Here is a 72089-nt window from a genome sequence, read left to right as displayed (position 1 = left end):
AAAGATTCAACATATATCCTAGAGCCAACCACAGCAGGGATTTGCTATTGCAGCTCATCTTTCTCTGGGGCCAAATTATTTTTGCAATTTAGGAAACATGCACAATATTGTTTGACACATACTCAGCAACCTGATAATGACAGGAATTTTCTTCAGTGTTTCCAACGCCCTTGATAAACATTTAAATCTTAAGACAAACCAAATTTACAGAATATTTTGAGTGTATGTGTTGCCAAATATCTGTGACAAGGACCCACTATCTACCTCACACATCAATAAACAACACACCATCTCCAATGGGCAAAAAGTTTTGTTAGTATCATGCCTTAATAAAAAGTTTTGCCTTTGCATTTTGTCTGAAAAGGCAACCTATGGGATGGGAGAAAATGTTTGCAAACCATACATCTGACAAGAAGTTAATATTCAAAATATATAAGAAACTCATACAACTCAACATCAACAAAACAAATAAGCCAATTAAAAAATGCGGAAAAATTTGAACAGACATTTCTTCAAAGAAGACATACAAATGGCCAACAGGTATATGAAAAGATGCTCAACATCAATAATTATGAGTGAAATGCAAATCAAAACTACAATGAGATATCACCTCACACCTGTTAGAATGGCTATTATCAAAAGAAACAAAAGATAAGTGTTGGTGAGAATGTGAAGACATTTGAACCCTTGTACACTGTTGGTGGGAAAGTAAAATGGTGCAGCCACCATGGAAAAGCAGTATGGAGGTCCCTCAAGAAAGTAAACCATATGATCCAGCAATCCCACTTTTGGGTAAATATCCAAAAGAATTGAAATCAGGATCTCGACGAGATATCTACACTCCCATGTTTACTGCAGCATTATTCACAATAGGCAAGATATGGAAACCCCCTAAATATCCATTGAGAGATTAATTGATAAAGAAAATGTGGTATATACATACAATTGAATATTATTCAGCCTTAAAAAAAGAAGTAAATCCCACCATTAGGACAACATGGATGGACTTGGAGGACATTATGTTAAGTGAAATAGGCCAGTTACAGAAAGATGAGTACTACATGCTTCCACATATATAGCGTCTTAAATAGTCAAACTCATAAAAATAGAGAATATAATTGTGGTTGCCAGGAGCTGGAGGTTGAGGGAAATTGGGAGGTGTTCGATGGATATGTCATTTCAGTTATGACAGACGAATAAGTCCTAGAGATGTGCTATACAACATAGTGCCTGTAGCTACGGTATTGTGCACCTCAAAATTTGTTAAGAGGGTAGATTTCATGTTAAGTGTTTTATCACAAAACAAAACAAAACCAAACCTATAATGTTCTAAAAACAAAAACAAAGGAACACAAGAAGACTTCGGGAGTGTTGGATGTGTCCATTACCTTGTTTGTAGTAATGGCATCCCAGGTGTGAGCATACGTCCAAGCTCATCAAACTGTACACATTAAATACGTGCAGGTCTTCGTATAAGAATTATACCTCACTAAACCTGGGGACAAAAAGCAAAACAAAAAATTTGCATAGTAGAAACCAAATATGAACATTCTGCCTTGCCTTCCTACTCATTCTATTACACTGTATTTTTCCTATTTCTTTTCTTCCTCGAGTTATGAATGTTATTGAAATAAGCAAAGCATTATGGTTTCTATAAGAGAATTGTTACTTTTAGCTTAATTCACAACTGAAGTGAGCCTATTGCAAAACACCCTGGGAAAAGAGTAATTTTTTAGAAAACGGAGCTGCATGAAAACATCCTGATTGGGAAGTTCATATCCATAAAGGTGTTTGGCTATGGTGCTGACCGTATTTTAGAATAATTTCTGTACATAGTTTTCATGTGTATCCCTAAATCGTGAATTAAAGGTCTTAGAATGAACACTCTAGTAATCTGTGAAAATATTCAGTAACGTAGTATAGTTGAGACTTTCAGAATGAGGGGAGTTCTTTATCCACCATAAGCACAGACCTGTCCAGCTTCTCTGGAGAGCTGGTAGGCAAGTGCCCTTGAGGTTATGTTCATGAAGAAACGTCCTTTTGGTTCTACCTCTTAATCCTATGATCAACTAAATATATTGTTTGAAATGTATTATTAAACAATTTGCTTATAAATCCACAAAATTAAGACAGTGGCTTTATATCGCCACGTGGTTAGGAAATTACTTCTTGTGAAATGTCAAGTATTTAGGGTTTTCCTCTTACTATTTTTTTAAAAAAGAATGTGTTTGAATAATTGTTTTCTTGCTCTAAAGGAAGTCCTTTAAGTCAAATTCAACAACAGTCATGAAGATTATTTTATTTAAATCAAACCGTTCTGTAGGTGAAGAAAACTAATGTCATGAAAGTTGATTAAAGACATGGTTTGTTATTGGCATAAGAGAGATTAGAATCTTGGATAACCATGTAATGTCCTATCTCCCCACTGTGCTACTACAGTTACATGAGATGAGAAGATTTTAGTATCTGACTGCTTAATTATTTAAAGAGCCTTAGAATTCCTTTCTCAACAATCTTATTAAGTAACATAGTCAAAACAGAAGTTAAAACACATCAAAATGCTTTTAAAACTAGAGCACTTGCCATGTGTCTTAAATGAGCCTACCATTAGCGAGATGGGATCCTTGATTAAACCAACAGGTCCAGGGAGGGCAGTTGCTTGGATGTTCTCGTAATGAAAACTAACAGTGACTCCACCAAACGTTTCCATCATACTTGTCCCATGACTTCAATATATCACCTTCATCTTTAAATAATCTTAATTCACCAAACCTTCTCCTAAGTACTTAGAATAAAGTTTTCAAAAATGAGTCCTTTAAAAGATTACTTAGATGGAAAGTCTTGCTGTCACCTTTCACTTTGTGGATTATAAATTACACTGATACATCTTAACAGTGACATCAGATTAATGATATATTACAGAATCAAGTAATGAGAACAATATTTCCTTGATAATGTATTCCCTCAAGTCATCGACATCATAGCATTACAGAGATATTACATCGACAGTGGTTTTCACCAACCCATCATCTATGCAATTACACATCACTTCAGTGATGGGCATGCTAATAAATCATTTGCTGCCACTTTAACATAGAGTATTAACTTAATGCTGCCATGAGGATAACGGAAGAAATGGATTTTTTCTCCTATTACTCATTACCATTGGAGGTGGAACTCAGTGGATGGCTGGATGCAACTGAGGTGTAGAGAGACTTCTGACCACGCATGAAAAGCTCTAGTACTTTAAAAATTTGTCTTTGCCTTGAACTACTCTTTAACTTTGGAGGAAAGGAGTTCCTACTGGAAATCATGTGGCATGTATTCCTCATTAAAGGAAAATAACTGTTTAACATACTTCTAGGAAATATATTATAACTATATTTTAACCATTTTAAGAGTGCTACTTTTGTGTAGATGTGCACGTAATTTTTGGAAAAAACTTTGAAATAAACAACATTGATTTTATTTCTTAAGTTCATCTTTTTTTGCACATTTATTAGTAAAATAAGTTTCTCTGCCAATGACTAACAGAGCTCTCAAATACAACCTTTTTGTACCATCTTGTTTACTAATTTGTCACTTCTATGATCCAGATTTTTCCTAAAGCACTGTTGTTTCTTTCTTTCTTTCTTTAAAAACTTTTGTCTCTTTTCAAAATTCATGCATTTCTTTACATGACCTAGACTCTTAACAGCCTATTTCTTTCTTTCTTTTTTTTTTTTTGGTTTGGTCAGGAAGATTGGCCCTGAGCCAACATCCATCGCCAATCTTCCTCTTTTTGCTTGAGGAAGATTGTTGCTGAGCTAACATCTGTGCCAACCGCCTCTATTTTGTATGTGAGATGCCAACACAGCATGACTTAATGAGTGGTGTGTAGGTCCACGACTGGGATCTGAACCTGTGAACCCCGGGCCACTGAAGCAGAGTGTGTGAACTTGACCACTACACTACTGGGCTGGCCCCCCAACAGCCTATTTGTTAAACTAACATGTAAAGAATTTCAAAAAGGTAAATTTTAACCTTTTTGCTAAGGGATATGTATATGTTAATGTCTTCATTGGATATACTGCCTCATCCTTGAATAGTGGAGAAAAAATATGTATCTTTCATATGTATCTATTTTATGTATATCTATTTTCTCATTCTCTCTCTATAGGTATATACTCTCTCTCTATATATATATTCTACATATACATTTGCACGTATATGTGTGTGCATAATTATATATCATACACAAAACATTATATAAATGAAATATACATATATATGTATACATGTGTGTGCGTTTATTTATTTATTTGTTTTTTCCCCACTTGGCACGAGGACAGAGGCAGACAGCTTCCCTTTGCTGGTATACAGATCATCCTGCCCTCCACTCTCACTCAGTTCCTTCTAGTACTCTGGCTTTATCATTGTTTCTGTTTTCGATAATGTGTGGGCCCAAGTAAATTTGCTACTCCCTTGAGATTCGGTGTATTTCCCAGGGCAACAGCGCGTTCTCCATTCATTGTTGTACAAGCATCATCACCATCCTTTTCCAAGTATTTCATTATCCAAAAATGAATCTCTGTACCCATTACACAGTAACTTCCATTCTCCCCTACACCCAGAGTCTGGTAATCACTGTAATCACTATTATACTTTCTGTCTCTATGAATTTAACTATTCTAGCTATGTCATATAAGTAGAATCATACAACATTTGTCCTTTTGTGTCCAGCTGATTTTACTTGGCATAATGTTTACTTAGCATCCATGTTGCAGCATATTTCAGAATTTCATTTATTTATAAGTTTGAATAATAGTCCATTGTATGTTCATACCATAATTTGTTTATCCATTCATCTGTCCATGGATGTTTGGGTTGTCTCCTCGTTTTGACTGTTGTGGATAGTGCCACTATGAACTTTGATGCACAGATATCTCTCTGAATCTCTGTAAAATGGTGCAGCACTGTGGAAAACAGTATGGCTCATCCTAAAAAAATCAAGCATAGAATTATCATGTGATCCCACAATCCACTTCTTGGCGTATACCCAGCATAATGGGAAGCAGGGACTCATTAATATGTTTTTAGGAAAAGACATTTACAAAGGAAAAAAGAAAAACTTGCTGAAGGAAATTTTTAGAAAAAGGGAGCATTATTTCCAGCCAATAATTTGTAACTATTTCATCAATTTCACATTAGATGTCGTACAAACTATTTGATTTAGTGCCCGCTTCCCTGTCAACTTTTCTGCTTTATACCTTCAGAAAACCACATATTCCCAAACTGTACATGTGGTGGAAAGCAACAATAGAAATAGTACATGCAGATTTAAAAAAAACATAAAAAGTGGTAGATAAAGAAAATAGTTATAACTAGAAAGTGAATAGACTATCTAACAGTCAGATTACTATTGGTAAGATTCAGAAAAGGCCATTATTTTCTAGTTGAGGAGACAAATTAGGAACATGAACAGCATATATGGGTATTGTGTGTTTTTATAAGTATATAGTTATAATTAGTATCACTATGGATCAATGAATGAAACTTATAATACAATCAAACTTTCTCCTACTTTATAAATGAGAAATAATGAAGAAAATATTTATATAACTGACGTTGATGGATATTTTTCAAAATTCTGTCAAAGAATTTTTTGAAATTAAGGAAAAGAATTTAAAGCTATAGGTAAGACAATTGCACATTTTAAAAACTTAGCCAAAAGATTTTTTAATCGTTATAAGAAATAAAGCACTTGGGCACTTACAACTATATTTTCAATTATAACAGGGCAAATTTACTTTGCACTTTATTTAACAGTTTAAGTGCAATACTTTGGTTTCTATTTCAAATTTAAAATGTGCCATTTGATACTACCATATAAATTACCCTAAAGCTTCTTCAGGCTCTGGAAATGCATTGATCATGTCATCCTTTTCATTCATTAAGTGTGTTTCTTCAGTTCTGGTTTATTAACAACAAGCACACAGGTAATAAATGTTATCTGCATCATTTGTAACATAATATAATTCAATTCAGATATAATGTGATATAAATGTGTGGCTACAGTATATTATATTAGCAATACATCTAATGACCCACCTATTGGATTTCATTGTCTCATCTATTGGTATTAGAAGCTGCTTCAATGGACAAACTAGCTTTAATTTGACTAGAAACATTTAGAATAATTTATCAAACTAGAAAATGCAAGTAGGTATAGATCAATATACCTATTGATAGCTATTTCATAGACAGTTAGATGCCACTATACTTACAATTGGTCTTAGATGTATTGTTCTTCAGGTTCACCACGTGACCTGGGCATGTTACAGCAATTTACGGAGCAATATAAGGGGGTCAGAAGTATTTGAAAGGAAGTCTTCCATGATCCACGTGCTACTTTAAGGGCCATTTTGCTGTGTGTATGCATATTCATCTTCCTCATTGTACAGAACGGCATGACTTTTAAGTGTTTTGTGAGATAATTAAAAGAATGTTCTCACAGGTAATGAATATTCTAATCTTAAAAGGTCGATTCTTTGTTTTAATTAAGATAATTGTTCCTGTCCCATCATTCCCCAAGTATTATCGAAATTGTTAATAAATGCAGAATTTTACACAAAATCTTAGAGACCATAATTTTTGTATTCAATCATATTCAACATTATAGATTATGTAAGTCCTTTTTACTTCAAATAATTATATTCCTAGGTAATAAATTTTAAGTCAATATAGTGATAAAATTTTTATTTAAATTAAAATAGGTTTATATTTCATGAAGATTATTTCTCAAACCATGTTTTATGAAAGTAATGATTGGAATGTCACGTTTAAGTTGTGAGAGCGGGGAAAAACATATACAGTATCAGGAAAAGAGGATGTCTTATTGAAATGGGAAGTAATCTCAGAAAATACTGTATCAGTCACTTTTGTTCCAGCATGAGGGTTAGGCTACTTTCACATGATTTCTGTATTTATTATCTGCAGTTCCATTTAAGAAGTAACAAGGTCATAAAAAATCACTGCCTTAAGAAATGCTCCTGAGGAAGGAGAGTCAATGTGAGGAAGGCACAGGAGCCCAGGAGGAACTATGAGACTTCAGGTTACACAGAACCCTGAGGTCCAGGAAACAAGCTTCAAAGGAAGGTAGGCCAGAGACAAGAGGGCACCATGGTACCAGGCGATTGATGCTTGTTGAAAACTCAGGACTTCTGAAGATGCTATGAGAGCTGTGCACCCTGAAGATTTATGTGCATTTGGGTTCCAGGGGTGCAGGGTAAGACTGCAGAGCTTTAGCGTTGGTGGAGTTGAACTTATGGGTTTAGGGGAGGATGGAGACTCATTTCCAAGGAAAACACGTTTTTGACGAGGAACCCTCGGGGTAAGGACCTATGTGGCTATTATACGATAAGGACAAAAGTATGCATAATAAGATGTCTGCAAATGCTTGATGCAGGTGGGACCAGGGCTGTGGGAAGTGGTTTTGACTGGCTGAGTTTTCTAACTTCCATAGGGGACGTATTGACTATATGTGAATCAGAAAGAAACAGAGCAGAGAAGTTTCGAGACATTGGTCTATGAGATATCAGCAAAGGAGTTTCAGCTTGAATGAAGCTTGGACTTGATTCTCAGAGAAAGTTCTCTGGATAAAGGAGAGACATTGTCCTGATTCTAGTACATTGTTGATTTCCAGTCAAACCAGACTTTTAAAATAATATCTACTTCTTGGGGCCGGCCTCATGGTGCAGTGCTTCAGTGCGCACGTTCCGCTTCAGCGGTCTGGGGTTCCCTGGTTCAGATCCCAGGTGTGGACATGGCACCGTTTGTCAAGCAGGCATCCCACATATAAAGTAGAGGAAGATGGGCATGGATGTTAGCTCAGGGCCAGTGTTCCTCAGCAACAAAAAGAGGAGGATTGGCAGCAGATGTTAGCTCAGGGCTAATCTTCCTCAAAAAGAAAAATAATAATAATATCTGCTTCTTGTTTTGTTTTGTTTTGTTGTTATTATTGTTGTTTCTTTCTTTTGGAAAATTACCCCTAGACAATGGTGTGATATTGTATACAATGTGTAATTTTAAGAGAATGAACATTTTAAGGTTTAGAATGCAGTATTGTAATCATAGTGGAGAGATGAGAAGTAGATAAATAACTATTACTCGTTTTAATATCAATTCATAAATTTTGGTTAAGTTTGTGAAAAAAATAATACAAGGCCAACTCTTTCTTGACTAGCTGTGCCAAAGAAATCACATGTATTTTCTCCATATATTAGAAGCAAAAATTTTCTTCTTGTTTAAGAAATTGCACGGCAGGCTACCTGCACAGGTGTATTTGATGCTGACTACTCTGTGTAACAAATTCTATCGGAGCTCCTCTAGCAGCATAATTAAGGGCACCAGAGTCAAAAGACTTGTGTCCACATTCTGGTCTGGGGTTGAGCTGTGTGTCTGAGACAACTTTCATACTATCTTTTTTTTAAAAATAGTTTCACTAAGATATAAATAGCATTCTATAAAATGCACATATTTAAAATGTACAGTTTGATAAGTTGTGTCATTATACATCTTTTCTTCTGCAATGTTCAATGAGTTATTGATCCCATTCCAGTGAATTTTTACCTTGCACATACATTACAGCCCTAGAAATTAAATCTGGGTTGTTCTTTTTATTAATAAATTCCATGGCTCCATTTAATTTTTGAACATGAAGAATGCAGTAGGAATAACTTTTAATATGCTTGTCAGTGTCAGCCATGGGTCTATTATGATTTTTTTTTATCATTGTGGGTTTTATTTTTTAGCTTTTCATGCCTAGTAATCTTTGATTGGATGCTAGACATTATGAATTTTAACTTATTGGCTGCCTGATAATTTTGCATTCCTATAAATATTTTTGACCTCTGTCCTAGGATGAAGCTAAGTTACCTGGAAATAATTTAATGTTTTTAGTGCTTGTTTATAAATATTTGTTAGGTGGGACCAGAACTGTGCTTGGTATAGGGATAATTATTCCACATTAGTGAGGCAGGATCTTCCTAAGTACTCTATGCATTGCCTTGTAAATTATGAGGTTTTCCTGCCCGGCTGGTGGAAGTAAGCTTTATTCTTGGCCCTGTGTGGATCCTAGGTTCTGCTCCCTGTATTCTTTGTGGAAGATTGCTTTTTGCCTCTCCAGATCTCAAGGGTTGTTTGTAAGTTGAGCTGTCTCCTCTGTGAGATGGTCTCCTGTAAGTTCCATCAACTTTCTCCAGAAAGTCCACTGAGCTGCTGTCTAGGTCGCCCTCCCTGCACCGCTGCCTGGAAATGCTCTTAAGCAAGTAAGCTTGAGCATGTATAGGACTCTCCTCATTTGTTTCCCATCTGACAGGAATCGCTATCCATTGTTACCTGATGACTAGCGTCTTGAAGTCCATCATTTCAAAAACTATTTTGTCAAATTGTCGCAAGAGGAACATAAATCTCTTGTTACTCCATTTTGGCCTGAGCCTTAAGCAATTTAACTAACACCTTCAAGACTAAATTTTCTGTCTATAAATGAAATAAAGTTACTCTATTCCTAAATGTTTTCTGAGATTACTGATTTAGTGAGTACGTGTAAAGCATATGCAACTTTATCTGATATTTAGTAAGAGTTCAATATGTATTAGCTTGTGTTATCAAGGTGAAGAAGTACACATTGTACATTGTTTGCATTAGAATAGTTATATAGAATATTTTAATATTTTGTTTCCTTTAGGTCTACAACCTTCAAAAAAACGGTAAACCATTAGCATAACTCAGATCTGAGTTTGAATGCCATGAGGCTTTGTGTAAGTCATTTAAAATTTCTAAGCTGCAGTTTCCTCATCTGTAACAGGCATTAAAATAGCCCCTAATTTCTAGAGTCATTGTAAGGATTATATATGATATTGAATGTAAGGGGCTTGGCATGCTACCAGGCTCTTGATAACTGATTGTAATTCTTACTCTTATCCTTAGAAAGGAGTTTGGCAAATAAATATTATGAAATTGCAAAAAAGGCTAAGAAAATTATTTTTTTATTGAAAATGAAACCTGTTTTAAATAGACATTAGCATATCATCCTGTACATTTTCTGTCAATGGTTTTTTCAAACATATATATGTTTTGTCAATGGACTAAGAATTTCTGAGTGTATACAATTCATGAATATACGTTTGTGCAGAAACTGAAAGTCCTTTCACCTCTTCTCACTCGCCTTTCGGATAGTTTGAGCCTGACTCTTTCTGATAAAAGATGAAGAACGCTGCTGCTGCTGGAATTCCACAGGTTGAGTCATTATCTTAGGAGATGGCAAGCAATAACAATCGATGTAATTTTATTATCTTGAGTCTATTGCATCAGATATAAAACATTTTAATTAAAGGGTTTTGTTTAATTGGACTTTCAAATATCTGTGTGAAATATATCAAACATTAAAATTAATTATAAAGGAATCTATTGAAATGTTTTTGACCAAGATTGCAATAGCAATGTTATTAAATGACTAAATCATTATTGGATTTAAATGCTTTGTGGTTATGACCTACATGTGAAAAAAAGTCTCAAATTAGGAAGTGCTACCTTATTTCATCATTGATGAGCACTTTTAGTCGTTAATTTCTGAGCTTTCAGAAAAAAACAATGGATGAGAATAAATATACTATAAGTTTTAGACATCTTGTTATTAGGAAGCAATCTTTTAGGAAGTAATGCTTTCCTGTCGAGCAGCTCAAAAATCTTCCTCCTCATTCCCCAATATTGGTGCTGATCATTCCCACGTGTGCATTGTTAGTTTTACTTTGTGGTAGGCATATCTCAAGTTTTGTAGCTCTGGTTTAAAGATTTTGAACTTTATGTAAATGAGTTAGTATCACATGTTTTGAAACTTATTTTTTGCAAGCAATAATATGTGTGTAAGCTTTATTTACATTAATATATAAAAGTCAAGTTAATTTATTCTTTTTGCTATAATATGTCATTATATAATGCAGCACAGTTTATTTGTCCATTCTTTTGTTGGTGGCCATTTGGTTGTTTCTAATCTTTCCTTGTTACAAAGGCACAATGCACACATGTATGTATATTTACTATACATATGCTTTTCTCTCCTGTATTTTCTTAACAAAATATTTTCTTTGAACATATCAGAATGATTTAAACTGGGTTTTTTTTGCATTAACTCCCATGATCTTCTCAAGGGACTTATTTTGCTTGTAGCATTAATAACATGGAGTACGCCTGACCCCAACATGGGGTCACTTTATAAAATTTTCTTCATATTTTGGTATGATATTCTCTTCTAATTAGAAAATATTTTATATCTTTCTATTTAGAGATGAAACAGTCCACATTATTCTGATAAAGGATCCTATACTGTGTGCTTATATATATATATCCTAAAATCAATATCTGTGACATATGTGAGCGTTTTTCTTTTTCTGAGGAAAATTTGCCCTGAGCTAACCTCCACTGTCAATCTTCATCTTTTCGTATGTGAGCTGCTACCACAGCATGGCCACTGACAGATGAGTCGTGCAGGTCCACGCCTGGGAACCAAACCCTGGGCCACCAAAGCAGAGAGCATCAAACTTAACCACTAAGCCACTGGGGCCAGCCTGTGAGTTCATTTTTTTAATAAATTTTTTTGTTTTAAAATGCAGAGCAAAATATGCCTTTAGTGCTTATAACTGTCTCCTAAAATAATATGAAATAAATACAAATTTATGTATTTACAAAGTACAAATAAATTTTTATAACATATGATAATTCTTTACTTAAAGTAAATTTAAATATCTTGACAAACCATTCTCTTTTCCAGTAAAGATACTCAGTTCTTTCACTTATGCTGCCTTATCTTGATTTCTAGGTCGGAGACTCCCTCGTTGCTCTTGTGCAGTAATGCTCAAGCTCGTTAATTTCTCGTGGACGGTAGACCACGGTCTTCGAGTGTTTGCAATAGCTATTTGCGGTCCCCATGTAAAACAAGCATTGTCTATGCGCATAATACACACGCTCTCATAGTTATATAGGTTGCAAATAAATTTATTGAAAAGCATTACTGAATTTAAAGAAATCTTTGTAATTTATTTTTTTGCTTTTACTTTTGACACCAAAAGTTCAATTATCATACATGTTGTGGGAGGTCTATAAAATTATTTGAAGTGTATAAAAAATCTCCATGCATGGGGCCAGCCCGGTGGCACAGTGGTTAAGTTCTCATGTTCTGCTTTGGCAGCCCAGGGTTCACGGGTTCAGATTCCAGATGTGGACATGGCACCGCTTGACAAGCTGTGCTGTGGCAGGCATCCCACATATAAAGTAGAAGAAGATGGGCATGAATGTTAGCCCAGGGCCAGTCTTCCTCAGCAAAAAGAAGAGGATTGGTAGCAGATGATAGCTCAGGGCTAATCTTCCTCAAAAAAAAAAAAAATCTCCATGACTGAAAAGATTGGATATTTCACCTTTAGATTATGGTAGAATTTTGAGGACAAATCAAACCTGCCTCAGGGATTCCATAATAGAGCCTTCATCACTACCCTGATGTAAAGGACAAGGCCAACTCGACACCTTGACTCTGGCACTATCATGGCGCCTCTCGTTTTTGGTCAGCAGCAGAATTTTTCTAAGAATACTGTGCTTAGAGTGGTAATTACTTAAAACATCTGGGCTTATCGGTAATAGCGATCCTATCACAAAGATAGCTATTTTTAATAAATGTGAACTGAATCAGACAGTAACGATCTTCTGTTTGAGAAATTGACCTAAGGTGCAGGAAAGAAAATAAAAATAATGATTAAAATGGAATCACAACTTCTACTGGTTAATGTCCGAAACCACGACACAATTAAAATGTTTTCTCTAAAATGTAACGAGATATCTGTGACACACCTTTTAAACTAATCATTTCGGGGTTTTTGATGACGTTTGGAAACATTGCTATATTTTACCTGCAGCTACCACTTTTCACTGATGCACATTTAAAGAGTGGTATGATGTTATTTTTTTTTTATCCAGTTCACCTGGTTTTCCAATTGCTTTTCATATCTCGTTCCCTATAGCTTTTCATTTTTCCCCAATCAAACCCGAGAATGTCTCAGCATGAAAGACTGCTGCTTATATGCAGGTTCAGCTATTTTCTCTGGTAAAAGTGGTTTTCACTTTGTTTGGTGTTTGGTTCCTCTGACCCTGATCTGTTAGACTAAGAAATGATGAATGGCAAAATATTAACTTGTGTTATGGAGTTTTTTTGAGGAATATTAGCTCTGAGCTAACATCTGCTGCCAATCCTCCTCTTTTTGCTGAGGAAGAGTGGCCCTGAGCTAACATCTGTGCCCATCTTCCTCTATTTTATATGTGGGACCCCTGCCACAGCATGGCTCAATAAGTGGTGCACAGCTCTGTGCCCAGGATCTGAACCGGTGAGCTGCTGGCCGCTGAAGCACTTGAACCCAACTCCTATGCCACCGGGCGGCCCCAACTTGTGTTATGTTTTATATGCTATGTATATTATTGTACCTTAGGTTACTTAACACAATTTAAATGTTTTTTTTTACAGCAGATTTGACTAACGACCTATATAATCAGTTAAATAGTCAGAATAAAGTTATAATTTAGATTGGTTTAATATCACTGTACCTTCTGAGATCTCAGAAGTTCTGATTTGCTTATCACGTTGTATATAGTTAGCTGGGTGTATACGACCTTATGCAACTCAATGTAGAGCTCCTTGAGAACACAGTCTGATTCATATTTTTGTTACAATGTAAGCATATTGACTGGCACATGGAAGGTCCTTGTTTGAAAACACATACACACACTTATACTCACACACATACACACAAATGAGACTTAACCATATGTTACCTATTAAAAGCTTACTTCGTATATAAAGACACAAAAAGATTAAAAGATAAAGAATAGACTAATATATAACATGCTAACACTAATAAGAAGAAAACTAGAGCCTATTAATATCAAAGTCAGTTTCAGAACAAAGAATATTACCAAAGATAACGTGGATATTTCCTGATCATAAAGGGGTTCATTGATCAAGAGCACACAACTAACATAAACACTTATGTACCTAAAAAAAGGCTTCAAATTATATGAAACAAAGACTGATAGAATTTTAAGAAAAAAAACAGAAAAATAAACATATATACTCAGAAATTCTAACACTTCTTTCTCTCTTAATAATTGATAAAGCAAGTAGACAGAAAATCAGTGAGAAAATAGAAGATGAGCAATGCTATCAAATAACTTGAGAAAAATGACATAGATAGAATGATTTTTAACAACATCAGTAGAATGCTCATTCTTCCCAAGAGCATATGGAATATTCCTCAAGATAGAACATATTCTGACCACATTCTGGAACATAAATCGAGTCTCAATAGAATAAAAAGAGTCAATTCATACAAAGTAGGATCTCTGACTACAATGGAATTAAATTATACATCAAAAACATCATGGTACTATTCACTGCTAAAAGAAATGGCCTATCAAACCAAGAAAAGACATGGGGGAACTTAACTGTATATTACTAAGTGAAAGAGGCCAATCTGAAAAGGCTATATATTGTATGGTTGCAACTGTATGGCATTCTGGAAAAGGCAAAACTACAAAGACAGTAAAAAGATCAGTGGTTACTAGGGGTTGTGGAGGAGGGAGGAATGAATAGGTGCAGCATAGAAGATTTTTAGGGCAGTGAAAATATTCTGTATGATACCATATTGATGAATACGTGTCATTATATGTTTGTCCAAACCCAGAGAATGTGCAACACCAAGAGTTAGCTATAGTGTAAACTATGGTCTTTGGGTGATTATGATGAGTGAATGTTGAATCATTAACTGTAACAAATGTACCACTTTGATGGGATATGTTGATAATGGGGGAGGCTATGCATGTGAGACAGTATGGGGGTCTATGGAATATCACTATATTTTTCCCTCACTTTTTCTATGACCCCAAACAGCTCTAAAAAAAAAGTCTTAATAAAAAGAGAATTTATCCAAAATCTGACCGTGTGTGTATGTATAAACATACATGAAATACCGGTGCTCATTATACTTTCTCCTCAATATTTTAAAATATTATTAAAATTTTCAAAGAAATATTTTACATATTTTATTTATGGATGATCTTAACATTGATATATGGAAATATTTACATATTTGCTCTTTTACATTTTCTAAAATAAATCATTTTAGTTTCATTACCAGAACAAATGTGAGTAATATAAAATTTGCATAATATTATTTCCAACCTAGAAGCACACAAGTAGAAACTTAATGATTATATAATGAAAGTACTATTGGATAAATTATACTATTGGATAGAAGACAGGACTCTATGACCACTATAATTTTCAACTTTGTTTCTATTTTTATTATTTATAAGACTTCTCTGTTAATTATCCACAAGGTGACTTAACACATGGTTTAATATAGTTGAAATAATCACAGGGATTGGAGCTAGTTTTAACAGTGAGTATAGAGGGGCTGGCACCATGGCCTAGTGGTTAAGTTTGTTGCACTCCACTTCAGCGACCTGGGTTCGGTTCCCAGGCACAGGCCTCCACCACTCGTTGGCAGTCATGCTGTGGCAGCAACCCATGTACAAAATAGAGGAAGACTGGCATAGATGTTAGCTTGGGATGAATCTTTCTCAGCCAAATAAAGCTCTAAAAAATAAAGAAAATAATGAATACAGAATTTAAGAAAATATAAATATCTTTGGAATTGAGGAAGAACATTAGAGAGAATGTAAACGCTGGTCAACATGTGTGATTCAGTTTTGAAAACAGTTAGTAGTTATTATTACACATCTATAATATTTTAACATATAAGAGAAACTTTGTAACTCATTTCTTGAAGTTCAATATTAGTATCAAAAATAAAAAGTTAAAATAATCCATCTGGACCAAACTAGGTTTACAAAAAGTCTTTTAAAGAAAGACAACTGTTCTCTGACTCAAAATAAAGAGTAGTTTTACATATAGTATTCCAAGTAAGTGAAAATGGTAGATAGCTTTTCATCTAACTGAAATAGTCATTTCTTCAATGGTCTGATGAATAATATCACATCTTGTCATTCTCAATATAATAATTGAGTTCACATGATGCAAACTGGCATGGCAACATAGGAAGTCAGCAAACCAGATTTTATTTTATTTTTTTTACTCTCAAGAACCAGAAACCCATTTCTGAGGATGCCACTAAGAAGCTTGTATGGTCCTGGGTCTCTATGTTTCTTAGAAAAGGAACAAGTTAAATTTTATCATCTGTTGTACTGCTATATGTCTGCTTTTGGATGTAGTGGGTAGTTTTTAATCAAACTCCTTTGGAGACATATAATAAACTCGGGAAAAAACTAAAACAGCCTTTTGAATGAATTGCAGAGCACCTGAAGTTGGCCAGGAGGAAACAGCCAAGAGCCTCGAGGGGGGAAATTCGGGCAAGCCCATCATTCTTGACTAATTTTCCATTTGAGAAAATTGACGGTCCACATCCACACAATAAGGGTCTTACAAAAATGGAAGAAAGCTGCCGAGAGACAGTGAGGAGAATGGAAGTAGATTAGCCAAGATCACGGAGAAAAGGAACCACAGCGAAGTAGGCTTGATATTTTGCATCGCATTTTGTCTCAAAGCATCTGCTGGTGTCTACATCGTGTGGGTCAAGAGGCCAAGAAGAAAGCATCAGCTAAAAGGTCAAAGAGCCAAATAGAACTTTAAGCAGTCTCACCACGCTGAGAAGGGGAAAAATGTAAGGCCAAGACCCACAAAAGAAGAGGCGGCCTGGTTAACAGCCCAGACTTTCAAATGAGATCACTTCAGGCTAAAACTTAATAGTAGGGGCAAACTTACAAATACTATAACAAGGCTCAAATCATCTCAAACATTGACTGGATAAAGGTGATTTGACCCTAGACTTACAAATTGCTAGAAGCAAAATTTATGCTTACAGGAAGAAAATAACATTACACCGAACTGCTACAATTTTTCATACACTGTGCAATTTTCATACAACGTATTAAGCAATTTTCACATTCTTCTAGAGCCAGAGAACATTAAAGCTCATTTTCAAACACAAGAAAAAGAATAGTCAAGGGTATAAGACAGCAGAGACTAAGGTAAATGATATTTCTACCTAGCAAAGGGCACACCTCTTTGTCTGCCAGGCTGCTAACAGAGGTGGGAGTAGGGGACTGAGTTAATCTGTTATAGTAGGAAGTAGCTTGCCTCTCACAGTGCCTGTTACAATGTATGCCAGCCTTAGCCCACCTCTGTAAGCTTCCTCCCATAGACATATAGTCATTTAGCTTTTTCTCTGCAATTAAAAAAACAATCTTGGGAAAGGCCTGGTGGCATAGTAGTTGAGTTTTCACCCTCTGCTTTGGTGGCTTTGGTGGCCTGGGGTTCACTGGTTTGGATCCCTGGCGGGGACCTTGTCCTGCTCATCAAGCCATGTTGTGGTAGCATCCCACACAAAATAGAGGAAGATTGGCACAGATGTTAGCCCAGTGACAATCTTCCTCAAGCAAAAAGAGGAAGATTGGCAGCAGATGTTAGCTCAGGGCCAATCTTCCTCACACACACACACACACACACACAACCTTATCTTTATTCTCCTGTAAGAACAGGGCTTATATTATTGTGCCTAGAATATGGTTATTAATTATTTGACTTAGAAGGTGCTTTTTTTCCCCCAACATAGTAGAAACAGTACAGCTGAAGTTTAAAAATTTCTGAGAGAAGGGTTTAAATTATGCACAGGAAAAGACAAACAAATCTCCGTTTACAGAGTGCTTTACTGTTGGCCAATTTGTGGTTGGCATTCTTTGTTCCCTCTATTTGATGACAGAAAGTTCAGCTTTACTGTAGTGTTAACAGAGAGACAGAATGCCAAAGAAGAAAGAAGAGAAGAAGAGCGTTCTAGAAAAGTATTCTGTGACTTGAAACATTATTGATACAGTGCCAGCAATTGTCAAATGGAATTATTTTGTGTGATCTTGGCAGTTAAGATGAGTATTCTGACTTCCAAGTAGAAAATTACTTCCTTATCCTCAACTGAACCGTGAAGTATAGGGAAAGTGTTGAAAAAAAAAATTGGAAGGGTGAAAATCATCTGTCATAGGGAATCATATTTTCCCATTTAGGATCCTATGTCAGAGCGACAAGACAGACTGATGACCTACTGGGAGACAATAATACAGACACATGACCTCATATCAAAGATGGACGCTTGCTTGGTGAAAGATTTTTCTCCCACTAATGCTGACTTATTGCATGCAGGGGTCCCTCTGTGAGTCACTTCATGATGTTGCCAATTGCACTGACTTTTCAAATATCATTTATAAATAAAAATTTGACCTTCATATTTCAGTAGCGTTAATGAGACTAAATCAAAGATAATACCAGCTCAAGAAAGGCTGTACAGCAGGGAATGTCAGAATGCAGAACGTTTCCCTGACGTGTTCTGATTAGAAAGAAAAAGTCACAAGGAGTTTAAGAAAGTTTCAAGTTATGCCGGCAAAGCAGAAAAAAAATAAATAAATAAAGGGTATAAATATAGAATATTTGCCATTTTCTCTTCACAGAGTCTTGAAAGTAACTGAAAAAAGACTTATCCCAAATTATTATTTATGCCAAATACTTATTACGGCATATTCATTTGAATATGTCCTGTCCATCTGCACATGCTCTTTCGTAATACAAGATCATGTTATTTCTAGTCTCTATAATTTATTCAGTTAAATGTTACATAGAGACTTGATGGTAATGGCCAATACTGCCAAATAAAGGATATGGAATCTGTTCTATTATTTTTCCTGCAGCTATGAGCAACTGAATTGATTCCATGTGAGAAGACACCTATAGGAGCTGTCTTGCCTATTTACAATTTTCTACGTATATGGCCCATTTCCATTATAGGCTGACGTTATAGGGTTCATCTTCTCTTTGTCTTAGATGTGGCCATTTAAAATAATTTATTGAAATTAAGGTCCTCTCTTGCTGCTATTTTCACGTGTTGTGTTTGGGCTGAAGTAGTGCTTTTGGTAGAGGGTGCGAAGTTAATCAGACCCAACAGCATTGGGGGCCACCTTAATTTCCAGTGTTTGCAATCTTGTCTTTCCTACATTTGGGGATCCTTGGTACACACACACTTACTCAGCTCCAACCTAGCATCCTAGAACAAGCACAAATAGGGCTAGTACACAATTCTATCTCACAACTCTTATCTTCCTCCCATTTTCACATATAACTACATAAACAAAATAATATATCTCAAATATCGCCATATTGAAAGAAATTAGCACATGATCACATTTGCCATATTTCACCTTAGACTTAGAATCCCAAGTCCAAACACAAAGCAGTAGCATATTATTATTTCTTTAGTCCTTCTAAGGAAGCCAAATATAAATAATAACATAATATTTTAATAATGAGTTAATTCTAGAAAATTGGATTGATAGAAGAGTCTTCAATTGATCAAAAAATGTAAAGGAGAAAAAAGTAATAATACAGTTCTATTAAATGGGAAAGAAATGGAGGTTATAAATTCAAAGATATTGGTGATTATATTACATGGAAAGGTCTTAATCACTCCATTGACAAAACTAAACTGGCCAGGCTAGCTTTTAAGAGAAGAATTAATATCAAACTAAAAATATCTCCACTCACTGTGGAAGACACTTTCAATAACTGATAGAGCAAGCAGAAAACAAATTCAGAAGAAAATGTAGAAGATCTGAACCATTTTTATCTAATTTACACACACATACATAACAGATGCATGCATGCACACAAGTGTATATGTGTACAGAAATAAACGAAAGAGAAAATAAGGCAACAGAGAAAAGTTTCCAAATCAAACATTTGGTTCTTTTAGAATATCAATAAATTTTGTAAGCCCCTAGTAAGACAAAAATGAAGATTAAACACCAAATAGCAATATGAGCTATAAAATGGGAGGGTCGCTATGGATATTATGGATATTGAATAGATAGTAAGAGAATATTATCTACAAATTTATGCCAATAACTGAAAGTGTATATGATGTAGATAAACTCTAAATGCAACACTTACAGAAACTCACATAAAAAGAAATTTAAAAAAAAAAATCTGACTAGCATTTTGTGGAGAGAGATTTGCTTTACAGCTATCCTAGAAACTCTCTATCTCTGGGGATGCCTGACGTCTGGCTTTTGACCCTTATCCAAGATACAGCAATGGAATTTATGATGTGCTGCTTAAAGTCCAAAGCTCCCCTGTGACTCCCAATGTTAGTCTCTTCTCTTGTGGTTTGCAGTGGCTTAACCAATTTCACAAGGCTGATTCGATTACATAAGTGGATGCTCAGAGCTTCTTTGGGAAGCTCTCCCAAGCCAAGATTCCACACACAGATGTGGACGTTCAGGTTGGGACTCAGCATGATACACAGGAACAGCGGGTCCAAGGGTAGCATAGGCCTGGGGTGTCCTTCAGACTGGCAATGAATGCCTGCATTCTCTTTCTCTTGCTACATCATGTTCCTTGCCTTTAAATCTCTATGAAGGCTTCTGAGTCCTTTTAATATCTAAACTTGGGAAAAAAATACCCTTAGACATCGTAAAGAAATCAAATATGTAATTAATCCTTTTCAAAAATATACAAAATGACCAAAAAAGAAATGAATCACAGCTCCAGATCCACGTAGATTTACTCATGTATTCTTCCAAATGTTTAAGGAAGATTTAACTTCAATCTTACCTAAACCTTTCCAGAAAAGAGAAAAACGTCCCAAGTCATTTTATGGATTCAGCCCAACTATTGTACTAAAACCTGAGAAAGATACCAAAGTGGGGGGAATTACAGATGTAAAACTCCTAAATAAAAATGTCAACAAATCAAACCTACTAAAGTACAAAAAAGATGATGCATCCTAACCATGTAGTGTTTATGTTTGGAACTGAAAGGTGATTTAGCCTTTACATATCACGTGTGATTTTTCACAGTAGCAGGAAGAAGCCGAAAAAACATACGAACAACTTAATAGATGCTGAGAAAAATCATTTGTTATAAAACAAACTGTCTTAATATGATAAAAGTGTCTAAAAGAAACATAAGTAACATCATTCATAATGGTAAATACTTGGGAACTTTTCTTCTGAGTTCTTTAGTAACTCTCTCTATTTGTATTAAGAATTTTGCAGCCTTAGCAGTGCCTGCACATGGTATATGCTCAATAATTGTTAGGTCTGCAACTATTATTTTGACAGACTAAAGTTATTTTTATTACATGATGGAAGTTAATATGTTCCATTTCACGTTGTCAGTAGGCCCTTATTACTTCATTTCATACTTTGACATGCAGAGATAACTTCCTACCATGGTATTCTTAATATCTCTTCCTGTTTACCAAACTAATCTTGACCAGAAACTTCCTATGAAGTGCCATCCCCTTTTTTTTTTTAAATTTATCCTGGATTTAGTTTTCTTACAAACTCTTCACATCACATCTCACAAAATTCTATTTTGCTAATTCACCACATAAACTTTCTAATCAATTTATATTCTTGATATATTCACCCCAACCCGCCTCCCAACCCCTACAAATCCTTGACCCTTGATAATGTCTCATGCAATCTCCCTGGAATGCATTGTCCTCTTGGTCTCCTGTGTTGGAATCTTAGAAATTCTTAAAGTTCCAGATGAAGCTTCATCGACACAATAGCATCCTTTCTAACTCTGCTAGTATGTTTGAATCCTGCTATCATCAGAATTAGAAAGCAAATAATTTTTACTTTGCACTTGTCATATGCTCTTTCATGTTATGTATTTTTATACTAATTGTTTATGGACATAACTTCATTGAAGGCATCTAAACTCGAAGATCATGATTCTGATTTTTATTATCTCCCAAGATGCCTATCCTATTTTGGCCTGGTAGATATTTCCTGATTATTTTTACCTGGTTCTCTAACATTCAACATCTTTCTTATTTACAGAGCTGGGGCTACGGTGAGCTGCATGAGGTACTTGCTTGGGCACAGAATTAAGGGGGACACCAAAAAAAAAAACCCCTCGTTAATCAAGATAAATAATAAGTGTGATATATTTTAAAAATACAATTAATACAAAAATTCATGATGAACAAAACATGAAATTTTACATAAAGCCAGGATCAGTATTACTGATTTTGTCTTATGTCTCGGACTCCAACATTGCTCTGTGCAGCAATACTTATTGGTCTATTGGTAATGAATGACATCAGCAATCGTATGGAACATTTAGGTGAATTGAATTTTTTAAATACTTTATACTGTGAAAGAATGAGTTGTAGTGGTCAGAGCTCAGATATAGAAGTCACACAGACTTAACTCAGAATTGTAGCCCGTTTTTAAACTATGATTAACTGGAAACTCTTGAGAAAATATCTAGCATTTAAGATAAGTTTCCTGATTTATAAAACAAAAAAGATAGTAATGTCTTTGTAGGGCTGTTAGGAAGATTAAGGGAAAGAAGTAACACATATAACACAATTGCTGGAAGCATTGTAATAATCTCTAAATTACAGATATTATGGTTACTACAAATCATTTGTAAGATGTGTTAAAAAGAATTCTTTTCCAGTCTGTGATGAATCTAAAAAATACAGATGACTCCTGAGGAGAGGAAGAAAAATTGCTCTGTGTTTGGTGGAATTTATTAACAGTTCAGGGTAAATAGGAAAGCTGGAGTGAATCAAGAACCCAAAGTTTCTCTGAATGAGTTGGGGACAGCATTAAGACGCCTCTGTCGCTTCCTGACAAGACCTTTCAGGTTGAAAGACTCACTCCGGAAAAGAACGAGCTACAGGCGGGACACAGCAGGGACATGGAGCAGGAAGGCCAAGGGCGCTGTGGAGCAAGTCTGGTCTGAGGATATTAAATTTTACTCTGTGTAGACTTGGAAAAAAGACACAACATTTGAAATCCTTGAGGAACGGTGTGGACTCTTGGGAAATAAACTTTATTTACAGACTTGCTCAACAGAGAATCAGTAAATACTTGTTATGGGTCAAAAATAAAACAAACAGGGCCCGGCCCCAGTGGCCGAGTGGTTAAGTTCGGCAGTGCAGGGTTTCGCCATTTCCGGTCCTGGGCACGGTCATGGCATCAGGCCATGCTGAGGTGGCGTCCCACATAGCGGAGCTAGAAGGACCTACAATTAGAGTATACAACTATGTACTGGGTGGCTTTGGGGAGAAGAAGAAAAACAACAAAAAAAAGAAGATTGGCAACAGATGTTAGCTCAGTTGCCAATCTTTAAAAAAAAAACCCCAAAACAAACAAATAATATATTAATAACTAAATAAAAATTCTGAAAAATTATAAAATGCTGATAAAACGTGATTTCTGTATCCAGGGACTTACAGTCAAATGGAGGAACAAACGAACATTAATGACTGTAACTCAAAGAACACTGGAAAATTATTAAAATTTATTTATAGAAGAGTATAAAATAGGGAAATTTCCTTTTTCTTACCCTGATAAGCAGAGTTCAGAGCAATGTATTTAATATATCAACATTTGTACTTAAAAAAAAGAAAAAAGAAGAGGTGGTAGATGTTGTAGTGAGAATACATAATATATGTGTTTATACTCACACAGAAAATGCAATGACCCTGTCATATAACCAAGAAACCAATGCCATTAGTTACTTTTACTAGATGAGAGGTTATATGGTCACAAGTTCAAGGATGAACATAAGACAAATTTCCAAATAATTTTTGCCCTAATCAAGTACATATTCTCTTGATTCCAAAAAATAACTTAAAAAAGTCCTAAATTTAAAAAAAGCCCTACAAATGAGTACAAGTGGAAACAAATCAATCTAATCTTACATCAATTTCATAGTATTAACATAGGAAGAAATAATTTATGTCTAGTAATCTAAGGAAAAGGTGTTGACTGTACTTTATGACGGGCATTGGAAGGGCCAGCCTGGTGATACAGCGGTTAAGTGCGCACATTCTGCTTTGGTGCCCTGGGGTTCAACGGTTTGGGCCCCTGGTGCGGACATTGCACCACTTGGCAAGCCATGCTGTGGTAGGTGTCCCACATATAAAATAGAGGCAGAGGGGTACAGATGCTCAGGGCCAGTCTTCCTCAGCAAAGAGAGGAGGATTGATAGCAGATGTTAGCTCAGGGTTAATCGTCCTCAAAAGAAAAAACAGAGAAAAGACCATCGACCATCATTGGAAGCATTTGAATGAAAGAAAAGTAGAAGGAAATTTTAAATTTCACACTATAGTGTTATGTTAATTTTAGTAGTAAAATTGATATTTTGTTTTGAGACTACTGTTATATATTGCAAGATAAAACAAGTAATTAATTATGTTAATGAGGTTACAAATCTAGATTTTTGGTTTAGAAGAAAATTTATAAAATTATAAAACAGAGCAATTAAAAGCACTATAATATTAAAATTAAATTGGAACTTTCAGCATGAATTGATAGATTTAAGATATATCTCTATATAAGCTTTTGATGGATAAAATGCATATATATGTGGATATTATATGCAATGCATAAATATATACATATAAATAAATATATGCATTTTAATGTTTATGTTATATGTTTATTTAAATATAAACATGTTTAAATACATGTATGGATGTATGTGTACTTTTTCTAGTTGTCTACGAAATGCTTTGGAAGCAAGTTTACCTCAGTAGTAATGGGTAACCCTAACTTCAGATGGAGGTTTCTAACAACTTTCTACATTAAATAGTATCAGGGCTCCTTGAAGAATGGCTGATTCCAGAAGCAATGCAAGGAAGACACAAGACAAGCCTGGGACATTAGATTGTGTTGGAAAAAGGGTAATTTATAATAATGTGGGGAGGGGAGGCTACATAAACAGGATATAGAAATATTCTTGAAGGGAATTTCACTACTAAAGGTTGCCAAATAATAATTATTTTCTTGAATAAATATTCACTGAATTATTAAAAAAATCCATTAGCTCCTAATATTGCTTTAAAAAGAGAAAGCCATATATCATCATTAGAGGTAGCTAGTAAATCTGTTTCTTCCTTGAAAATAAAGTAATTTAATAGAGAAAATTAAACATTGATCCACACTTCACAGTATAAACTCTATGTCAGGATAACCAAAGGGCAACAGTTAATAAGGGAATGAAATAATTTTAAAAACATAATTTTATTACTCTAAAATATGTGTACACACATTTTGTTTATTTATTTCAAGTATCAGTAACTCCTTTCTGTACTGTTAAGGAAATGTTAATGGGGAATAAGATATTTGTATAAAGCCAAAGAAACACTATTTGTGTTACTTGCTACTCAAAAGGGGAAACAATAACTAATATTAGTGCCTATCATTGATGAACCCTAGCAACAGTATGTTTGGACATCTAGCATGATCAAATATTAGGAGATGTGAAGCATGACAAAGTAAACAACCACTAAAGTGCATTTTAGCCAAAACTCAGAATCTACATTGTTTAGAACTCATTTCCATTTTACAGAAAATACTGAATATTGGGAGGAAAGATAATACCTCAAGGAAGCATTTAGAAATATTGAAGGGTTGGAATAATTTGGGGATAACTAGCCTGATCTTTTCAGTAAACCAGAGACAGGAAAAAAATAATAGAACTGTTCTAGATTATAGGAATTGTGAGAATAAGAATCTGTTGAAATGAGAGGACCTGGGCTGGATCTGGCCTGCAACAAACCAGTTATGAAGGGAATTTTAGGGACCATGAGGAATTTGAATATGGAATGAGCATGAAAAGAATAAGATGTGTAGAAGTGGAAAGAGGAAATCACGAAATCAAATACTTAGGATAAAAATGTAGAACAGGGAAGCATTCGGAAGGACCTACCTCAACGTGTTAACAGTGATAAGCTTTGAAGGGTGAGGATACGAGCTATTTTCTAATTTTATTTACCTATTTCTAAATGTGTATTGTGTGTCCCGTTTTTGAAAAGCAAAAAAAAAAAAAAATATTAATTAGGGGGCCGGCCTGGTAGCACAGCAATTAAGTTTGTTTTTGTTTAATTACATTTTGTTTCAGGGGTCTGGGGTCTGCCAGTTCGGATCCTGGGTGCAGACCTATGCACGACTTGTTGGGCCATGCTGTGGCAGGTGTCCCACATATAAAGTAGCGGAAGATGGGCACGGATGTTAGCTCAGGGCTGGTCTTCCTCAAAAAAAAGAAAAATTAATTAAAACACAATAACTTCCATATATAAACCAATGAGGAAGAGCTGTCTCTGAATACTGTTGGAGTGGCTTCAAGCAAGATCCAAGAAGATGGAGAAAGAAGAAGCAAGATCAAGAAATTGACAGAGGATGGAGCAATAGTAAGAATATAAAAAGCAATAGGACTCTGAGGAGAGAAACCAGACCAGAAATGTATAGTGGCACACAGCCAAACGAGGAAGAAGATGGCAAAGGACAGCAGAAGTGCAGAGAGTAAAGACATTGCACAGAGAATTGTCTGGTGATTAGAGAATATCTTCTGAAGTTGCTTCTACCAATAACTATCTAACTGACTTGGACAAGTCAATAAATTTGAACAGACCTCGATTTTGTCATCTGTAAAATAATAGACTTTAATACAATAATTTCTTAGGACCCTTTCATTTCTATTATTATGAAGCAATATCCTAACATGACTTATTAAATCTCTCCAACTGGAATGCTCTTCTCCAGACCTAAGCAACTCGGTCAACTCAGATTTATCTTTCAAAAACTACCTTGCATGGTAAAAACTCTCAATAAATGGGGTATAGAAGGAACATACCTCAACACAACAAATGCTATATATATAATAAACCCACATCATACTCAATGGTGCAAAGCTGAAAGTTTTTCCTCTAAAATCTGGAACAAGACAACGGTGCTCACTCTCACCACTCTACCCAATATAGTACTTGAAGCCCTAACGAGAGCAATTAGGCAAAAAAATAAATAAATAAAAGGCATTTCAAAAGTAAAAGAAGTAGAAAAATTGTCTTTGTTTGCAGATTAAACTATCTTATATATAGAAAACCCTAAAGACTCCACAGAAAAGTGTTAGAACTAATCAATGAATTCAGCAAAGTTGCATGATACAAAATCAACAATGAAAAATTAGTTGCATTTCTAGGAAACAACTACAAAATATCTTTTTTTAAAATTTACTTTTGGATGTACATCATAAAATATTTCAAATTCTGTGTAGATTATATCATTTTCACCACCCGAAAACTAATTATAGTCCATCCCCTCACAAGTGAGCCTAATCACCCCTTTTGCCCTCCCCCTCCCCACTTCCCCTATGGTAACCACCAATCCAATCTCCAATGCTAACTACAAAATATCTGAAAGTAAAATAAAGAGAACAATCACATTTATAATTGTATCAAAAACAATAAGATACTTAAGAATAAGTTAAACCAAGGATATGACAGATCTATACACTGAAAACTATAGGATATTGATGAAAGAAATGGAAGAAGACACAATTAACTGGAAAAATATCCTGTGTTTGTGGATCAGAAATATTAATATTGCTAAAATGTCCATACTACCCAAAACCATCTATAGAGTCAATATAATCCCTATCAATATTCCAACAGCATTTTTTCATAGAAATAGAAAAAAAGCAATCCTAAAATTTCTATAGAACCACAAAAGACCCCAAATAGCCAAAACAATCTTGAGAAGGAAGAATAAATCTGGAGGCATCACATTTCCTGATTTCAAATTATATAACAAGACTATAGTAATTAAAACAGTGCCATTTTGGCATGAAAACAGACGCATAAACAATGGAATAAAATCAAGAGTCTGGAAGTAAATTCATGCATATATGGTCAACTAGTATTTGACAAGGGAACCAAGAATACTCAATGGGAAAAAGATAGTCTTTCAATAAATAGTGTTGGAAAAACTGGATGCTCACATACAAAGGAATGAAATTGGACCCATATCTTACATCACTCACAAAAATCAACATGAAATGGAATAAAGACTTAAATGTAAGATGTAAAACTCCTACAAGAAAAAACAGGGAAAAACTCCTTGACATTGGCATTGATGGTGATTTTCTGGATATGACACCAAAAGCACAAGCAACAAAAGCAAAAATAAACAGTGGAACAACATCAAGCTAAAAAACTTATGTACAGCAAAAGAAACAATCAACAGGACAAAGAGGTAACCTACAGAATGGGAGAACACACTTGCAAACCATACATCAGATAAGATGTGAATAGCCAAAATATGTAAGGAGCTCATACAATTCAATAGCAAAAAAAACAAACTATCTGATTGAAAAATGGGCAAAGGACCTGAATAGACATTTTTTCAAAGAAGACATAGAAATGACCAATAAGTACATTAAAAGATGCTCAACATCACTAATCATCAGGAAAATGCAAATCAAAACCACAATGAGATATCACCTCATATCTGTTAGAATGACTAGCATCAAAAAGACAAGAGACAGGGGCTGGCCCCGTGGCCGAGTGGTTAAGTTTGCGCGCTCCGTTGCAGGCGGCCCAGTGTTTCCTTGGTTCAAATCCTGGGCTAGGACATGGCACTGCTCATCAAACCACGCTGAGGCAGCGTCCCACATACCACAACTAGAAGGATCCACAACGAAGAATATACAACTATGTACTGGAAGGGCTTTGGGGAGAAAAAGGAAAAAATAAAATCTTTAAAAAAAAAAAAAAGACAAGAGACAATGAGAGTTGGAAAGGCCTGTGGAGCAAACTCTTGTGCACTGTTGGTGGGAGTATAAATTGGTGCAGACACTACGGGAACAGTATGGAGGTTCCTTAAAAAATTAAAAATAGAACTATCATATGAGCCAATCTACTTCTGGGTATATATACAAAGGGAATGAAATCGCTATCTCAAAGAGATCTTTACATTCTCATGTTCATTGCAGCATTCTTCACAATAGCCAACATGTGAAAGCAATCTAAGTGTCCATCAACAAATGAATGAATAAAGAAGATGTGAAATATATATACACATATTCATCCATAAAAAAGAAGAAAAATCTGCCATTTGCAAGAACGTGGGTGGACTTTGAGGGCATTATGTCAAGTGAAATAAGTCAGACAGGGAAAGACAAATACTGTGTGGTCTCACTTTCTGAAATCTAAAGAATAAATAGCCAAACTCAGAGAAACAGAGAGTAGACCCGTGGTTGCCAGGGTCTGGGGGGTGGGGGGAATGAGGAGATGTTGGTCAAAGGGTACAAACTTCCAGTTATAAGATGAATAAATTCTTGGGCTCTAATATGCAGCATGGTGACTATAGTAAACAAAACTGTATTAGGTACTTGAAAGTTGCTAAGAGAGAAAATCTTAAATGATCTCAACACACACAAAAAATTGTAATTATGTGAAATGATGCATGTGCTAATCTTATTGTGATAATCATTGTACAATATATGTATGTATCAAATCATCACATTATGTACTTTAAACTTACAAAATGTTATAGGTCAATTACATCTCAATAAAGCCGGAAAACCCATGAATATATTTCTACCTGGAGATCATCCTCAAGTTCTCCAAGCAGGGGAAATCTGGGGCCACTTTGTTCCTGTTTTCCTTGTTTTACTTCTCGCAGTATGTTGCAGTTGATAGCTTGCTTCCTTGCCTCCTCTAGGAGCTTGTCTCTTCTCTGAGGCTGTGTGTTCCCTGTCTTTCCATCGTTGATTCCTATGTGCCTCGCACAGTATCTGGCTCATAATAGGGACTCAGTAAGTGTTTGCAGATTGCATTGCATGATTCTGTAAATAAGTTCCAAGCATAAGAGAGAGAGTCTGTTGTGAGTCAATGATTGATAAGCTGAGTAGACATAGAAAAAAAAAAGGAGATGCCAGACTAACCACCCCCTGTAACACACAATGCCACATATTTCCTCACTCCTCTCTTGACTAGCCTAGAAGACTAGCCTTGGGGTGCCTAGAAGGTTATTTTAGTGGGTAACAGAGCACTGAATCTTTGTCCAACTTAGATCATCTAAGAATACACATTGTGATTATCCCTGAGGTATTAAAAACCAAAACAATCTAAAATAAATAAACTTTAACTTGAGAGTGCTGAGTCAATTCAGAGTAGTTTGCAGCTGCAGATAAAGGAGGCAGGGAGTGGTGGAGAAAATTCAGGTACAACAGAATGTTCTCTGTTTTGTGTCTTTCAAATTTGTATGTCCACTGCTCATCCCTTGTGATTTCAAGTGTCACATCTCTTCAGACAAATCTCCACATGTTTTTCTACTCTGATATTAAATTCAGGTCTAGATTTTTTTATTTATGCACCATGGTTGAACTCAGTTTAAAAGGGGGACTCATTTTTATTCTATTTTCTTTTTAAAGATTTCATCTTTCCTTTTCCTCCCAAAGCCCCCCGGTACACAGTTGTGTATTTTTAGTTGTGGGTCCTTCTAGTTGTGGCATGTGGGATGCGGCCTCAGCATGGCTGATAAGCAGTGCCATGCCTGCGCCCAGGATTTGAACCAGTGAAACCCTGGGCCACTGCAGTGGAGCCTGCGAACTTAACCACTCGGCCAAGGGGCCGGTCCCTATTCTGTTTTTATATATAAAACTCAGCTGACAGTAATATACCCATTAATTGCAAAATAAAAGAATCCACTCCACACTGGAGTCCACACTCCATGCTATCCACTCCAAATATTTTGATGAATTTTTTAAATATGTTATTTATATCTGTAGATTTGCAGGCTTTATTTAATCTCATAAATGAAAATATGTCAATCTATAGTGCTGATCAGTATAACTCTGAGTTTTCAGTTAATTTTACAAGTTGCATGTTCTTTTATCATATTCTCATGGGTCACTAGGGATTGAGATGTACCGAAGTGTCGAAGACAGAACAACAAAGATGTAAATCTCAAAGGCATTTTTGAAGCAGAGAAAGAGATGATTCTGCAAGTGCCGTATGGGTAGAAACAGTAAAGGCCTCAATATGTTCCGAGCTACTTCATCAAGCAAATACATTTACAAGGTGCTGGAACCAGCGGGTTGGCTCCTTCTATATGAGATGTCTGAATTATGTTGACAATCTAATAATGCGGCTGAGTAGCTAAGAGCTGATGCAGGCCTTCAGGAGTTAGGAACGTTGCTGCAACATTTTACAACACTAACGGCATCATGGAGATAAATGAGACTAATATCGTTTGAAAATGATCATCTCTCTTGTTTTAAAGAAAGATTTAAAATGTATAAATATTATATATTTATATGCATATGCCTCATGATTCACATTATGGGTCTTTGCACACTGAGCGTTGCATATAAAGTAGAAGAAACCAATAATGGTAGAAAGTCTTTGTGAAATTCAACTTAACATTTTCTTAAAAAGGCTAATTAAAATATAATAAATAATAAAAATTGACTTCAAATTCTAATATGATTTTAAGAGAGAAGTGAATGTACATTTCTTTTTTTTTCCAAACAATGGCTGCATTCTGGTAAAAATCCGTAAAATAATATATGAAAAAGTAATGAAGTGTGACTGAACACGTCGATGGGAATGATATACACAAGATGCTTTATAACTATATGTGACAGCAATTTAAATATAGTCAAAATACTGCTCAGTACAGCACTTCAGACAAATGGTTGATGAGTTTATTTCATTCACTTTTAAACAGTAATTTATATTAAACTAAAGGAGACTTGGTATAACAGAAGATGAAGACTATTCATTACGAAGTGCTTTATATTCAATATTGTTTTTAACATTGAAATACTTATAATACCTATTAAAAATTCAGTTAGAAAGTAACATGATGAATATTGTGCTTCTTGTCACTTAATCCATTTTAACTAATTGCTCATATACTCATTTGCAGAAATGTAGACATTTGTTCTGAGTCATTTCTTCAACAATGCATTGGCTGCAAGTGAAAGAATCTAAGAAAACAAATATAGAAAACATCGTCATGGCATGAGATAAAGTGACGTTTTTGTCTTTTAGTTGAGAATTAACAAAAAGGTTAAAGTGACCACTTATTTTCAGCATCTTATGATGTTTTGTTTCAGAAGCATGAAAAATATACGTCCAAAGGAAAATGAAAGTGCTAATCCCACATGGACAGCACCAAGGTGATTTGATGCTGATGAAGCAGATCTGCAGAGAAAGGGGGAGATGCACGTGCTGGCTTCAGCTCTGAAAACCTGCACGCTGCGAGTCGGGAAGCGGTCTGCAGCACCTAGCTCTCCTTAGGCAGCCTGTGAACACTCAGCAAAGCAGCCAGAGCGTTAGAACTTATCCTGGGACAAGCAGAAGGCCACTTTCAGTAAACTGGTCCAGCGAGCACTGTCTTGTTATCCATGTATTCAGCCATTCAAGAATAGTTACTGTGCACCTTGTACTTGGAAAGCATTTTGATCAGATACAGTGGGGAATACGAAGATGAATACGATAAAGTTTATATCTCATTATCTTTGAGACAACCGTGTGAACATCAGAGCTTTAAGTCAGTCCAATTCACCAAGCCTCAGTCAGTTCATGAAAACAAATTAGCCAAAATTAACGATTTTTTTCACTTCAATCCCTCTCTCCCTTTGCTTCTGATTCACATACTCTTGGCCTTATTTCCCTCTGACACAGGACTTCTAGTTTCTATGCTCTTTTCTCATCCACTGACAATATGGTTCTCCTTGCAGTTTCTCCACCCTCCTTTGGAAGACTCAATATCCTTGCATGGTTTCTGACTTTCAGAGAACCTTTGTTTTTTGTGTCCTCTGCTGTTTCATTTGACAATACCCTGTTTGGACTCTTTTTAGCACTTGTAACTAGGCTTCCCTCAGCCAGTAAAAATACCAGTCTACCAACCACTCATATCATAACATAGGAGATTTGGATATTTTATTTCAGATAGAATGAAAGTGGATTAAAATACAACATACTAGATGGACACAGATGAAAGACAAACACAAATGCATATGCACTAAAAGAAACTAAAAACAAATCCACCAAAGCATGAGCTATGTTTATTTATTTAAATGGAAAATACATGTATTTGTCATGCCATGAATTTTTTATTCTTTACATTTTCTAAACACAGGTCAATCTACATTGATTTAGTCATAAGGGTAAATTTATTTACGTTTCATTTGGAATATAAAAGCAGTATGAGGAGTAAGTGCTGATTAAAACAGAGCTGAATGCGTTTTGGGGAGACGTATTTGAGGATTGACATTAAACCCTCCAGAAATGTTTGGCAAGTATCCAATAACCATAGGCAAAATGTTTGGTTTTATTATGCAAAATGGAAGATCAAATCCAGTGAAATAGTTATTTGGATCTTCCTAATTCGTTGGGGGTGGGATTGTTTTTGAGATCTATAAGAAATAGACCTAAGTTACAGAATTTCCACCATTTCTTTTTTAATTCCTAGGTCTTAATTTTTTTCCTGAATGATAACTGTCTCCTCTGTGCCTTGATTCCTGGCATCACTTTTAACATGCTTTTGCATCAGCAGCAGATTTTTTTGGTGATAACTTTAAGCCATCTAAAAAGCCCATTTCTCTTTATTATTTCTTGTAAAATTTTAGATCAGCATTTTCAATTTTATGCTGATATAGAGAAAAACTTGGACACAATGTATGAGTCATATAATAATCAACATCTCATTAGTTATTGAATAATATGACTCTTTTGGAGAAATATCATAGTAATGTTTAAATATATACGCTTTATTTATGAGAGCATCTTGGTTGGCCTTATTTTTTCTTGGTGGAAAAATATGACTTGATATAGTCATTTTTCTCGGTAAGCAGACTCACACTTTCTCTCTCTACCTTATCTTTTTTGTTATGTGTACTGAAAACTGGCCTTCAGCAAACTTAGTTAAAGAAAAATAAATGAGAGCAACAAAAGAAGTAAACTGTCCATTTCCTTCTTGGTCTCAGGCTCCAAGTGGCCTCCAGTTGCACACAGTTGTCCCACTGTGACAGCTCTCCCAAAGTTCACAGGGTTTTCTCCTCCCAAATGAATATACATCGAAGCTTTTTAGTGTTGCAGCCACAAATAAAAATGTAGTTGCCTCAATTTTTACTTCCCATTTATTGATGTCATGGTTTCAAGCACAAAGAATCGGAAAGATAGGAGAAGAAAGTAAAATTAGTTCAGGAAGATTTTAATCTCTCTAGAGTTCCTGCATCTCTGTATTTCATTTCTGCCCTTCACTTCCCCACTGACATTTGAATTCTATTATTACAACTGTGACTATTGATACAAGACACATACATCCATTAATAAATATTTATATACAAAATCTCGGAGGAATTTCTTTCCTGGCTTACCTTGTTGGATGTAAAGAATATTCCAAGAGGAAAGAATTAGAATACCACTGTGCTGCCTTTTGGATTGGCATCAAGTTTCTCATGGTAGAAAATGTGTCAGTTTCTTCCATTTGGGAAAGGAGAGGAGGAAGTATCTAGCAATTTTAAGGAGATAGCAAAAAATCATTTAATATTTGAGATACATGCAAAGAATATAGTGTAAGTGTCAATTTTTGTAAGTATAAATTTTTATAGCTACATAAGCTGCTTTTTACTTCTGTTTACATTACTAATCAGAGATACTCAATTTGGAGATTTGAATTTCACGGAAACACATCCTAGACATCTTATATATTCCATTAACTACCTATTCTGTTAAAGTTGAATAAAGTAAAAAAAGGAAGGAAGGAAGAATAAGACAGTTTTTCGTATTTCTTTTCAAAAATCCAAACTGTATTTCTATCCATAACTCAATAGGATTTGTAACATCCAAGGAGACTATCAGCTATTTCTGCAATAATGCTACACAGGATGCAACAGCAAACCTCATTTTCTTCCATTAACATGTATTTGATTGACTCAGTGAACGATCCCCATGGAGGCAAGCGAAGTGGCTTTAGCTTCACGCTCCATGCTTGGGTTGGGTTCTGGTCTCCTTTGTATGTCTTTGGAATCTGGGACCTGAGGCCCCCACTCACCTACAGGATACTAGAGAGTGAGCAAAAACATGTGATGTCTCTCAAGACCTACACTGAGAACTGGCACATTGATATTTCTGCCCTCATTTTCTCTTGAAAGTCATCAGGGGCCAGCTCAGTGGCATAGTGGTTAAATTCAACACACTATGTTTTGGCAGCCTGAGTTCACAGGTTCAGATCCTGGGTGCAGACCTACAACACTTGTCAGCCATGCTGTGGCAGGGACCCACATACAAAATAGAGGAAGACTGGCTCAGATGTTAGCTCAGGGCTGATATTCCTCAAGAAACAAAAAGAGGAAGGCAAGCAACAGATGTTAGCTGGGGGTGAAACTACCTCAGCAAAAAAAGAAAATTTAAAAGACAGTCATCAGGCAGCCCAACATGAATGGGATGAGGGAAAATATTCCGTCATGAGAGGAGATACAAAGTCAAATGTCAAACAGCAGAAATCTAGAATTCCATAAGAATGAGGGAGTGGAAAATTGGGAACAACAATTCAATTCACCACTGTTTTCCAGGGATATCAGAAAAGCCATCACCAGTGAGGTAATTTCAAGCTGAACTTTATTCAACAAATATCAATCAACAAACTTCTCTTCAACACTTGTCATAAGTTAAGCATTGTGTAATGTGTTAGTTATGAAGATATGTACACAAGTTTATTTTTGATGGGCTAATTCTGAGTTGCTTTTAAAACTAGTTAATGTTTAGTTGCTCTCTAGGGTCACTCTGAGTGGCTTATGGGTTCAACATTTAAATCAAATTCTTGGACTGAGGAGACAAGAACTAAATTGTTTTATATATGTTGAAAAAAGGTTTTTGTTGTTCATTAATTGCTTAATGTTCCAAACAGTTGAATGTTCTTTCAATCAAAAGAATTATCTTTTAGTTCTTTTGTATGTGTAACATTTATGTGAAATGTCTTATACATAGCAGGTGCTTAATGAGTGCTTATTAAATTAATAACTATTTTCTTGCCAGCAGATCAATACATATTAATTTATAATGTAATATATATTACAGTATACTTGAATTTAAATAATGACATTGTATCATGTGAAACAGTTTATGTATATTTTCTTTTTAAATTATTTTGGAGCACAAACACATTTGTAGGTCATCATTCAAAGGTGTATATATATTATATGTATATCTCTTACTGTGAAGAAAACATATATATAATAAATACATAATAAGATATATGATGTATATAAATATATATTTTAATATATATATATCTTTCACTGTGAAAAAAAAACTTGTATTTTCCAATCCAATAATTTATGGCTCCTCTATAACTCTTTCAAATTCTCCTTATAACCTTAACAGCTCCTTCCATAGCCCATCTCTCTCCTAAAGTTTATTATATGCAGTTAGGGACATCCAACTGACACTTTCAATGTTCTGTCTGGAGATGTCTTCCAAAAAATTAACATTTCTTAGGTACACTTTCTATCTGCCAAGTTACTACGGTTATGGTTCTACCAATTGTTTCACAACTACATAAGTAAGTTGTCATTTTTTCCACCCTTCAACAGTAATTTCTGCACCATTTCTCCAGCCTTCTCCAACAGTGTGTTTGATGATTTTTCATTTTCTAACCTGCACCCAGTTCCAAAGCCAGTGCCATATGCTTTAGGATTTATAAAGACAACACCCTTTTCTAGGTAACAATTTCTTTATCAGGTAGGGTTTTTCTTTGTAAAGCAAAGTTCCAAAATTGAGTTTCTTGCCAGAGCAATGTTATACCAAGATTTATGTAGATAAAAGGATCTGAGCTCGCTCTGGTTTGGTCAGTGTTGTTGCTCTCTGCTGGGCTTGCTCATGCCTCCTAGGTGAGTGAGTGAGTGAGTTGGAAGCTGCTGTCTGGTGCTTGGCAGGTAGGTTGGTTCAACCAGGACAGCTCATTATCTTTCCACATGGTTCTCCGTGTCTAGAAGCCTAGTCTGGCCTTATCAATATGTTTGTTAGAGTTCGATGGAGAGGCAACTAAGTGATTTCTCATGTCCAAACACTTTTCAAGCCTCTCTTTGCATCGCAGTTGGTAATGTTCTATTGGCCGTTGAAAGTCATTGCATACAACTCATTGTGTAGCCAAACTAGATTCAAGGAGTGGAGACAGCAGCTGCATATTCTGGTGGAAGGAGAAGAATTTGTGATCATTTTTAGCTCTATTAATGTATATTCCTGCTTGCTCTCCTGTGCTTCTGCCATCAGGAGGAGAAAAGCTTCTCCCAGATACTGGCTGCCTAACAGGCCAGTGGCAGTGTGCCATTTCCCGGGCAGTCTTAAGAGGGATTGTGTACTTCCACTTGCCTTCTTGCACTTTTTCTATCACGACAAGAAAAGCTTTCTCCAGGTAATTTCTGCCCCCTTAGCTGGAACTCCAGAATAGAAACATGTGGAGCATATTTTATCCAACGTGCAGTAGGAATCAGCCCAGTTCATTCTTAAGCTTGAAGCCAATCACCCAGCCTGGCCCATTCTGCCTCAGCCACCCACAAGCAGACACACATACCTGTGAGTGAAAAGAAATGATTGTTATTCTGTGCCACTGAGTTTGGAGCGTTTCCTAATGAATCACTGGATGACTAATACACGCACTTTGATGATCAGGAAGATAAACTGAAGACTTGACCTGTACCAACTGGGTTTATTTCCTCAGATGAACAAGGATATTCGTAATGTTTACCCAATTATTTCTCTATATGCACCAATACATTTTCTTTTTCATGCTTCGATGATAAAAACTGCATGTTATGTTAGGAACAAATGGAATCAATCTGTTTTCGTTGCCATAACTCTTCATGAGAAACGAGGAATCTGTGGCCAAATCCCTTTTTTTCTTTTTTTGATGAGTAGGGTATCTCCAGGGACTTCAGAAAATATCGGCTTAATGTTCACACAATCAGATACCTGCTAATGAAGGCAAGGTCAGATCTGAATAGCAAATGGGGTAGTTTGGCCCTAGTTTTAAAAAGCTTTTTATTTTTTATTCAGTTTGTGTATATCAATTTTGCCTAAATAGCTGCTTCAGTCTTCCTGTTGGGGTATTTGTTAACCACAGTTTATGGCAATCCTTGAAATCATGACTTTTTGATACAACAAAAACTTCGTGGAGAAAAACTTAATGGAAACTATGAAATGAACAACGATGACTTCAGCAATTATCTTCAGAACACACTAAAAAAACCCCTCCACACACACATACACCATGCACTCACACGCCAAGATATTTCTTGCTGGGGTAATGTTTAACCCTTAGGGATTAATAAAAGGAGAATTCTCTACCTCAGTTCTTATATTCGCTTTACCATCTGCTGATTTTTGTCTACAGTATGTGATTTCTCAATTATATCTTTCTATATCAAGACACACAGAACTGATTACTTCCTTGAGTCAGTTGTTACGCTTACTCAGTGCTCTCCATCTTTATGTCTACATTTTCTCAAGCTATAGTCGTTAAAACACAGGGAATATGTCACCTGAAATAATTCTCTCTCTACTTGGTACTGCAAGGACTGGTAATATAAAGGCGCTGGAGTGCAAACTTTTTCCAGTTTAAGTGGATTCCATTAACAAATTCTACAAAAGTCGTTATGCAGACTATATTAGACCATATTTTGTGGTGTGGTGAGATAAAATTTATAAAAGTTGATGGCTTTCGGAGCAGAAAGGGTCTTTGTGGGTTTGAATATCGCTTGAAGAATTCCCCACTTTCTCACAATCAGGCTCTTCAGCTGTTGTTTACAGTGAAGCTTAGGGGTTATCTGGCTACATCTACCAAATGGATGGTGACCTTTTAAGCATTTCATGGCCATATCATGGTTACGAGAACACCAAAAGATGATCTTTGGTTTTTGCAAACATGGTAAATCCTTGGTTCTATTACTTACTTTGGCAGGAAATCAGGAGATTGGTGGGGCACTGGGGAAATTTGATTGTCTTTGGATGTTTTATTTCTATTTCTTATTTTGTTCTCTAGCTCTTGCTCAACATTTGTTTATGAAACAGGGGAGTCAAACTTCAAAAAGGTAGGAGGGAAGGCTAGAAGGGTGAGTCTTTGAAGTTTTCTAGACACTGTCCCACAGCCCTGCAGCATCTTGTGATTCTTACCGTTGTGTAACTGCAGGAGCACGTTGCCTTTGATGAAGTAATTGGGTTCAGGAAACTCTCAGGCATGAACATACAGTTATTGCTTCTGGTTTTTTTGCTCCTCTGACCCATAGAAAGATACCTGCCTCAACTATACCATTAGGAATACAGGGAAGAAGATTGAACAATTGATTCAAATTGTAGTTTTTAAATTTCTTACAACTCTTGTTTTCAATAAAGAAGAAATATAGGAATCTGGTCTTACCAGCCCATAGGAGACATAAAGGGAAACCTAAAGTAAAATGTGTAACAATTCAAAGCAACAATTATAATTTTCAAAGTAAAACAGTTGCACACACTCATAAGAAATAAAATGGCACTTCAGTTATGTGATCAACATTGAACAGAGACATACTCAAAAATGTAAGGAAATAGGGAAGGATAATCGTAGGGTTGTGGATGATTTTCTTTGTTTCTTTTTCTCCGAAACTGTTGTTAAAGCTGTTATATCAGCAGTTTTCAATTTTAAAAAGAAGAATAAATTCTAAAGATGCACACTATTTTGAGGTTTGGTGAGTTGTGTATTCTGCCCTCGTGCCAGTTTTAAAATACAGCTAAATGAGGAGGCAGATTATATTTTCTAATGCTGTCAAATATTCCATTTTTCTCGTTAAAACGGCACTTTTTAATGTGATGACTAACAATATCAGCTGATGGAAAATCATGTTTATTTTTCAACTGGTTACTATGATGGATTGTAATCTCAGACCTTGCATCCAGCAATTCCAATATTCAATGCCTTCCCAACTTTACTCCACTCCTACTATTTAGCATATCTATTTAAACAGTTTTATCGCTTTGGATTTTAGAGTCTAGTTTGGAATATCAGCACACAAGGTGTAAGATGATGAAGGAATGAGAAGCAATATTTTGATATAGTTCATTTTTCAATCTAATCTCAGGTAGAATATAATGGTTACTTCTGGAGAATTGTCAAGGGTTAATAGGCAAATTACAAATGATATAACTAGATGATAAAAATTTTTAAAGCAAGAATATTATTACTATAAAGTCTTAGTGAAAAATTTAGTTTTAAATACAACTAAACACACACACACGACTTTCTGCCTACATTTGAATGGAACTATTTATCACGGCAAGAAACCGTTAGAGAATTCAGTAGGCTTTCTGCCATTGTGGTAAGATGAATGATGAATCAGATGCAAGGCAGGATTCCTTAATAATTTATTGGGTCATGAGTTATGATTTTATTCAATTGAAAATTATTAGATGGGTTTGCCTCAGGCAAAGTGCATAGTGTATGGAAAAAGAAAATAGATTAAGCAAACATTCCATGAGTTTAATCATTTCAGTGTACTGGATAAAGGCTCTGATGCATTTGTCATTAATTTCGGGGACTATTTTACCTCCACATAACATAATCACAAGATGGGAGTCGTCAGTAAAGCTGTGTAAATGGGATGTTCATAATGAATAGTCAGTATAAGTCATTACTTTCATCCAATGTTTTTCCTCATGAATGAGGATAAGAAACAGTTCAGAAGCCAAAGCTTGTGATTATTTTTCTTTTCTTTCTTCTATCTCTAATCATTCATTTATCCATTGACTTTCCCATTCAGCCAACATACATTTACCGAGCACCAACTTTGTGTGAGAGACACTGTTCCAAGTTCATTATGAAGAGATTCTTGTACATAAATTCTTGATGGTGGGCGCTTTTGAAGTGCAAACACCCTTGCATCAGCTTTCTTCCACTAAGACATTTATAAAGTTTCCCAGATTTGGCCAAAGTAATTAAACTAGTGAATAGGTAAAATTGCAACCTCAATCTTCATTTTATTCAATTTTACATTTTTTGAGAAGTTAGGATATATATGTTCTTATATACAACAAAGCAATGCTCTGTTAAACAACTTGGTGTAAATAATATCTAGTTAAAAAGTATGTCAATATTAAATCAACCCAAAATTAATATGTATCTGGTTTCAGGATTTTGGGGTTTGTTTTGGGAGGTTTTTGATGATGCTCCAAGTTATTTTGATTTACCTGGTAACTCCCTATAAAACATATTGGTTCTGGTAAAAAAACAAAAAATCATAAAATCATAGTACTCACGTTAGTTTTATGTCCCTCCCTGATAAATCTCCAACTTAGGTCTTGACATACTGGGATATAGGAATCTCACAGGAGGAATAGTATGATCATATATCCTGATTGTAATGTTTTCTGGCAGTGAGTTGACCAAGAAATGTGTCTCTTGAGGACTGAAGGTCAACCTCCACTGGCTTAGGAAGAGACACACAGCAAACATTTTAGCCACCTATCACTAGGCTTTGGGATAACACAGTCACTGGTTATCCCCTATTGGTCAGAGACAGGTGCCTCTTGCCTGAGGCTATGTCTGGAACCTGTGTTCATTTATTGTCCCAACCAGAAGGTATCTGTTCATTTCTACAGAGAACTGCAGAGGGAACCTACAGAAATTGTTGTATATTAAATACATATTTTTATTAAAAAATGTAATTCAATTACTTCAAATACTTTTCGAGATCATCCAATCCCTCCTTTTCTTTCAAGTATTTATCACATAGTTTGCATAAGAGACTATATGAGTTTTCTGGTGTATCATAACTTAACAAAACACTCAATAGTTCCTACCCTAATGAACATTATGTCCTGGTGAAATAAAAAATAAACAAATAAATAAATAAAACAATTATTTCATAGATTGAAATATGCAATGGATAAACAGAAAACAGTGAAAAGGAATAGTGAGTCATGAGTAGAACAGTTGTAATTTTATTTTTTTATGAATTATATGAATGTTTTAGTGGTAAGGTGATATTTGAAAAAAAAAAACTTAGAGGAGTAAAGGCATAGAACTCTTGTCTATAGGAAGGATGTTCCCGGCAGAGGGAACAAATATCATGCCTGACTCTTTGAAATTAGAGGTTTTAGTAGGGCTGTAATGACCCATCCAAGAAGAGAAGGGTCTTTTAAGATACCGAGAAAACTTTAGTTTTACTCTGAATATGAAGGGATCCCAGCATGGAGCTGACATGATCTGAAATAGATATTAACTTGATAAATCTATCTGATTTTTTAAAAATAAATTGAGGAACAAGGGTGGAAGCAGAGCTTATTGGAAAAAGACACCATTCTCATAATTTAAAAAAGCAAAGAAAGTGACTTGAACCAGGTTCATAGTGATTGAGGTGGTAAGAAGTCATCAGATTTTGTATGTATTCATTTTTTCCCCACAGGAAAAATGAGGGAAAGGTACAGAGATTTCTTACATACATGCTGCCCCTGCACTTGCATAGCCTCTTGCGTTGTCAACATTTCCCGCTGGAGTCGTACATTTGTTACAATTGATGAACCTAAGTTGGTATAGCATAATCACCCAAATACCATAGTTTACATTACACTTCGCTCTTGGTGTTGTACATTCTACCAGTTTGGACAAATGAATAATGACATGTATCCATTACTACGGTATCATGCAGAGTGTGTTCGTTGCTCTAAAAATCCTCTGTGCTCTGCCTCTTCACCTCGCCCACTACCCCAAATCCCTGTCAACCACTGATCTTTTTACTTTCTCTATATTTTCGCCTTTTCCAGAATGGCATATAGTTGGAACCATACAGTATGTAGCCATTTTTTTTCTGCTTTATCTCCCCAACACCCCACCCCCCCACATAGTTGTATATCTTAGCTGTAAGTAGTATGTAGCCTTTTAAGATTGGTTACTTTCACATAGTAATATGCATGTAAGGTTCCTCCATGTCTTTTCATGGCTTGGTAGCCTATTTCTTTTTAACACTGAATAATATTCTATTGTCTGGATGCACCAAACTATTTTCATCCTTTTGCCTACTGAAGGACATCTTCATTGCTTCCAAGTTTTAGCAACAATGAATAAAGCTGCTACACAAGCTTTTGTGTGGACATAACTTTTCAACTCCTGTGAGTAAATATCAGGGACTATAATTGCTGGATTGTATGGTAAGAGTAGGTTTACTTTTATAAGAAACCACCAAACGGTCTTCAAAAGTGGATGTACCATTTTGCCATCCCAACAGCAAGGAATGAGAGTTTCTGTTGCTCCACCTCCTCATCAGCGTTTGGTTTTGTCAGTCCTCCAGATTTTGGCCATACTAATAGGCATGAAGCGGTATCTCATATTTTTAATTTGAATTTCTCTTATGACATATGATGTGGGGAATGGATGATGGCAGGCAGGTTAGCAAAAATGCCACAATACTTCCTTACTAAAATTTATTAGCTCTTTCTTCATTAAGTATTCCAATGGTTACTGCATGTTTATTAGATTCCAGAGTTCCAAAAATTTTGTTTCTGTTAGCGTTTGCTAGGTTAATATTTGCTTCAGGGAGGGACTGATTTTTGGAACTCCATACTCCACCATGTTCCATCATATCACCCCAATTTTGTTTTAAAAATAAGAAAACACCTTTGAATTTCAGGACTGTAAGATTTTAGGTTGGAAGAAGCGGGATCATGGACCTGTATGTACATGGTGTGTGTCTCTGTGTGTATCTGCATATGCACGTGGGCTGTTACCTCAAGGATGTGCAGTTCATTCATCGTCATTATTAATTGTTATTAAACCCCAGTGTGCATAGGAATGCTTTGAGAAGCTTGTCAACACATGCTTGGCCCCATCTCAGAGTTGCTGATCCACTAGTTGTATGAGGTACAGGAATCTGTATGATGTCTAAGTACCCCATCTGATAATAATTCAGATGATCTGATGACCGTATGTTGATACACTTCTCTAGATGCTGTAAATTTTAATCCTAAAATAAGATGCTTTCCTTTGCCTGGATTTCTAGGAACCTTAGAGTCATATTTACAGCTTAGTCAGGTGTTATAAAATGGAGATAATCTACATACACATACTTACACACACATATATATATAATGGATAAATATAAATGGATATATAATTCATGTCCCTTTTTGCTGGAGAAGGTGATGGATAGAAAATAATTAGATATATAAGTATCTATATCTATCTATGTATATAGTAGAAGGATAGAATGATTGAACTATATATCATGTTGCTCTAATGTTCAAGAATTGCATTTTTAACTATATTTTCCAGAAGAAAGTTGTGGGTAGATTTATGTTCAAAATTTTTAGATATATTTGGTAAATTGTTTACTAAAATTACACTTAATTAATTTAGAATGGCTGGCATAGACAATTTTCCAAAAAGTAAGTTCATAGGAGGAGCATAGGAGGGTACAGGTATCTGATTCCTCCAAGTTCCCTGAACAATATACATGTTTAACAAAGAAACTAGCCACAGAAGAGCTCTACACATATCATAATGCATTATGACAACTTTTCGGGGATTGCTACATTAACATTCCCTTTTGGGGTCCCACTGTAACTGTGCTAAAAAATTAGGGGGAAAAATGGAGAACCACCCCTTCAGGTTAAAAAACAAAAAACAAAAACTGATTCTGAGCATCACATTAACAACCCAACATATTATTCTTGATTTCAATAAAGTTTAAGAAACTAATATTTCTTTAGTGATTCAGAAAACATTCGATTCACATATTTTTCAGTTACTTTTACTAATATACCTCATAATCATTTTGCAATATATACGTATATAAAATCACTACATTGTACCCCTTAAACTTACACAATGTTATATGTAAATTATATCTCAATAGAACTGGAAAATATAATATACTTGCATCTAATCTAAAGCGCTTCTGAAGGCATGGCCATGTGCTTGAATATTACAAAGATTATAAACGAGTACAGAGAATGACTGCAAATCACGAAAAGATTGGTATAAAGAGGAGGATGTAATTTATTTGATTAGAAGTTATCTCTATTACTCAATTTTACTTTTACAGCTTAAGCATAGACATAGAGTGTTCAGTTAGTACTTCTTTTTTTAGCAATGCATGAGGCATTTATTTTGATCACTATGGAGAAACGTACTTCTCAAGGAACATGAATATATAATTTTATTGAAAATTACGCATTTTTTTCAGATAAAACAAAAATTGTTTATTTCAACAACATTTACCTAAAATAATCATTATGGCATATCTTCCTTCTATGTATTTGTTTTCAGCTCTATACTCTTTACATAAAGGAAAAACTGCAGAGGAAAGCTGTCCATTGTAAGATGGGAACATGACATGTTAGTTTCATTTGATTCTGTGACTCAGTGTATTATTGTTATTCTGAAAGGAGACACAAAAATCAGGAAGGAAAATCACACAAACGTGTCAAATTATAATAAACAATTAAAAATGTCTTAAAAAGGTACCAAGTAAAACTCCCAAATCTTTCAATTTCTTAACTTTTTTCAAAGAGCCACATGAAGTTGGGTAAGAATATGACAATCTTGTTAGCATCTTGTCTTAAAATCCCTCTTTCATTTTTCTCTATTTGGGGAGAGTATAAATTACTTGTATGAATTATATAAATCATGCACAACAAGATTATAACCAAAGCTAGAAGTGTTTTATTTTAAAATATTATATCATTATGCCCTTTATCATGTATGTATGACAGTTATTATTATGTTTATCCAATAAATGTTGACTGTATACAGTATTTTTGATCCTAGTATATATCATGCAGGCTCATTAAGAATTCAGTAAAACCTTGTTAAAATATTAAACAAATTTATCCAGGAACTGATACTGCGATATATTTATAAGAGTCAAACTCTATTTCCTATGAAATATTAATATCATTGATTTGCCTTATTTTGTCACACACTAGAAAGAAACAGTTCAAAAATGAAAACAACGAAGGAAAAATATTTTTTGTCCATTGATCATAGAAGTAAGTTCCCTGGATTCTGAGGGGTAGATAGAGTTGCTGGGGCTGGTTATGAGAGTTGCACACTGCACAATCCAGAAAGCACTATTTGCATAACTGTGTAACAGAATGTCCCCAGCCTAGGTCTGGTCATTTGTGTGCTACAGTTACGTAAACTTTTATCTTGGACTGCCGTATTTGGTCTTGAGAAACATGATAACATGGATTGCATTTTGGAGGAAAGTCAAATAAAAATGTTAGGTAGGTTTTTAAAATAGCAACTATTCCTAAGGGACAAAATACAGAGAGAGAATAAAGAACTTCAGCTTAAGAAGGAAAACCGAAACTGGAGAAAGATACGAAGTTGTCCTTGGAAGGTTGAATGTGGGGAAATAGCCTCTTCTCCGGAAGTCTTTTGTTTTAAAGTGATCCATATCCATGGATATGGGGAACACAAAAGCCAATGAAACTGTAAACTCAGAGTTGACATTTTCCTCAAAACGCAAAGACAGTAGAAGCAGGGCAGAATTTAAAATTAACATTTGATTTAATGTACGTAATCAATAATAGATACAGCCCATACTGATCTGGGAAAAAAGGCACTAAGTACCAGATGTGTGTGGGTTATCACTCTGTTTGTGGTTTTTGGGGGTTTTTTAGTGAGGAAGATTGGGCTTGAGCTAACATCTGTTCCAGTTTTCCTCTTTTTGCTTAGGGAAGATTGTCATCTGAACCAATCTTCCTTTATTTTTTGTATGTGGGATACCACCACAGCATGGCTTGATGAGTACTGTGCAGGTGCAAACCTGCAAACCCCAGGCCACAAAGCGGAATGTGTAAACTTAGCCGCTACACGACTGGGCCCCTATCACTCTTCTTTTTGATGTGAAAATCTTTAACCCAAGAAGCAATATCATGGAAATTGCAATAGAGATTCTTCTAGAGATAATAGTGAACAGAATACAGTGCCTAACCCAGAGAAGAGCACATTACAAACAAATAACTGAAATATTCCCAGGAACGAGGCCTACTTTTAAACTGCCTTATCCGTAAAGCCTCTTTAGTGCCTACAACATGGTCGCTGTGAGAGGCTAAATGGAGGAGTACACATCCGCTGACTAAGAAGTGGGAAAAGTGCCTGGCCGGCCTGTGGCATGCAGGTGCAGGGCAAGGGCTGGAGAGGAGAGGTAGGCAGCTTGAGCCGGCTGGTCAGCTACAACAGTTTGTAACTCAGGAACAGCAATGACAACAAAAGCAGAGAAAATGGAGCATAGTTTAGATGTGTGATATTCTGGTTGGCTAAGGTTTCACAGAAAATACTATAAAAGAGAAAATTAATTTTCTTTATGCAATGAGATTTAAAAAAACTGCTGCAAATCCATCAAATCTGAGGTTTAAAAAAGCTTGGAAAATATTCTTTGAAATAAATCTTCTGCAGAAAATAGACAAAAACAGAAGCTGTTCTCATTGAAGTGGAGTTGGGGGCTCCAGAGCCCACGTGGGTCTCCTGCTCCTTCCTCACAAGGAGTGAGAAGGCATCAGACTCTCATTTAGAAATTTCTAGAACTCTCTTGAGCACACTTGGAGTATTAGCAATCTCGTATGAACAAATTTAATCCTCCATCAAAAAGAATCTTCTTACCAAACAACAAAGGCACAGATGTGGAAAGTCTATTTGAAATGCTAAGCTCTTTAGACTCATAGTTCATATTTACAGAGAGAGCAGACATGTCAATTCACCTGTATTTGTCTCACTGTCAACATGCAGATCTAAGAACACAGTGTGACTCGCAGTCAGCAGGGTGAGTAATTAATCATAAGCCAGAGGACGCTGCCACAAGTCTAAAGAGTTGAACATCGCTGCATGCTTTGTATAAATTAAGCATTTCATAGAACCTTGATGTTCACCGACCTAATTCTCTGCTGTGCAAAAGAACCCAGATGGAGTGAATTCTAGGTTAGGTTTTTATATTTTCATGACTGCTGCACAGTGAACACATATACATTCTAGAAACATTTCTTACAATTCTGAGACCCTAATTCAGGGACTTAATAGCCTACTGCTATATACTACCTTCTATATATAACGGTAACATAACATTAGCTAAAAGGCCTGCCATAGAACCATGCAGTTAAGGGGAAAGTTCATTTATATTTTAACTTCAGTTTTAAACAGAAAACTCGGGAATATTACTTAATCTATATTAACTAAGACTGATAATCAATGCCTTCATTTAAACTTAAATACTAACGCATGCAGCAGAATTAAATCCAATGACTTTGATTTTCTTTTCCTGGAGCTATTGTGAAATTATTTGATCCATCTTTCTTAACATCTTAAACGCAGTCCATTAAGACTTTGAAAAGGCAGAGAAATGCTCCATTAAAATTAAAAGCTCATATTCTGAGAAGTAGCTAGCTAAACTTTGAGGAATTGATATTTAGATATAATATTTTAGTTGTATATGAGGCAAATAAGCTGTTATTGCTTTTGACCTTCAGAAGTTGTGTTTTATGTATAGTTAAAATAAACTTCTGTTTGTTGATCAATAAACAAGGCTGTTTTGGGGAGTCAATAGAAATAATTGTGTGTATACAAGAAATTTTAGGGAGGTCTAAACTTTGTACCTTACAGCTATTCAGCTGTATCCATTATTATCCTACTTGATTCAATTTGAGACATTAATACACATCTATCCATCTAAACTAATCAATTTCTGCCCTGTTTTTTAGCTACAAGTTTGCTTGGCTAGTAGAAAAAAAAATCTGGTGCTTTAGATACTGGTGAATTACATACTTTATTAAAATAAAATTATTTGATGTAGATATTTCTCCAACTCTTCTCAGATTTTTGTGTCTTCTATTTTAATGATTATCTTTACACACTTTAACATATCACGTCGATGGTCCTTCCAGAGGTGTCATTTTCAGTCTAGATTTTTAGGATATGATGATGCTTGACTGCATTTACTTATAATGAGCATCCAGAAATAGATTCCTACTCCAGTTCTGTAGACCTTGCCAACCAATTAGAACGGAAAGACAGAAACCCTGTTAGAATTAGTGAACCCATACTTTGGCTAAGCCATTCCTAAACACTTTTTATGAAATTATCATTATTCTTATTTCTGTCCTCTTCATGCATTAAGGCGAAGTATGCCAATTTACAATGCAGACAATTCAGTGTTTAATTAATAACCATAATGTTTATTTTAATAATATTGAAAACTTTCAAAAATTAATTCACTAATTTAATAAATGCAGTCTACCATGTCATTCCATTTGAAAAGGTTTCCTTCTTAAGAAATTCATCATTTATTATTATAGTTTGGGGGAAATATCCTGGTAACATAATGTTTCAAATATAAGCATAATTTAATTTGTATTTTTGGAAGTTTTAATGGGTTTTGGCGCTTCTCTGAAGATTCGCAGAAACCTCTTACATATTTAACATTATGTAAATATTAAGTAACGATTATGGATAATGTAGTATGTTCTAAATGAGAAATATCAAGCTATCTTAGTAATGGATAGTCATTCTGGAAACGTGCAAAAGTAAAAGGACAACATGCACGACAAAACTATACATACATAGCATTTTAGCTCTATATATAAATAAAAGAATGCAACTGAATATAAAGGGTTTCACTTCATTCTTTCAAATAAGGAATTTGTATTCAGGCTTTTAATGTTTGTTTCAAGAATCAAATATCTATTACAGTTAATAATGCTTTTTTATGAGGACAGATACACATTTTTTCACAGGTCACTATTTAGTCATGAATTTATTTGAGACCCAATAATTCCAAGATTAGATTGTTCACAACATCTCATGGGGGATAAACTTTTGTCATATTGACCTTCAAGCTATAGTCAACAGGAGTGGCCTGCCATTTCTTTGTTCTCCTACAATTAATTAATTTCAAAAATAAAGCTATAATTATCAGGATGATTTGCCACAATCTATATGGAAAAGAACATAAAAGAATGTCCTGGATTTGTGACCTTAGGCATTTGGCCTTTATGATCTGTTTCTTCATGTTAAAAATGGGGTCACAGTTATTAAACTTATTTTACAGTGTTGTTGTGAGTTCTAAATGAGTTACAGTGGAAAAAGCTCTTAGAACTACGTCTCATGCATACATATCAACTTTCGTTGATATTATCTAAGCTCAGTGACATATTTAGATAGAATTTCATATTTAAGCTATTCCAGAGGCAGTTTTCATTGCTCTGTTAGAAGTTAATATGGAAATAATGGGCCAGTCACTTCCGGATTTTACATACAATTCACACACTCTATGCTCCATAGAAACGCACATCAAAAGATCCTTCCAGTCCATTATTCTTTTTGAGATCTGTTGGCAAGCGTTTTGCAGAATATACTATAGATTGGGAGGAAAATTTTCATGATGCCTAGAAGCTCCTTCCATGTTGGTAACATCCTTGTCTCCAGTCAAATAATTCCAAAGAGGTCCAAGCTTAACTTAATTTCTTCTCACACATACAACTGTGCTATATTGTCTTACTTCATATACGTGGTCACTGATTGCAAATGAATACCAAAACTACCAAACAATCTTACTCTATTTTTATGGAAATTTTGTTTTTCTTCTCTTAGAAGAGACTCTTATTTTCTTTCTAAACTCCTCAGGTTGCCTACAGATTTTCAGCTGATTACCTTCCTTTATGCTTCACTTAGAAAACAGAGGCAATTTAAGGGACCTAACTCATGTTTCTACCACCAAATATATACATCTGCAGACACTTGTTCCCACATACTCTGCCTTTTCTGCAGTTACAGTTAAAAGACTTCTGCTCTGTTCTGTCTTCCTTCCTTCCTCTGGTATTGTGGATCCCATATTCTCTCAACTTTTCAAAGATGCTTCTCCAGACATTATATTCTAACACTGCATTATTCATTTCACTCTCACAACTAATGCTTTGGGGAGGTGAAATACTGTTCAAAATATTTCCTGACTGTCTCTACATGATCCTTCTTTAAAAATTCTCATGCTACAAAAGGCTGATGCTCTTCTGACACATACACTCATATATTAGGATTTGCCTTGTGACTTCCTTTGACAAATGGAATAACAGAATGACACGTGCCACCCCTTAGCAAGAGCTTTAGAGTTTATTGTATGGATTTCCTATTGTTGCTTTCCACTATCACAAGGAGAGTGATTACCTAGAGAGAGGATGCTATTTTATCCAGGGATTCACACAACCAGAACCAGACAACAAGAGTCAAATTACTCAAATTGACACCACTGAAACAAATTAAAAAAATATATATTGTAATATACATATGGTTTTAAGCAAATGAGGCATTTCAATGGTGGATAGTTTTGAATCTGGAGCCCACGTTCCTAACTTCTGTTCTGAAGTATATTCACCATTTCTTAAACAGTAGAAACTTAAAATTCATATTAACCTAACATAGTGAGAAGAGATATCTTGAAATCAGCTCAAAAATTGTTTTCAGATTGAAAACTAATAATCTCAATCCTGCCACTTCTTTCTTGATACTAGCCAGACTGTCTCCTTCTTGATCTTCTGCCATTGACATTGCAAAGGTACACAGATGGTTGTACTTCCCATAATGTCTTAATAGCTCAATATTGAAAGATGAAAATTCTATATCATTGCTTGAACACGCACCCTAACCTTGAGTGAAATAGGGTAGGTTGTTTTCAAACTCATACTTTCAGAAGATCTGTTAATAAAAACATGAATCTTTCATTCATTCAGTTATGCATTTAACACTTATTAACTTCCTACCATGTGATATGCCCTGACATATGATAGGAATAAAAACATGTAGAAGACACAGTCTTTGCCATTGAATAGCTTTTGGTTACAAAGAGTTAAACAGAGCTGAAAATGAATTAGTAGAATAAAGTGTTACAGGGATCACTATAGACTTGTATATAGGATAGGACATTGTGTATAATCAATTTTACTAGAAAAAAACAAGACATGCCAACAGAGCGCTGCTTTTAGAACTGATTGACCTTAAAGGTGGGGAGTAGTCCAAGAGGCAAGGAGAAGTGGTAGCAGAAGCAAAGACAAGGAAGCGCAAAGCATCCTGGAATGTCCTGGGAATTACAAGCATTCCAAAATGGCTGAAGTTTCAAGTGTGTGAAAGGAGTGCTGAGAAGGGGAGACTTCGATTAGAACTTGTGGCATAGATTCTTGTCCTTTGTAAATGACAGATGGATTAAAAGTGCACACTTAAGTAAGCTATTTTAATTGTCTGTATCTATGAGAAGTATATTAATTATACAATGAATGCATATAAAACACGCCACTGCCTTTAGAAGCAGCTTTCATGGATGCCTCTCAATGCCTAGAAGACAAGCGTATTTATAGAGGTAATATTGTAAACTTAAATCTACAACATGAGAGTCAAAGTTTTAATTGCATCCTAAAATTGATTTAAATCGTTGTACTGGGAAAACAAATGACACAGGACACTTGTGAGATTCCAGGAATGGGAGTATACTACAGGGATAAAACAACTTCAAAACAGCTTTAGGATGTGCTACGATGGCCATTTGACCCCATGTCGGAAGATATGTCTGCCCCTCCTTGAATGACTTTTTAGTTGACTATGGTATGCTAATTAGGATGAAGAATAAAATAGACTCAGATCATTACTGTGAAGATAAACCAAAATGAGTTTTTAAAGTTATGCAAAATATTAAGACAGAATACATTTTGCCCAGAGAAGGATTTATTTGTTTTTGACATTGTAAATAGAAGAGTATAATTGCAAATTAAGTTTATTATCATTTTTATGTCAGCATTTTTTTTCTGAACTTCTCACTGGGAACATCGTGGAATAAAGAATTACAAATGGGTGTGCTTCATTTCAGAAATACATCAAATGTTAATGCAGTATAGAAAGCTATTCTATAAAGCAATATGAGCATCTGTGTTTTGAAAAATTTTTCAACTAATGCCAATTGTTTTCTGCCTGAGTTATTTCTTTTTTCTTTTGTCCTGATTTCCTTTTTAAAGAAACAATGTAGAAACACTCTGAAACATGCAAGAAGCTGTTTTGTGACAAGAAAATTTGACTTTATACTGTGTGTCCAGTACAATGGCCTTTTTCCTGTTTTTATTTTACTATATTTCTCTGCAAAATTCGACATTCATCTCTCTCTCTCTTTTTTTTTTCAAGATTCGTTCAACAAATATTTACTGAGTACCTAAAGTGTGTTAAGAACTGTTCTGGGATGTGGGTTTATAGTGGTGAAGCAGGTCCTTATGTTTTCTGCCCTCATACATGTTACCTCACATATTTTATTCAAACTTCACAAGATGCCTTGGAACTGATGGTCTCAACTCCTATTATCTAGATTAGGAAACTATGCCTATAATCAGAATGGTATAAACCTGTCCAAGTTCACAGAGCTGACAATCTTTCCCTCCTAAATTTCTTTACTATCTCATTGATACAATGATTTTCTGAGACATCCGTTTCAAAATTTTAAAATATTCTTTTAACTTATCCTTCTTTATTGTCTATATCCATTGAGTGTTTAATATCAGATCAGTTAATTCTTTTAAAAAGTTCCTTAAAAAAATCAATTCATTGTTTTCTTGGCGATGACCTTGGTAGGAGTAATACAGCAGCCTCCTCCTTAAACTCGCTGAACTGTATTTTAGTCCATTTCACCTCGAGCCACCTGGCAACAATAGGTAAGAACAAAATGATAGTCTCCTTTTTTTTGTTTATGGCTATAGCTTAAGGTGGTTTCCTCTTCGTGTGTTAGATTTGATTTCTTCATCTGTTACTAATTTCTTTAGCTTCTCACCTTATTCCTATCTATAATTTCATATTCTTAATTGGTATGTTGCCATACATTGCTCTTCATTCCACTTCTTGGTTAAAATCTATACATATGTTTATGTCTGGTCACTTGGTGTAACCCAATGTATTTTTGCCTGGTAGCCAATATACCAACTCTGTGTTGGCATTCAGAGATGGTACCACTACACGTTTTCCACAGATAGCAAGACAAACTTTTCTTCCGGTAAACTCACCCTATTGAATCTTTAAACATTCTTATACTCCTCCTTTGAATATCTGCCAGGAAATTCAAGCTTAATGTGTTAAACTGAATTCATTGCATTACTCTTCAAACCTTGTATCTCTTCTAGTGTACGCTCTCAGTGTCTGATGGTATATATGATACACCCGTTTGCACAGATTAGTAATTCAGAAACTATTCTTGACTGCTCCCTCTGCCCCAATCCAAAACTGATTTAAACATTAGTCCTGTCTCATTTTGTTCCCTAACATCTCTTTAAACTGCCCATTTATCTTATCTCTATTGCCACCACACTTACCTGGATCACAATTATTTCTCACGTGGCCAATTACCCCAAATTTCTAACAGGTCATCCTTCCCTTACAGTGTTAAAAGACGACAGTCAAGGAGAAGCAACTCTACTCATATATATAACATTTGTTTTATTGTCATCTATTTACATTATGATGCATATGTTACATAAAATGTAAGTTCCTCAAAGAATGGAATAGTGATTTGTCTGTTGTTACATTATTGCCAGTGTTATCTTTCAAAATATATAAATCTGATTATGATATCCCTTTACATAAGATATTTCCCTTATTTTATATTTGGCATATTACTAAACTTTTTAATAGTTTCCCATAAACCCAAACTCCTTAATATGAATTACAAACCCCCATATATTCTGATCTCCATCTATCTCTTCTGCATATCATTACTTTTAAACACAATACCCCAGTCCTAGTACGCTTCTAGTACCTTTATGAAGTGGCAGACCACACTCTTTTTTAATCCACCACTTATATATATTGCTTCTTTTTCTATTGATTCTGTTTCCCTGCAGAAAGAACTCTAACTAATACATTGACCAATGGAAGACAAGCGTCATGTTTTTTTATCAGCATATTGCTGCATATTGGAATTTGGTTAGCTCTTTTAAATATTCTGTGCTTCTGTTTGTTTTGTTCTTTGCAGTCAAACATAAATGTAAAACTATTTTGTAAAATATATTACTTCTTAGAATTTCAAAAATGCCACTTTCACCACAATATTTACAGATTAATATTTAAGACAACCTACCATTAAAATTTATTTTTATGCTTTATCTTTATATACATCTGCATTCTTATCAAGGTGTTACTGTTCCTGAAATTAATGAGTTGAATGTTGGAAATACATTTGGCAAGTATACATGCTCCCCATAAATATTGATTGATGCTGATATTTTAGGTGAATTAAAAATAATTTTCTGCCAGAATTTTTCTTTCAGCAGATTTTACTTCATTGTTAAAACATCGTATTGAAATGAACTTCAGTTGCACATGGATAATAGAAATTTGACCCTAAAAATTTGGGCCCATCATTCCAGGTAAATTCATTTTGACAGTCCCTGCAATCTCCTTATTCTCAGTTTATTGACTTTTTTTCTCCAGTGACCCTTCAGCTTTTATCCATACTATCCAAATTCTTCCATGATAATTGTCAAAATCTTGTCATTAAGATTTTGTTATTTCTCCTTGTGAAATTAAGTCCAAAATCCAAGCTTCTGGTCACACTACTTTTGGTTCACTCAGGAGTTATTCCTATGAATGTTCTTGGGCCTCAGACAGACCCCCAGTCTTTTGAGTCCTTATTTTGTCCTTACTACATCAACTGCATGCTATGTGAACTTCTATTTTTTATTAAACTCTGCAATTACACTCTATTGCCTTATACTAAGAACACCTTAACCTTGGATCAATCCCTCTAGCTAGCTTCTCCATAGCAACTCCAGGACTGATGAATTTACAACGTCTCAAATTTGGTCTCTTTCTCAGTTTCCTAACGCTAATGCAACTGAGATTTCATTAGCTCCTGGAAATCCTTTCTTTCCTTACTGTTTTTTTTTTTTTTTTTACCCTCATCCTCTCCATAGTGGATGTTTCAAACGTTTTCCCCTCTCCCTTTTTTTTTAATGTATGGCACTGCTACTCATCCATGATTTTAAGTAGATAAACTCAATCTCTACTTCAGTAACAAAAATATAAACCATCAAAAAGAATTTCCCTCAATGTTATGCCAACGACCCTAAAAGATGATCTTGACCTATGCTTTAGTTGTTCTCCATGCGTCAGACTCTAGTTGACAAGGGAATTTCCTCTAGATTAAAGGTAGTTCTTCCCCTGGTGTCTGGTGTTACATCCATCCTTCTTCCTCGATCCACGGCCTAGACTGAGACGTTAGAGTTCACTCATGTCATAGAACAGGGAAGAAGGAGTGAAAAGTGACAATATTCACATACATTCTCTGTTGTTGTGAAATAATGCAGTGATCCAGAGTGTCTTATGAGAAAAAAGCCAGAGAATATCCTTAAAATTATTAAAGGCAGCAGCATCTTTTTGAATCCAGGCAAAAAATTATAACGTTTTATGCCATATCTCACACAAAGATAAAATAGTTAAGATTTTCTGAAAGTATGTTGGAAAATACCATCTCTGTGTTTTTATCATTCTCAACAATGGAAGAGTGCTTGGGAGCACATTCTCAATCACCCATGTCTCGTGTGGGTCTTAGCGGCATGTTTGCATTTTTTTCAAGAAGGCATATCGATAATTCTCAACACTGAATTCTAGCAGATAAGTTATATATCTTCAAGTAAAAAATATAATAGAGTTAAAGTAACACTTTATAATTTCTTTAACATATTTTCATTCATAGGAGACTAATTATTCATTAATTTTGCCAAACGATTATTGGAAACTGAAGATTCATATTTTCTACTTATATAGTCTTTCCCCAAACCCAGCACATCCTTCTGTTTATTCATTTCTGTCATGTATTTATTATATTTAAAATAAAATAAAAGGAATATATGCTTGTAAATGCATGTGTACTTCATGTAACTTATGTACTATGCATAACTCACTTTACAACAATTACTAATACATCTTTTATTCAAGTTTATAAGGACCACTCATTTAAAACCTTCTCTTCTTTTTGACATCAAATTCCATTGTATCCTAACCAAATCTGGAAAAAAGTAATTTTCATCTATAGAAAAAAGATAGCTGTAACAAGAGCTCTATTAACTCATCAAACCACGAATTTTCTATATCACTCCATTTTATATCATAGTTAAAAATCGCTATTTGAGATATTATTGTTTAATCAATTTCATACTAGACAATTTTAATAAGATCTTAATTCTGAAAAGAGTAGTGAAATGCTTAGTTATCGAACATAATTCCACAATAAAAGAAAATAATTTTTCAAGAGCAATATGAAATATGTGAAGATAACTAATCAATAAGAGACTTCCAAGACTAAATATATATTATATTAGGATAAGTTATGTGACGGAAATAAAATAGAAATATGCACTGTAGGAGTAAAAAGAACTAATTAAAATAGCCGATTATAAAGGATTTTTAATGGTTGATAGCTGACACCAAATAACTATGATATTTAGTTTCTTTTGAGTACATTTTAAAATTTAAAGTTTCATTGACAGATGCCAATATAATCAAATACGTAACCACCTATGTTGAAAATGGTAGGAGACAAATCCCCTTAAAAGTAAATGAAAAGGAAGAAAACTGAGAAGAATCTTCTGATATTGGATGCAAGTTGAATATATCAATGCCAGGTCCTGAATAGAAAGACAGATAAACATAGATATAGAGCTATAAATAGATATTGATGTGTGTGTGTATTCCCTGTCCCTGTCCTCTAAGAAGACCTCACTATCAGTCATTAATGGGACAAATCAAAATTGTTTTCAACCTATACGATGCAATGAGAAGACAATGTTACTTCTTTGATATTTTTTGGGGAAAAATCTCTATGTATGTTAGAAAAAAACTGTAATTGAATAATATTCTTCACAGCAGCTGGACTAGAATTTTCAAGAAGTGCAAAGTTATAAAAGTGAAGGAAAATCAAGAAATGCTCCAGCTGGAGGGGTAGTTTATAAAAACACATGACTGGTAAATGTAATGCATATTTATAGACTGGATTTATTCCATCAAGAATAGTATGGTGAAGCTTAGTGAAATCTGAATGGAGTATGGAGATTATGTGATATAATTACAATAATTCTAGTTCTCTGATTCTGATGGTTACAGTATGATCATGTAGGAGAATGTCCTTATTTTAGTTAATGTATGCTAAGGTATTCAGGGACAATGGTACATCCTGTTGGTAACTTATTCTCAAATGGTTCAGAGGGAAAATAATCTCTGTGTTTCTTTGGGGAAAAAAAAAATTCATAAGACCACGGATGTCAAGAAATTCCTAGATCAGGAGCAAGGCAAGGACATGTCCTCTCACCACTCATTTCCAACATTTTACTGGAAGCCCTACCTAATGCAGCAAGACATGAAAATGAAATAAAATGTGTACAGATTGAGAAGGAAGAAATAAAACTATCTTTGTTCACAGATGACATAATGGTCTATGGAGAAAATATGAAAGAGCTGACACAAAAACTCCTGGAACTAATAAGCAATTATAGCAAGGTTGCAGTACACAGGTTAATATACAAAAGTCAATCACTGTTTACGAGCAATGACCAAGTAGAATTTGAAATATAAAACACAATGCCATTCACATTGGCACCCCCAATAAAGAAACTCCTAGGTATAAATCTAACAAATTATGCATAGGATCTATATGAGGAAAACTAGAAAATGCTGATGAACAAAATCAAAGAACTAAATAAATGAAGAAGCAAAAGACCCAGAATAGCCAATATAATATTAAAGGAGAAGAAAAAAGTTGGAGGACTGGTGCTACTCAACTTCAAGATTTACTATAAAGCTACAGTAATCAAGATAGTGTTGTACTGGAGAAAGAACAGACAAATAGGTTAATGGAACAAAATGGAATACAGCTATAAACCCACACAAATTTACTCAACTCATCTTTGGCAAAGGAGTGAAGGCAATATAATGGAGAAAAGTTTGTCTTTTCAACAAATGTGCTCAAACAACTGGATTTTCAAATACAAAAATATGAATCTAGGCACAACTTTCTACCACCACAAAAATTAACTCAAATGAGTCATAGACATAAATGTAAAATACGAAACTCTAAAACTCCTGGAAGAAAACATAGGAGAAAATCTAGATGACCTGGGGTTTGGTGATGACGTTTTAGATACAACATGAAAGGCAGGATGCCTGAAGAAATAATTGATAAAATGGATCTCATTAAAATTTAAAACTTCTGCTTTGCAAAGGACACTATCAAAATAAGAAGAAGACAAGCCACAGACTGAGAGAATTTGTAAAAAATACATCTGTTAAAGAACTGCTATCCAAAATATTCAAAGAAATCTTAAAATTCATCAATAAGAAAAGGAAAAAGCAGATTAAAAAGTGGGTATAAGATCTGAAAAGACACCTGACCAATTTTTCTGTGAGCCTAAAACTGCTCTTAATAAACAAAGTTTATTAAAAATATATTATCTTAATAAAAATACCTAGGGATGAATTTAATAAAACATATGCAAGACTTCTACACTGAAAACTACGAAATGTTATGGAGATAAATTAAATACGACCTAAATTAATGAAGAGATATACAATCTTAATAGCTCAGAACACTCACTACCTTTAAGACACATTTTTTCTGCAAATTGAGTATAGATTAAATTCAAATCCATTAGAATTTATGGCTGGCTCTTTATTTATAAACTTGCAAGCACATTATAAAATTTATATGATATAGAAAATAACCTAGACTAGCCAAAATAATTCTGTTGAAGTGGAACAAAGCTAAAGAACTTACACTATCAGATTTCTGTATTTGTTATAATGCTACCGTAATCATGAGAGTGTGGTATTAGTAAGATGATAGACATGTAGATCATATAAAAAATATAGTGCTGTTGGTGGGATTGTAAACTGCTACAGCCACTATGGAAACAGTATGGAGGATCCTCAAAAAATTAAAAATAGAACTACCATATTATTCAGCAATTCAACTTCTGGGGATATATCCAAAGGAAATGAAACCACTAACTCAAAAAGATATTTGCGCCCCTGTGTTCACAGCAGCATTATTTACAACAGCCAAGATATGGAAACACTCTAAGTGTCCATCCATAGAAGAATGGATTCAAAAAAGTTGTGGTATATACATATACATGCAATAGAATATTATTCAGCCATAAAAAATCTGGAAATCCTACAACTTGTGACAACATAGATAGACCTTAAGGGCATTATGAAGTGAGATAAGTAAGACAGAGAAAGACAAATACTGTGTGATCTCACTCATACGCGGAATCTAAAAACAAACGAAAAACCAACCTCATAGAAAAAGGGGTCAGACTTGTGGTTACTAGAGGTAGGCGGTAGGGGGAGGGGAAATAGGAGAAAGGTGGTCAAAATGTACAAAATTCCAGTTACAAGATAAATAAGTACTAAGGATGTAATGTACAGCATGATTACTATAGCTAACACTGCTGTATGATATATATGAAATTAAGAGAGTAAATCCTGAGTTCTCATTACAAGGAAAAAGAAATTTTTTTCTTTTCTGTTTTTCTTTTCTTTTTATTGTATCTATATACAAGGTGATGGGCCCCAACTAAACTTACAGTGGTAATCATTTCACAATATATTTAAGTCAAACTGTTATGCTATACTCCTTAAACTTATACAGTGATGTATGCCAATTATATCTCAAGAAAATTGGAAGGAAAGTCTAAAAACTACAGTGTGAGGTGGGGAGGAGCACCATACAGCACAAGATAGTAAATATTTTGGGTTTTGCAGCCACATTAAATTTCTTTCGTATAATCTCCTTTTGTTTGTTGTTGTTGTTTGTCATGTTTTATACCACCTCTAAATATGAAAAAAGCATTCTTAAATTGAGGGTCATACAAACAACAACAGGTTGCCAGCCAGATTTACCCATGTGTTTCTACTTCTTTTTTTTTTTTTAAGATTGGCACCTGAGCTAGTATCTGTTGCCAATCTTCTTCATTTGTTTTTCTTCTTCTTCTCCCCAAGGCACCCAAGTAGATAATTGTATATTCTAGCTGTAGGTCCTTCTGGTTTTGCTACATGGGACCCCGCCTCAGCATGGCCTGGCCTGACAAGCAGTGCCATGTCTGTGCCCGAGATCCGAACCTGCAAAACCCTGGGCCTCCGAAGTGGAGCACGTGAACTTAACCAGTAGGCCACGGGGCCGGCCCTTCCTCTTCTAATATAGAGCCCAGAAATAGACGCAGGCATGAATGATCATTTGATTTTGAGAATGTTGTTAAGGTAATTCATTAGAAAAAAATAGTTTTTTTCTACAGATACTTCTTTATTCCTTAGTATAGAAGAAAATTACTTCTACATTACGCTTTGGAATACCTCTAACAGTATAAATGTTTTTGTTTGTTTTTATTCGTTTCTTTTATGGACTATCTACTTTATCTCAGTTAGGGCTTCCCTACATGTTTTTTGTCACATAAGTGCATTTATTGTTCCGTTCAGATAGTGTTTTTCCTATATTGCAGAAAATAAACTTCTACTCACAGAAAGGATAAATAAAATAACATTTTTACTGTTACTTTAAACCAGTTTGAATGTGTGTTCACTCTATAATGTTTTGAGATTTAAGGAAAAAGCTGTGGGAGAGCACACAGTTACAATCATCATAATCATACTGAATTTTTATCTACTACAAAATAATGGTAGATTCAAGCAGCCTACACTGCTATTATCTACAGACCTTGCAATTAAAGCTATTGAACATATGCTATATAATATAAAATGTTATATCTATCCATTCTAAAGACTTGTCACATTTAAGTGAGGAGCAAAAAACTATCAACAATAATGATTACTTTCACTCAAATAATATACTCATTAAAAAATATAAAGGAAACATTCATAAATTTATGATTAAACTTTGTTAGAATCACCAATGTCTTGTGGCCTTTCTCTCCATGAATTGTAAAAGGCAGACATAATTTTTTTGAAAGTCTATGTAAAATTGTGATGAAAGTATTTTGCATGATCCATTTTAGATTTGGGAAATTCACTAGCTTTTGAAATATTGTGATTTATTTTCGTATATAATTATTTTAAGATTACACGCTATCTCATGGTTATTATAAATTTCCTTTATTCTTTATATGTGTCAAAGAAAATTTGCAAAAGGACATCACGGAGTATTTCAATTAAATATCAAATATATACAGCATGTTTTACAGATATATAATTGGATGAAAACCAATTAATATTTTGCTGTTCTGATAACATCTTTTTAGACAACCCTATTTAAACCCATACGACAGCCTTGTATTTCTTAAAATTTCCATTAATAAAAAAATAAAGTTTAAATTTATATAAGAATGTTTGTTTCAATGCCCGGGACTTGCTGAAAAACTAGCAATAGAAATGACAGAAATAAATTAATCAGAATGAATCTCCAGATTTCCCAAACCTAGACTCTGACGATTGATAAGGAGAGAGAGTGACACCGTATACCAGCAGGAAGGTGATAATGAGCTGATGGCTACTTAGGGCGCTACATATGAGGTCAGGGTTCATAAGACAGGGATAATAACAGATAACTAATTCTCACTGTAAGCAACCAAGAAATATTCCAACGCAGGCAGTTATGTAAATACTAAAAAATAAAGATTTTTACAAATGTCACGTATTTGCAAAACTTACATAAGGTGTTTTTACTTACACTTGCTTCTGTTTGCTACAGTTCCCATAATTTGACTGAAATATCTATAACTATAGGCGGCGAGTTTGCTTTCCTTTCCTATAATGTAAACATTTTAATAAAAGAAAAAGCTCACAGAATCATAGTAAGGAAAATATCCTCTGATTTTATGAAATCTGTTGACAGGAATCAAGAGAAGGTGAGGGTTAAGAAAACGGCATTGCCCAACTGGGTAGGCCTGAATCTGCCATCTCCTCACATTGAATATCTGTGTAAGCTTGTGTAACAGATTTCTCCATGCATTTTCTCATCTAGAAAACCAGAATAGTAATTGCTTCCAATTCATAGGTTTGTGTAAGAATTAAACGTGTAAATGCCTGAAAAAAACTTTAGTTGAGTCATCCCTGAGCAAATATCTCCTGCTTTGATTCAGTTATGAGTTACCATAAAGAATATATTGATTCATTTTGTTGTTACTATTTTGCTTTTGAAATAAATTAGACCACCTAGTAAGACCTAAAGGATAGATGAAATAAGGTCTAACGAGATCATTCAAGTTACTTCAGCAAACCTCCTTAACAAATTCTATAGTCACGAAGCTGATGGTTTTCACTGTAGCTGGGCTATTCCAGTGTACTTACTACAAGAAATCCTATTTGAAGTATTTAAAACAATAACAGGCAGTTTGTAATAGGTGCTTCAGACAAAAGAATGCAGGGGGAGATTTGTTCCCAACCTGTATGTTAGATGTTTAGGATTTTAAGGTCAACAGGTCATCAAAAGAAGTTTAGGAGATAAGAATACAAGAAAAAATTATTCTGAAAATTTCGCAGTGTGATAATATCACCTGGAGTTTCTCCTAGTGAAAATTACATTTTCTTCACACTTCTTTATTGTTTCTATGTTTTTGGTTTAAATGGAAATGATATTTTGACACCAGTAGTTAACATTATAATGATATTGCTAAAAGAAAAACTGAATGCAGAAAAGCAATCTTGATAGGGAAAAACTGATGCTACTAACAACATACAAGCTGACAAGGCACAGAATTTTATGTAAAGTAATAGGTATGAAGAATTCAACCAGTAACATATAATGTGTGGGGAAGGTTATGTAAAGCCTGTTATATATTCTATTTCCCTATAAAAATATCAATATCCTATTTGGTTATTTCAACTGATAAATTAGGCCTGATTGGAATAAAAACAAGTTTAACTTGGCGAAGTGTTTGCATTTTACAAAGTAAGAAAATGTAGTTGTCAAAATAAAAATGTTGAACAGCAGTATTAGTCAAGCTACAGTTAACATGGATTTATCTCTCACATTTTGATTCTGCATATTTTCCATTGATTTATTTAGTATTCATGCAGAGACCTTGAAAAATCATTCATTTTGCTGATGGATGTAGGGGGTGGAACTGCATCATTGCACAGAAAATGCATTAACTGATATGATAACATAGCCATAAATGTAATAGGATTCATTACTACCAAGAAATAGTGCTATGATGCCTATAAACTTTTTCTCTGGTTTTTAAAATGTATATTAAATGGAAATTTCACCAAGATTTAAAATATATAGGGATTTACATTATAGTCAATAAATAAACTGAAATTAATCAAAAGGCAAAGAATTGTTTCCGCTTTGCTCCACATAATATCCTTTTTATTTTTTTTTTGTATGGTTAGGATGTAAAACAAAACAAAGTGTGTGTATGCAAAGACATACATCTTTTAGCCAAACATCCATGCAATATTTTGTTTGGTGAACAACTAGAAACAGTCCATTGGAAAACTCTGACCTACATTGAGAAACTATGATCCAGCTGCATTAGTCAGAGTTCTCCAGAAAAACAGATCCACTATAAATGTGAAAGCATATTTATTATGGGGAATTGTCTCATGCGATTACTGAGGCTGAGGAATCCCACTATCTGCCTTCTGCAAGCTGGAGACCCAGGAAAGCCAGTGATATAATTCATTCCAAGTATGAAGGCCAGGGAAGCAGGGGAGCCAATGATGTAAATCAAGGGGCCAAAAGATCAGCTGAGATGTCAGAGCTCCATCACTGAGGCAGGAAAAATGTGATGGATTTCCTCTTCCTCCATCGTTTGTTCTAGTTAGGCCCCCAACAGATTAGACGAGGCCAACTCACATTGGGGAGGGCAGTCTACTGAGTTCACCGATTCAAATGCTAATCTCATCCAGAAAAACCCTCATAGACACACCCAGAAATAATGTTTAATCTGGGCACCGCAAGGGCAGTCCAATTGACACATAAAATTAACCATCACACCAGCTATACTAACCGCTAGAAGATTCAAGAATGAGTAGACGATTTGACCTCACATCTTGGCTTATACATGACTTCCTCCATAAAGGTTTTCCTGTTTCTTCGAAGTTCTATTATTTATCCATCAATCCTATATAATCCCACAGCCTTTACTCCATGTTTACATTGGTCTTACTCTATTTTGATTCCCTGCCTGCTTATCTGTATTATCCAAGAGAATGCAAGTTCATTGATGAAAAGGAGAGGATAGTAATGATGACACCCCTCATTTCCTAAAAGGTTGCTACGTGCACAGCATCATTCAAGAATCTTACAGTAAAACACGTTTAAAAAGGATAATAAATTGGATTTCTATTCAGATCTCATATTTCCTCTTACATCTTGAAGGATTCCAATTTTCGCATAATGTTAGTGTGTGTCAATTCTCCTTGATAAAATCTTTACATCCTCTTAGTGTGTGGTAATCTTCCCAGATTCCAAAAGAAAATAATACTATTTCAAACAAGCAGTTTAGGAATTATCACTAATCCTTGATCAGTTCAGAAGACCTTTTCATACAGTCCTAGGTGATTCAAATGTGAGCCTCAAGTTTGTTGGATGACTCTCATTTTATTTAATTTAAAACAAATTAGGAGTCTCTTTAAAATTATTGTCTTAATTAATTGCTTTAGAATTGTATTCCTGCATAATGTCTAGACTTTCCTTCTACTTTTGTTTCCCCAATTTTCCTCTGTTTCTTATTGTGTTAGCACGTATCTATAGGGTTTAAATTCAGTTTTGCTTGTTTGTATATTTTCACCTCTTAATTGAAAGATAGTTTTTCTGGGCATGAATTTCAGAGAAGACATTTAATTTATCTCAGCACTTTGAAGAGATTATATTCCCATCTTCGAGCTTTAATGTTTCCTCTTGAGAAAACTGTTTTTCTAATTGTCTTGACTTTGTAATTGTTCTCTTTTTCCTCTGGTAGCTTTTAGGCTTTTAAAGCTTTGCCGTCAGTGTTTGCAGTATAATAAAACGTGTCTAGTTGTATATATTATCTATCTTAATTCAAGCAACTGTGCCTTCTGGATCTGTGGAAACATGTCTTCTTCAATTCTGAAAATTCTCATCCACTTCCTTCTCCCATATTGTCTCTCTCTAATTTCTTTCTCCTGAAATCCATTTTTTTATTTGCATGTTAGACTTCCATTTGCTGCCCTCCCTTTTGATTCTGGGAAAGGGTGATTCTATGGGTCATATCTGTAAGGAGTGTCTCAGGATCAGTTTCCCCGTGCTGCTGGCTCCACAGGCTGGTCTTCGTTTTTTTGCTCCATGATAATTCCCCAGATTGATTGCTTTCTTGTGCCAATAGCCGTGGGTTTTCCTTTCACTCATTATTTGGTTACAATTTACGTGTGTGTATTGGAAGCAGTTCCTTTGCTGATTTCTATTTCTTTTCTTTGAACTTCAAACTCATAAAAGATAATCTTGAACGTAATTTATCCACCAGTAGATTTTTTTTCCTGCAGGAGAACATTTCAGGAATTTTTATTTTCCATCCTGTCAGCGTCAGTATTCAGCTGCAAAATGCCGCCTTGGTTGAGATGATTGTGATTGTGCTTTGTCAACTGCTTAACCCCAGTGACAGGCACAGTTCCTGCTGCATGCTGGTGTTCAATACATCATTTCAGATGGATGAATAAATGAGTGAACGAGCCAGGGAGCACATTCTTTCTAGTAATATTGTCATATATACACATTGTAGAGGCTGTTGTTTACATAAGGAAGGAGAAGGATTCATTAATTTGTACATAAGATAAATATACAGGCAACAATACCCAATTGTTTTGCTTGTTTAGAAGTGACAATTCATATTTTCCTGGATACACCAATTTTTACAGTCCACCAAAAACGTTGTAATTCTTGGCACTTTAAATGAATAGTATGAATGGCATTACTCATTGAAGACTCCAAATTTATCTTATGTCTCCATACTTAGTTCAAATGAAACATGACCAAAATGTGGTAAAGAAAATATTCAGGAGATACTGTGGTCCTCTCTTACCTGTGGTTTCCCTTTCCCAAGCTTCAATTACCTGTGGTCTGAAAATATTAAGCGGAAAGCTCCAGAAATAAATAATTCATGTGTTTTAAATTTCATGATGTTCTGAGTAGCATGATGAAATCTTGCAGTGTCCTGCCTGTTGACTTGAAACATCCCATTGTCTAGTGTAGCCACTGTGTATGCTATTATACTAATGGGCTGTACACACTACCTGCCCATTAGTCACTTAGCACTTGTCTTGGTTTTCAGATCAACTGCAGAGCTATGCAGTGCTTGTGTTCGTCACCCTTATTTTACTTAATAATGACCCCAAAGGGCAATTTGGATATACAAAAGAGAAGCCATAAAGTGCTTCCTTTAAGTAAAAAGGTGAAAGTTCTCAACTTAATAAGGAAAGAAAAAAATCATATGCTAAGGTTGCCAAGACCTATGGTAAATTTTATTACACTATAGTGTTATAATTGTTCTACCTTATTATTATTAGTTATCGTTGTTAATCTCCTATTGTGCCTACTTTATAAATTAAACTTTATCATAGATACGTATGTATAGGAAACAACGTGGTATTTATAGGGTACTATCCATGGTTTCAGGCATCCAATGGGGGTCTTGGAACTTATCTCCCATGGATAAGGGGGAATTTACTGTATTTCACAATTCTCTGAAACTCATTTTTTTATAGCGTCTGTTAAGTGCTGCCATAGATAATCTTAAAATATCTCTTTATGAGGAATATCTGGGACTTTTCCTGTAGTTGTACACAGTCACTAATTTGTAAAAATTTTAGGTTGTTTGGGCATTGTTGGACTCTCTATTTGTGTGTAACTCATCTGCTCCTATCTTTTCTAATCATTTTTTATTAGAATAAGATCTGGCTTTTATCTTTTACTGGGAGATACCTATGTTACTGTCAGTGTGTGTCCATGCATTTCAGACAAAGCTTTTGGTTAAGGAGCAATATTCCTTTATTAGTCCCTGCCAGGATATCTACACATAGATGGGCACCTGGTGCGACACAATAGGTACTTTTATTTAAGTCAAAGTAGAGAAAACTCTTTTTATTGAGAATATTTCCCTCATACTCCTCTAAAACAACAAAAAAGGAGATATATTTGGTAATTTTTAAAAAAAATTTGTTTCAAATTACTCATCTTTACTTGTAAATTGAGTGTATTTTCATTGATTTTCTTGTTTAATTCGATGGGAAAACATATAAACACATCAGTATAATGGAACTCACAATTTTTCTTCTGGTATATATTTTCCACAGTCTACTTAAATAATGCTTGTGAATGAGATCTGTTTGGTTATGAATCAGATGATAAATGTATGTTGCCTAAGGTCCCACCAGGTACAATCATGAAATCTTCAATTTGGAAATGGATTAGCAGTTGTCTCACTAAATATGCCATTAATTGAAATTGTTGCTCTTTTAAGATTCTTTTCAAGCTATCATTCAAACAATACTTCAAGTTAAGTGGAAATTATTATTTTATATGGCAACACGATAAATATCATCCAACAAATGTGCTGACAAAATATTTGCCTCATATTTTTTATTTGTTTTTAACCAAATTAATCAGTGAATGGGCATATTTTGCCAGTAAACGATTTTAGTCATAGTAAATTCCTCTCCCTCTTTAAGTATTTAATGGATTTAAAATCAGGGCATTACGCATTACTATCAAGGAAAAAATACCATTACAAATTTATTGTGAAAGCAAGCACACACAATGTTCATCTTCTTTTCCAGATATTTTGAAAGAAGCAGATATGCCTCATTTGATTTAATACTAAAATACCCATCACACTTACAGCAAAATTGATCATCCAGTCATATTAAGACATCTAAATTATATGATGACATTTATTCTTTTCCTTTTGGTGACCCATCCTTCCTACCTTGCAAAAATGCATGTCTATTTATGTTTCACCCAAATTTATTGTACAACATCCTAAATGCAAAAACTATTTGTCTATCTAGCAATTCACATCATTAATAAATGTCTTAAGTGTGCCTTTCACAGAAATTCCGTTTTCATTGTTTCAAGGCTAGGTGTAAATTACATGTAGGTATTAATCAATGAGCGCATACTGAAGGTACATTGGAGTTGCTGAATCTTCTGTTTTTAGTTAGAGACATTAGGTATCTTAACAATAAACCCATTACTGCTTCCCCAAGAGTGTTCTCTCTCCACTCTAAAATGTTTGGGGCTTTAAAGTAGACACAGTTTGAGAGACTTGAAGAGAAATGCCCGCATTGTGAAACAGAATTCTTACTATGGCAGATGGAAATTAAGTACTTTCTAGAACTTGAATTAGTATTACCTTTAATAACTTAAAATAGTATTTTTTTTCTTTAAAAATATCTACAGACATTACCTTTAATGAGTGTAAAAGAAGAGATTCACAAGCATTCACTTATATGTTCGTATGCATTAACTGAGTCCTAGTCTGTTTTTGAGACTTGAACAGCTTCTTTTTTGAAATTTCACATTAGAAAACTACCTACCATAACACGTTTATTTCCTAAAATATATTTGTTGATGCCAAATGGGAAGAGAGCATTGTTGAAAAAGCAAATATTTTTGACTCTAATATTAACTCCTGGAATTCATTAGAGAAAATATTCTATAGAATTACTTTTTTATTTTAACTTTTCATTAATGGCAGGAGTAGAATATACCATGCTTTTTTCTACCCTTTCAAAAAAAAAAGAAAGAAAGAAATGTATTAATTGACAGCAGAAAGGCAAAACAACAACAGATTAATGCATGTTGATATTGAAAAATCATGAATAGATTAACAGGCAGACTCAGACTGTGATGAATGGGTGGAATATGTAAAGCAGGTTAGGCCAGATTGTCGGCATAGTAAAATGAGTTGAGGAATATTCCATTCCAGAAAAGCAAAAGAGATTGTCTCCAATAAAGTGAGCTTTCAAAAATGATAATAATAACTTGGGATAACCTATAAATTGAAGGCAAGAGTTTCAAAGGAGAACACTATGAGACATGTGCCTGGCTAGTTTATTTAAGAAAACAAAGCACACGTAACCTAATATACAGCAATTGGCTTCTAAGGTTTGTCTCAAGACAGTATAAATAGTGCTCTCTACCATAGAAAATCTTAAAAGTGAGAATTCAGTGTTTCACGGACACATATTGAAGAGAAACCCATCCATCACCAACTCCCTTCCCTTCTTCACCACATTACCAGGATCAGAGCTTAATCATCAGAATTCTGCATTTAGTGATGACCTATGGGTAGAAATACAACTTTTATATGGGGTAAGGAAATTAACTGAGATTACCAAATGTTATTAATCTAGCAATGTAGCCTTAAATTTGACTAGTAAATTTAAATTGTCACCACACGTTAGAGAATAATAAAGGACGGCTTTAGGAAACAAAGCCACAAAACCCAACCACTCTTATAAAAAAAAAAGAAAAAGCTAACACAGGAAACAGAAGGAATATTTTAAGTATAATTAGTCACATCTGAGACATTTGAGAATGTGCCTAATTGGAAAAGACTGGGCTACTATGAAAACATGGTATTTATATCCTTGGAAATTAAAAATAAAAATAATTAATAAAAGTGGAAAAAAGTAAGCATTATCATAATGTCCACAGGAAACTTTTTTTGTCTCGGGGCTGTTTCAGCTTCTAATTTAGAATAAACCTCATTATTTTTCCAATGAAATTTTTATGCACTGCCATTGCTAGGCTAGTGGTGCAGCGCCACGGGTTTTGGAAGCACATATTTTGTAAGGAGGTGATTGGGTATAATTATCTGAAGTGGAACCCCTCACTCACCTCAGCTGCTGAAACCACGTTCATTGACTTTGGGGCAAGTAACATAGATGAGTGGCTAGTTCAAAACATGTACAGCAGCCTGTACGTCAGCGCGTACAGAATTGAGCCTGTCATAGTCAATTTCTTCTTCTAGAAGGTGGGCTGGTTTTCTACTGCAGCATGCATATTAAGAGAGACAACCGAACAGCGATTGCCAAATAATTTGTCTGCGAAGTCAGCTCTTCAATTTTGTGTGAACAGCCATGAAGGTGGAGAAGCCATCAATGAGTCCGTGATTGGTGGAACCGACTGAGGCACAGCAGACTGTGAAATCATATCCAAATGGGGAGTAAACAACTACCCTATCCTGGTGATGAGGAAAAATAAATATTGAATTTACTATACAAGTAAATTTGCTGCTTGATGTCCAGCAGGTGAAACCTCTTCTTTTGTTTAGAGAATACTCTAGAGCAGCAGTGCCCGGGAGAACTCTGTGTGATGACAAAGTGGTTTACACCTACATAGTCCAATACAGAAGCCAGGAGCCATATGTGGCTTTTGAGCACTTGAAATATGGCTAGTGCAATGGAGGGACTGAATTTCTAATAGTTTTTCATTTTTAACTAATTAAAATGAAGTTTAAATAGCCACGTGTAGCTCCAAGGTACACTTGGGCTACCATAAGCTGCCAGGGTCAAGGAAGGGTTCTCCCTTAGAATCCCTGTGGGAAGCGTGGTCCTCCTGTTACTGGCACATTGGGTTCTTGTTGTCCCCCAGGACCGAAATCAAGAAAGACAACCAAAGGGAGCAAAAAAGTAAAAGTTTATTAGCTTGCGCACAAGGCAGTGGGTGTGGAAAGGGAAGGGGGAGGTGACCAACTCCTTAGGGAGCGGGATCGTGGGGCTTTTATTAGGCAAAGGCTGGGAGGAGTGCCTTGTCATGACATGTAGAGGTGGGGCTGTGCTTGTGCATGCGCTGTCATGGAGCATGCTACTACGTACGACATACGCATCATTAGCATGCTAGCTGTCCACTCCTGGGTGTGATTTTTACTATTCTAATGGGACTAAGGTCACTTCCAGTGGACTCCTGCTACTAGGGGGCATGCTAAAAGCCCAAGAAAGTCCCAAAGCTGCGGAATGTGGATCTTGGTGGTCTCTGTCTGATTCTCTTAGCTCGCTATTGGTTAGGGGCCTTGGGGATAACCCTAACTTGTTAGTCTGGTTCCTGTCTCACTACCATCATCTTGATTTTGGACTTCTAGCTTCTAAAACTATGGAAGAATAAGTTGCTGTTATTC

The sequence above is a fragment of the Equus caballus genome, chromosome 8 (genome assembly GCF_041296265.1).
Source record: "Equus caballus isolate H_3958 breed thoroughbred chromosome 8, TB-T2T, whole genome shotgun sequence".
Lineage (NCBI taxonomy): Eukaryota > Metazoa > Chordata > Mammalia > Perissodactyla > Equidae > Equus > Equus caballus.
The sequence above is the reverse complement of the archived record's forward strand: the minus strand, read 5'-3'. Positions refer to the sequence as shown.